This window comes from Manacus vitellinus, unplaced genomic scaffold (genome assembly GCF_001715985.3).
Source record: "Manacus vitellinus isolate BGI_N305 unplaced genomic scaffold, ASM171598v3 scaffold_0_pilon, whole genome shotgun sequence".
NCBI classification, from domain to species: domain Eukaryota; kingdom Metazoa; phylum Chordata; class Aves; order Passeriformes; family Pipridae; genus Manacus; species Manacus vitellinus.
This window is the reverse complement of record NW_021938789.1, coordinates 44049237-44121325: the sequence shown is the minus strand read 5'-3', so window position 1 is coordinate 44121325 and position 72089 is coordinate 44049237. Positions and strand designations below refer to the sequence as shown.

General features: G+C 37.7%; 1 protein-coding gene across 1 annotated transcript; it reads right to left on the bottom strand.

Annotated features, from left to right (window-relative positions):
- Positions 1-28152: 28152 nt before the first annotated feature.
- Positions 28153-60970, bottom strand: TACR3 (tachykinin receptor 3). Its single transcript, XM_008933204.1, has 5 exons — positions 60495-60970; positions 48915-49103; positions 47040-47190; positions 31403-31599; positions 28153-28468 (listed from the first exon to the last, which is right to left on the bottom strand). The coding sequence occupies exons 1-5, from the start codon at positions 60968-60970 to the stop codon at positions 28153-28155; spliced, it is 1329 nt and encodes a 442-aa protein (XP_008931452.1).
- Between the last annotated feature and the right edge of the window lie 11119 nt (positions 60971-72089).

Sequence of the window (72089 nt, the reverse complement as noted above, 5' to 3'; positions counted from 1 at the left end):
GGGAATAGGTTAATAGTATACAGAAGGAATATTCGCTTATCTCCCTAGAGAAGTTAAAAGCATAATGTATAATGTTAGGTTTCATAGTTTGTGATGACAGCTGAGGTTTGCTTCCTTGGTGTTTCCTTCTCTTGAACTCTGCTGACCATGTTTCTGTGCATGATGAGCTAATCATCCATTTCAGCTGGTTATAAAGTGTAAAATTAAGTTGCGATAAATTTCTAGACGACTTGTTTTTATGGTAAGACCTAATCATGATTGTCATCCTCATAAGATGTTTTTGAAATACAAGATGGTAATTAACACTGAGAAATAAGCAGGCAGCAGTCTCAGTGGGAGATTGAGGAGTAATTTTTATTTCTGTAGTGTTTATAAATGACAGTAGTAGTAACAGTACTGATCGTAGGGTGAAAAATTACAGGAATGGGAGGGTAACAAAAGACAACAAAGGGAATGGGAAACAGAAATAGTAATCCAGATAGAAGAGATTATTAAAAAGATTGATGGAATATGGTGGTGAAAACGGAGCCTGGTTTTGTGGAATGCCTGGGGATTCAGTAATTCAAATAACAGTACCAGAGTAATTAAATCTTTGGGCAAACTGTGAAATTCTACCGTCCAAAAAGTCCATTTGGGTAATGAGGCAACTAAAATCCTGGAAAATATGATCATACAGGGAACCTTGCTGTTATATGCAAAGTTGGCAAAGTAATGGTTGTCAACAAGTGAAGCCCTGAAACACTTTATGAGAGTGAGCACAGGGGGAATTTCTCTGAGCTATGTAATAAGCATTTGGAAGAATTATCAGATGACTGTAAGTATGAAAACCAAAATAAAAAATATTATTTTAGTCTATACCTGTTCCTCCTATAACTTCAGGTTTTTAAACAGTGTGAACCTATGTCATCTAACCTTTTCTCAAATGTGCTACTTGTAACCTATAAAGAATTACATATCAAAAAGATAGATAAACTGTCACTAACCACCTAAAGAAACCCTTGTAAACTGAAGTTGTGTGGTGTACCTTATGCTGCTGAGTAGAGGGAACTGCTCAATCTCAACAACAGTAAGATACAGTTGAAGTTATGTTGTATTGAGCTGCCATTTAAATACCTAAGATTCAGTAGTTAGTTTATATCAACACAGAAATAACATAGATTTGTCATTTTGATTTAAGGTTGAAATCTGGTTTTCTGACTTTCACATATATAAATTAGTTCCTGCTTGTTCGTTTTGTTTTTGTTAATTTATTCTATTCTTACCCACTTCTTGTTTATCTTCTTTAACTAAACAGTTTTGTGCCTTGTGTGATACACATTTTAAATGATTTTTCTTATTATTCCTTAATAGACTTTTTCCTCATATGTGCATAGTAATGTGAAATAGTCATGAACTGATTTATGAACAGATAAGTTAGATGATGATTGGTTTGTAGGAAAAAAAATTAATAATTCACAGATGTCTGATCTCTTCTCACAGAAGAGAAGTGGATGTAATAAAATCCATTTTTCAGCCCTTCTTGTCATTCTGGAACTTCAAAGATAACAGGTCAGCAATAAGTCACTTTATTATTGCTGTAATGTAATGCTGACAGTTTGAGGCAGAACATTTATAAAAGGTGATTTAGAAAAACATAAAATTAAAAAGAAGGAAATGCTACAATTCCTCACACCTGAGCATTCTCTGGTAGGAATTTTGCCTTAGTTCTGGGTAAGGACAGCCTTCATCTAAATCCTTAAATAAATGCACAAGCATGGCACCAAGTGCAAGCCCATTGATTTTAACAAGCTAGTTCTCTGTGCTGGTCTGCCTTTCTGAATCTATTTGTCCATTATTTCTTCTTTATTCATGAAGAAAAAGCTTTAGCACATATATTCTCCCAGCACTGAAACTTGAAAGAATGCACTTGAACTATATTGAAGAAAGCAAGGGAAATGTGCATTTTGTGTCATTGGGGTCAGAAGACCCTGAACTGGGACTGGGGGGAATGGGAGTGGGGGATGACACTTCCTTTCTACTTCTCAAGAAAGGTTAAATTTCATTTCCTTCTCGTGTTTATTGATATTGTGCACATAATTTTTTTCCTTTCAGGTAGCTTGAGTGACATTGTGTCCAGTAGAAATTTCACCCGATGTCTATCAAGGTGCTTTTCTTTCTCAAAGACTGAAGAGAGGGCTGAAAGCTTGGCTATACATTTAAAATAGCATAGTTCTATTGTGCATTAAGAACACCTGTCTATCCCAACTCAAGATGTAATGGAATGCTTGAATACAAGTTTTTCTGGAGAGAAGAAGGACAAAATCATTATTGCTAAGTGAAGTATTACATCTGGCACATAAGTGGATATTTTGTGATGAGTATGGTCTTTATTTAAACAACTGTATGATCCTTGTGATTAGGCATAAATCTTCAAGATGCAAGTCACTGATGTAATATCTCTGCCTGAATCTGTAAACTATTGAATAATTGCTGCTTGATAGCAGATGCTGAGTTACAGCCTCAATGACATGTCAGCTTTTAGTATCAGTATGACTGTTTAATTACTTATAGGAAAGTACAGGACTGGTCATATTGCAGATTTACTACATACCTAAGGAGCATTTTCTTGCAGCACTCCAGATGAAGCCAAGGGGAATCCTATTTCTTATTTACATCTTTCACACTGAAAAAAGAGTTCAAGCTAAAGTTTTTAAGTGAGATACTTATGAACACTGCACTATTCTTGAGATCTCATAACAGGTGTACAATTGTAAATAGTTCTTAGTTTGTCAGCTCAGGTGATGATATCCATGGTGATCATCTTCTCATTGATCCTTGCCCAACATACTTGTGAAGGAATAGACTTTTTGTTTGTAACCTGGTCTACAAGGAGCAGGTGCTGGAACACAAAAGCTGATGATTCTTCCATTGTTTGCAGCCCTGTTAGTCAAACCCTTAGAAGCCAGGAGTCTGGTCATTAGCACTGAAATTTGAATGCCTGCTTAAAACTTTGTGTTTTAGGATTAACTGGTTTATGTCAAATTTTACCCCCCCAAATTTCACTCTAAGCTACTGTTTGTTCTTCTAGCTTTTTCATCAAGTAAGGACAGATCTTGGGCTGATGGAAACTACAGTGGCTGAGATGAAATCCACAGCAGCACCAAATCTTACTTTGTCTGTTAGCTTTCCCTGATAAAGCTTAGTAGTTACGAATGGAGTTATGTGATTTAATTTTTGCTGCCTATGTGAGCAACAGGATTGTTACTAGCAGTACTGGCAGAAATGCTTCCCACTGATAATAAATTGAATCTGTGAAACTAATTAATTTAACTGACTCTGTAAATGTAAGGAAAGGTTGGGAAATAAACTGTTTTTACAACTAGAGTTTTGAATTAGGGCCTTTATGTGGACCCAAACAGAAGGCATGTGGTCATCACACTTTTTAAATGAATACAGAGCCTGCTCACATCTCAAATGCATTGAGTGGGATTTTATTAATAAATATCTTAATGGAAAAACTCTTTCAAAATTGAAGTTCAGCCACTATCGTGAAAGGCAACACAAAACCTAGAAGCTCCTGAAAGAGTTGTTAATCTAAAAAGATGTCTAAAATTGCTAAATTAAAAAAAAATTGATTTTTTCAAAGGTTATCATTATGACTGAGGGAAAATCATCTTTAAAGGAGAAGGCAGAGAGGAAAACAGGTAGCTTCAAAGTGACTCATCTCAGTTCCTTCCAAATATAACCTTTCACGCTTAAACCAAATCCAAAGCACATCAGTCTTACAATCATCAAGAAATCTGTTCTATTAACCATAGTTTCCACACCAAACTGAGCTGCTTTTCAGCTGTTTCTTGCTGCTTCTACAGGGACTCTGGAATTAAGTCCCTTTTCAGGCGCATATATGGGTAAGAGAACAGGGATGGTGAAATGGAACACAAGACTGTCTGTTATCCAGAGTCCTGGATGACCAGGGAGAGGGTAGTTAAATTCCTATCTCTGACAATAACATCAGGCTAAATGTAGAGTAGTTCATTCTGCAGTCTCAGATGTCTGGCAGATAGAGGGAGGGGAAGAAAACCAAGCTGTAGCACTGCAAAGTAACACATTAATCTAACTGCGATCCTGTTGCCATTAACAGGACTTTGAATGGATCCTAGAAAACCACTATTTAGGCAGTTATATGTCCTTTTTTTCTTTTTTTTTCTCCTTCTTTCTTTCTTTTTTCTTCCACTAGTATGTTTTTGGTACTGGCTTTAATTCTCACTTCCCCTTTTAATTTTTGTTTTCAGGTTACTTCACCAGGATAGAAGAGAACATATAGTGGTTGAATTTTCACTGGTAAGACATTAACTCTCAGCAGACTCTTACGAGTTCTTCATAAGAAATTGTTGTGAGTTCACTTTTTATTTTCAGCTTTTTTTCGTATTGGTTTTGCATCCATAAATGGTAAGAAAGATTGAGCAAGTAGGAAAGTGGGAATAGAGAAGAACTTCATAAAGCTAAGAGGCAGGCTACAGATTTTGGATAGTGTAATAGCAACAGTTTTACTGTTGTTGGATAAGGAATTTTTTCTGAACTGCTTTAGAACATAAATGTATCAATTTAGCCTTTAGACACTAAATCACCAAAGCTAAAAATTATACTTTTGAATAGTAAAACCCAACTTGACAGTAAATGAATCATAAGGATTGAAGCTACGATTTTTTAAATGGTAAAATTTAAAATGACAGATGGGAGGTTAGAATTAATTTGTTCAAAGGCAACTGGGCTGAATGATTTTTAAAGGCAATTTGCACAGAAAAAATTATGCCTATTAAAACAAAGTAATTCATATCTTACCAGAATTAATCAGAAAGAAGGCAGAATGATAGTATCTTAATTAAAGTATCTCAGTTACAAACTGATCTAATTTAATGTGAATGTTAAAAACTCCCCTGAGAAGGACAGGAACTCATATTCCAAAAGACAGTATTTTTCTTCTTTATTTAGCAATGACATATTTAAGTCAAGTTTTTCTTGCCTTTTTTAATGCTAACATAAAATTGTGTCTATGCAGAACTGCTTCCAGGGAGAACAAAGTGAGATGAGAGTGTTTCTTTTGAAAGCATCTGTTGATTTTAGACTATATTACATAATTTTGTTGGGAACAGTAAAATAAAATCCTTTAATCTCTTTGGTTAGGATCAATGGAATAGAAATAACAGTGTTCTTTGATTGAAAATTGATATAGAATCATAGAATAATTTAGGTTGGAAAAGTTCTCTGAAATCATGGAGTCCAACCATTGTTGTGTGTGGAAGAAGATTTTCATTATATTGGTTTGGTTACATGTAAGTGGAAAGTTGCTAGAGAATAGTGCACTACAAATAAGAAGTTGTATTATGTTTGTTATTGTACCATACATCTTGCAAACTTCAGACATATGTATTTTCTTTGTGGCCAGATTGCACACTCACAGAGTCCGGAAACAGGTGTGTTTACAGAGGTACTTCTTTGTTATTTCTGAGGGTGATGCAACAATGTTTTTATAGTAACAAGATGTCTTTGTTAATTGAAGATGACCTCTATTTTAATGAGCACGACTCACCAGAGGCCTTTTTAATGTTGCAGCATGCAGACAGAAACTAATCTCAATCATGATGGATGTCTCACATAAAGTGCACATTTATTTTCAACTAATTATTTTTGCTTGTTCAATTATTCCATGTGAAACGTTGTCAGATTCACTGTCAGTATCTTTTCTGGAGTCCATGGAGAGGAAGAGGTTTCTGCTTTTTTCCTTTTGTAATTACCCTTTGCTTCCATGTCTGAAACACTAGATGCAGCAACTGGTGAAAACACAAAATAATTTTGTTAGTGAAGTTTCTGTATAAGCAGATTTTTGACAATCCCCCATCCCTTGTGCTGTGCTATGATGAGCTGAAAGGCAGTCTTCATTTTTGACTTCACATCAATTTAAATATTTTGAACTCAACCTCTTTTAAAAGTCTGGTGGAGGTTCAGATTTCTTCATAATTTAAATGATAAAGCATTGGAACTAAATTCTGTCTTTTTACTGCTGTAGTTGGAAGACAGCATATCCTGGAGAAATTTTTGTCAAGTTAATGTATTTATTCCATTTTTTAGTGCCTGGCAATTATAGAACAAGAGCAAGACAGAACTTGATACTCTTTTGTCAATGAAAATGTACTTTTCTCGATAAGTGGCTTTAAAGTTATGGAAATTATTTATTCTCATGGAGATGCTTTATAACATTTTTTCCTGTGCATTATGCAGGAGACATATAAAGGAATTTCTTTACTGTTTTTCTTTCTGAGAATATTTCTCCAGACAATTTGCTGAACATCTGTCTTTGCTATAAGTATCTGCATTCATTCAGAATGGTAATATACCAATATCAACTCCTTGAGCATGTGTTAGTCTGCAGTGTAATTACTTTTATCAGGTTATAGGAGGTAAGAAAACTTTGTAGTTCTCTAGGGACTCTAATCCAGAAACTAAACTGTGAAGCAGACCAGAAAAATATAGGCAGAATGTGTTATGACATGGAGCAGGCCAAGTAAAGTAGTTACTGAAATTTTGTAAGTTAAAAAAAAAAGCCTGAGACAAGGTCAAAGGCCCAGTTCAGTGGTCAAATATACTAAAATATGCTTGTTCAGAGGAAATCAGGAGTGTCACCAGCTTACGGATTGTTTCTCAAGGAAATGTAAATAGGGTGGAATTTGAGAAGCCAAGTGGCATGTGAAGATGCTGTGTGTATTTTAACGTGATACTACAGTTTTTAATTTGTCCACCACTACAGTATTAGTGCAGTGCTGATAAGGGGCTGCAATGCCAGCCTCATTTATTGCCAGGAGGGAGCAACTGTACATGTATTTTTTGTGTAGTTCGTGGTGACAAAAACAGATTAGTACATTAACTCAAGGCAGTGCAAAGCCTCAGTGTTTGTCAACATGAATTTTATCTTGCATTGATGAGCAAGACCTCCAAGAACTTTTGCCCTATATGTCTTAACAGTGCTCAACTACTCCAGCAGTCCCTGCTCACTTCTCCTGCAGTTTCAAGGAGGTGTTTTTTCTGATATGTCACTGCACTCATGTGGTACTATTCACTAGAGTTCTCCATTCCAGTCCCATTTCCCCATCTGTTTTACCCATTTCTGCACTGTCAGCTCCGGGTCTGTAGCTCTTGATCTTGGTGTAGTCCTGCCTGTGCTCTAAACCTGGTATCTTTTCTTTGTACTGTGTTCTTGAGCTATATAAACCCTATGAGGCTCCGTGCTGGTAACAAACCAGACAGGGCTTTACATATGCAAGGTTACCTACAGGGCTGGCAAGTCAACAGGCTTTTCTAGCAGACAATTAATTGGCTTTTAAAAATAGTCCAGCTTTTGGTTTTCAAAAGCAAGCAGGCTATCAAGAATAAACACGTAGCCAGTGAGTCAGAGAATGACACAGCACTGGCTGCTACTTGTTCAATGAACTAAGTGACTTCCCGGAATTCTTTTCTACTTTGTAATCTTTTTCACTGATTAGTGTGTAAAAGCCTGCCAAACTGAACATGAGGAAAGTAATCTTTGAAGCATGAAACCATATTTAAAGAAGATAGAAAAAATACTCGGGCATTTTTGATAATTTAACCATGCAAGAAAAAAATGTGCACTCAACTGACTGACTACAGCAAATACCACATTTTGGTTTAAAAGGTTACTTTTTCTGTCTCTCATATCTGAAAGATGTGGTTTTTACTTGGACAAAAATCTGGAGAAAGGAAATCCTTGTGATTTTTTTTTTTAATGGAAGCACAGTACATAACTGTGAGAAGATTCAGACAGCAGCTATCCCAGGTTGACTGCTAGGAGCATTGACTTGGGGACTGTAATTTGAGCTTGGATAACAAGGCTGCTTAAACTGTCTTAACCCTGTGTCTGCTGCTCCATGGGTTTTGTTCTTATCTCTTTTCTATCACCTGCTCATTAATGGAACTAATCTTTCCACAGTAATTCAATCTTCTCTTTGGGAAATAAATCCCACTCAAATGTTTTTTGGATTTTTTTTTCTTCTTTTCCATTCCAATCAGTTCTCTAGTCCTGCTGTTTTAGAAACTGCCTTCAGAAATATTTCTGTCAGCAGAAAGGGTATCTAGAGGTAGAATTCCCCTTTTTTTTTGGCAATATGGTAGCTCAAATGCAAGTCAAGCATGTAGTGTGAATGACACAAGTTATTTCTTGGTTGGCAGTTACCCAGTTTTGTTTCCCACCCTGTAACTACTATTGTTGTGTAAGAGAAAGGGCTTGTCCTCTTAAAAGTCATTTCTATTTCATCATCAGCAGCATCATCTTTTGCTCCATGCTTCTTGGATGCAAATTGTCTGGGATGTTATATCTTGCACACCTCATTGTTATGTCACTTCATAAACCAGGGTATAGTAGATGGTACAGAACAGATCAGATCTCTGATACAGAAGATGGTAACTAAGCAGGAGTAGTAAGGGAGTCAGCAGAATGTGGGTTCATACTTGAGGAGAATGGACTACAATAAAGTGGTGAGGTGGAAAAGAACTTTTTTTTTTCTGGTAACTCTTCTCAGATGTTTTTTTCAGTAGCAAAATTACTTTCCACAGAAGTTTGTCAGGCACGTGTTTGGCAGTATTTGAATACTTTTCTTTTAATTTGTTTGGAAAGCATGTTATCTAGATATTCTAGAATACCTTGCACTGCATGCTACTACTCGTTGGGATCACTTTTAATCAGCATATAAGAATATTCTGTGTCACGAGTCTGGAAATGGGAACCAGGAATCATTACTGTCCACTGTATAAAGATGTTGAAACTTGATTAAACTTTTCCCTTCCTCACTTTATTGCAAGGGTTTCCTTACTTTGAATTCTGATACTGTCTCCAACGTTTGTTTGTTTGATTTGATTTCTTCCAATTTTTTTTTTTATTTACTATTTATGCAAAGATTGGACCTCTTTCTACTTTCTCCGAAGTGGGGCAAGGTCATGTTATAACTTTTTCTTTTTTATCCTTGGAAATGAAATCCTGGCTTTATATGTAATCCTGAATTCATATTCAAGAAAATGCTGTTACTTACATTGTGTTTTGCAACAGAGAGGTTAAGCTTTCTATAACACTTTTGGAGGAGGAGGCTTCAAGGGCTTTATATGATTGTTGGTCACAAAGATTTGGTCAGCATCAGGTGGCCCCTGCTGCTTCATACATAACAACTGGATCTGCTCCTGGTGACAACAGAAAATTGGATATGTCATTTATGGGCAACCACAAAGCCTTGCATGATTATATATTTCCTGGGCACCTGAAGAAGAAGCATTTGCTGAATGGTCATGCTTGTGATTGCTCTTAAACAGGAAACAAAGCAACCTTCAGCCCATTCAAAGCAGCTGAATTGATACTACCCTCTGAACTGTTAATTCCTGTACTATTAAGTTACCAGAAAGTCTAATACACTCTGCTGATTTGGACTGGGTGAAGTTAATTTTCTGCACTGTAACTGTTGATACACTGCAGAGTAATAAAACAGATTTCTCTGTTAATTTTTGTTCTAGAGATAAATCCTTCACTCTCTGAAGCAGTGCACAAAAGATAACTGAAGATATGTCAACAAAATGCAGTTCACTGCTTTGCAGAGATATGCTGATTTAGCTCTGAATGTGATATCTAGCTCCTGACTGCATTAAATTTGAGTGTTTTTCTACTTATAGTCAAGTCCTTGCCCTGCAGTCAGGGTGGAATATCCCTCTGCAGTTATATCAACTAAGCAAAAAACCCAGTGTATTCAAACTGGTTTGGGAGTATTCACTTGGTCCTGCAGATTCTACTTGAAGGAATTTGCAGAACTTTTGTTTGCAGAAAGCAAAAGAAAAGCAGGTGAGGTATGAAAGGATTGAAATATGATTGGAGGTATGAAAGGATTGAAAGGATTGAATATATGAAAGGTATGAAATATATTTATTGAGTGTAAGCAAGGGATCACATATTTAAATGCCTGCCCTTTGTAGGCATTGTGACAGAGCAGAATTGAGAGATATTCAAAGAAGATATTAAGAATAGTTTGAAGCATTATATGTGCGTAAAGCACTGTGATGCATAATGGAAATATGGAAGAAACCATAAGGTCCCTCTTGAACTGGAAAAAAGGAAAAGCATTTTCACAGCAAAGATGAACTCTGATTTCATGACCAGCTGCGGCCAGGGCTGGGACTGGGCTCCTGGCCTAGACATACAGCAGAGCTCAGAAGAAATTCCAGAGAGTGAGAGAAAAGCTGCCCAGAGCGGCAGCAAGCAGAGAGGCCCCTGCAAAGGAGCAGCAGCAGCCAGGGAGCGAGCCCCGCGGAGCCCGGAGCAGGCCCAGAGAGGTGTAGTCTGTACTAGTGGCCAGCCGGAGCCCGACCGAGAAATGCAGGGGTACCCTGTGAGCTGGGCCAGGGCAGCCAGACTGAGAAGCACAGCCAGCACAGCGACCACTGCCGCTCGAATTTGCAACAGAGAGAGAAGAGAAGCCACACTGAACAGGTTTATTCTGGGTGGGACTGGTAAAAACTATCAGGATAAGACAACTGAGCTGAACCCCAGAACCTGCGACCCAGGGTAGGGGTGGACCCTACTTGGAGGGGTCCCCCGAGAGCTTATTCCCCTGGGAGGGACCCCGTGGAGCAGGGAAAAGACTCAGAGCTTTAATTCCCTGTAACACGTGGTGAAGATCATGGTGGAGCGGGTTTGTTCCCCCCCAGCCCATGAAAGGACCTTGAGGGGTACAGAGACCCCCCACACCTGATGGAGAGAGACTTTAACTATTTCCCTGAGAGTTTCTCCTCCTGCATTGATGCAGGGGGCTGAGGGGTGGTTGAAAGTGTGTTTAATACTGTGTATTTTATTACTTTTTAGTTTCTATTCTGTTAGCAATAAATTTTAATATTATTCCTCATGTTGAGTCTGTCTTGTCTGTTGTGAACCTCTCTCACCTTTTAGCAATTTTGTTGGAGGTTTGAATCCGGCCAGAGTAAACCCACAACAGTAAGGAAAACCTATGGAAGAGTAAATAGAGTCTTGTTAGCAACCTGTTCAGAAAAAAATAATCTTTTGAAAATTGGACTGCATATTCACCCAGGCAAGGAGAAGGTCGAAAACTCTTCATATGAATCTTCATAAAAATCTAATAAAACCAAAATCTTGTATAAACTACATTGAATTTGTTGCTATAGCTAGAAAGATTGTTAATTTCCCCACTTCCCCCTCATAACATTGAGACATGAATGGCTTTTTTTCTCTTTTGTTATAAACAATTAAATTTCTACGACAGAGAGGCAGACAGTTGATACAAGTAGAAAACATTGATATCACATCAGGAATTAAAATTAAACCTAGAGATTTGTTAGAAACAAAATTAAATAATTGGTATAATAAGTTTGCAAGGCATTCTGACTTACGTTATATTCCACAAAGGTTCTTATACATTTAAGGACAGCAGTGAGCTACATTTCCCCCCAAAGAATCTGTAAACCAACAGACTTCTTGGTAACGAGACTTTGCACTGACAATGCTGCAAAACCTAATGCACCACAAACTGTGGGTGCTTAAGGATGAGGAGGGCATCTGTGCTTGGGTCACTGTCTTAGGAACACTGCTCTATGTTATTGCAATATTTTTTGTCACCCATTCTTGTACATTTTTAGAGACTGCACTATGAGTAGTGCTCTCACAGAAGGTCATGCCCAGAACAGTGCATAGAATACTTCTTGCTCTGTTTTTCTTTTGCTTTCTTTTACTTGGTATAGACAAGCAGACATAAACACAGTAATTTACTGTTGGACAAAGAAACTAGAGAGAGTAAGGATCTTTATAAATATATGAGAAAAAAAAGAAGAATTAAAAAACAAGAAGAAAACTAACGAAGAAAAAAAAGAATACATTCTTTAAAAACAGAATTTAATTTTTTAAGGAAGGGCTATTGTTGTAAACATCTGGAATGTCTGTATAAACATGAGGTGTAATAGAACAGACCAGTTAAAAAACCCAAGGAAGATCTATGCTTTCCTCGGAAGTGTTATATGACAGAACAAATATGTAATTTCTGTAATTTCTGTCTTTTTCATTTCTCTTGATTCTAATTCTTTAAATGTTGGTATGAAAATATTGTAGAACGAGTTGTAAGAAATAACTTTTTTTTCTAGAAAAGCTATCAGATGGGAGATTTAGTGGCTCTGCAACTGAATCTTCATAATAATATTAACGCTGCATCTTTTTCTTCTTTTTGATATAGTGTATATGAAAAGTCCTTATTACCTTTTGATTTTTTTTTTGGTAGCTTATACATAAAAAAGAAAAAAAATAGTGAACTAATTCAACCAGGTTGGATAGAACTGAATGTAAAAAGAGGTTGGATAGAACTGAATGTAAAAAGAGGCTATTAAGGTTTTATTTACTTTTTATGACTGTTTATTACCTGATTCAGACACATTTCTGTGGTAAAAAACCAGCAGTGGTCATCTTTAACATGTTGCAGATGAAACTAGAGTACTTGTTGTTCCTAGGGAACCTGCCAATGTATTTTTTCCTGTAGAGTATTAATTTAGCAGGGGGACTGATGAAGAGCAGAGGGTAAACAAATTGCTGAGAAGAGTGGTTTATGGCACTCCACTTCACCTACAAGCTTTGTGTTTCCCTTTGCTCTGTGAATCAGTGTTGTTGGATTTTTTTGGTCTTTCATCTTGCATGCTTAAACTTATAGGTGTCTGTGAAAGTAATGTACACTTGAGAAGAATTCTGAATGCTGATGTTCTCTCTACTGTTATTAGAAAGTACTTTACTTACTAAAACAAAACTTTTAACAAAACTGGGTACCACTGAAGTTTCTGGTTGAAGGCCTATGCAACTTTGCATTTGCCTGAGGTGGATAATTTTGATTAAAGATTCAGTAAGTTGAACCAGTTCCTAAGGGGAAAGGGATCAACGTTTATAAATTATTCTTAACTTTTGTGCCCAATTTACCGAGGCTAAGAGATTTTGGTTGCAATGGGAAGAAGGATGATGATGCTCTGGTTAGGTATCCAGCTATTGGTTGTGTCTCAGAGCACCTAGCTACATGCTAAATAGCTACCCAGGCACATGCATTTAGCTAGTAGATGAGTTGAAGCTCTCTTAAAAACATGGAAAAGTCTAAGTTTCTGATTCCTCTGGGTTATTTTCTTTTTCTCTAAGCTGGTTTCTTGTTTGATGCTTATGTTTTTTTCATGTTCTTTCAGTTGCATTGTAATTGTAAGGTGTTCTGCTACATAATCTCTGATGATGACTTCTTTGGCTTTTGATTAGTTGTGAAATGATGCCCTAGCCTAAATGGCGAACCACTAACGAGGGAATAGCTGAGGCTGGATATGTGCTTTCGCGGATGTTCGTTAGAAAGAGGAGTATGTGCCAGACATGTAGGTGTCAACTAATAACTCTTGGTACACAAGGGAAGCGAGTGATTACTGTATTCCTTGTTCTTGTAATGATGGTGTGTGTGTGCATTTTGTAAGATACCGAGAATAATCTTCAGTGATACTTTTGTTAGCTTTTTTCCTTTGTGCCGGTGATTCACCCGTTTGAGTTGAGTTGCTCAGAGAATGTGCATTACACTGTTCAGCTTATAACATTTACATTAAGATAGCTTTCTGCCTTGTCTTGTGTGATAATGCTTTCCATTACATGTACTTATACACTGGGAAGTTATCAACACCTTCCTAGCCACAAATTCAAAGCATAGAACTGTGAGGGCAGCTGTTGGGAAAATTAACTCCATCTCAGTCAGGCCCAATACAATCTCTACCCTTTATTCTGTACTGTTTGCATCATGTTTAAGTCCCACATAATTTAATACACATACACACATATATATGTATATTAGTTTGTAGCATTGATTAGTTGTTTCTTTTTGCTTCTTATTGTAGTCCTGTGGATTTTATCACATATAGTGGGGTTTTTTTCTTCCCCTGGAACTGAATGTTCCAGTTATATGACAGTTTTTCAGGCAAGCCATTTTGTAAACTTTAATACATATTTAAAGAACTCACTTAGCCCCGTTTCTATTTAGGTATTTTTGCAGAGGAACCATTGTGTGGATGAGAATAAAGAACAAGTCGTTCATTGAATGCATTTTCTGACACATGCATCTGAAACCTGTTTCACAGAGTTTAAAGCAACTAAGTTATGTTTTTCCAGTCTCTAGATAGGTTGTTGAGGTAATAGCTTGCTTTCTGTGCATTTGCCTCATATTTGCAAAAAAAGAGGTTGATCTGAAATGTGTTCTTTTCCATCTCTATTTCAGAGTGTCACAACTTATACCTCTTTAAGATCTAGGATGTGTGGTGTCAAGCATCTTTGGTAAGATGATGAACTACTGTAAAAGCATCTCCCTAGACTCTGTCAGGAATCAGAGCTTCTCAGTACTCCAGAGGAAAAGGCTCTTCTGTAGTGTGTGGAAAGACCTTCCTTGGTATGAACTAAATGACTCAAATGCGGAAGAGAAACAGTATATGATGGTTTAGACCCTTTGTTTCAGCCCTTGGCTTCTCAATTGTGGAGGGGCTAGTGAGTTCCGACTGTAATAAAGGTGAGAAATTTTGTTTAAGTTCAGCTGTAGTAAGTCCACATCACTCAGCTCGCTAAAGTGCCCTTCCATAACCTGCCACAGCTATTGTACCACAGGTACTTTGAGAAACTCTGTATTTTCTTAATAGTATCAATGACTTTCTGAAGTCAAAATACTCTAGACCAGTTGCAGAATAATCCATATTAGTAGCTTTTACAGTATGTAGAAAAGCAACACTTGTTTGTTAATACATTCAACTTTTTGAATTATTTGTCTTTTTAAGTGATTTTGCCTACTACAAGTTCTTGCTTTTATGCAGCTAGGAAGCGGGATTTGTGTTTTTTAAATACTAGGACTGTGACTGTGTTGCCACATGATCAAGATTTGCAGGCATAATGCTAGCATTAGTTAAGTACTGAAAGAAAAAGATAGTTGTAGAGCAAAAATCACTTGAGAAAGCTCATAAACCCTCTGTGAATAAGGTGAACAAGTGCATTAAAAGCTAGTAGTTCCAAGGGACTTAGGATGAAAGGCAAAATTCTTCTAGCAGAAGCCAGAGACTGCTGTGCAACCTACTGCCTCTGTTGGGTGTGCTCTGTGTCCACAGATAGGTATTTTATTCCACCCTTATGGTGCATCTTGGTTTGAAAATGTCACAAGGTTCTGAGCACAGTCTCTGTCTGTTAACGTTACTGATTGTTCTAAGATTTCCCTACAAACACCCACTGTTGCACAGCAGGAAAAGCCTTTCCTCTTACATTTGGTAAATTAAATAATTTGAATATCTTAGTGGAAATACCTAAACTCTCTTTCAGGTTTGAATGCTATAAGTGCTTTCTTTTTTCACTTCACCAAGGGTAAGTCCTACCTGACCAACTTACTGGCATTCTATGATGAAGTGATGTAGCATTGAATGGGCATGAACCCAGCTTGCACAGTTTGTGCGGTGCTGAATTAAGTTTATTACAAAGAACACCAATTTAAATACAATGTTCAAACTGTAAAACGTGGCCTTTCAGCCGATCACACCAAGGCACTCCACTGAATATGTGTGATAGAGTACTTGGGAGACCACAACTCCCGATGTGCTATTTGGCACCCTTAACATGAACCCCACAGAGTGACTCTATCAGTGATCGAGGGAAGGCCACAGATGTCATTTATATGGACTTCTGTAAAAGCCTTTGACATGGTCTCCCATGACGACTGTTAGATGGATAAGAAAGTGGTTGGACAGTCACATCCAAAGGGTTGTGGTCATTGGTTCAGAGTCCCGATGGACATCAGTGACAATTGGTGCCCTCAGGCGTCTGTGTTGGGACCAGTGTTATTTATTATCTTCATCAGTGACATGGTGGGATTGAGTACGCCCTCAGCAAAGTTGCAGGTGACACCAAACTGAGTGGTTCTATTGACAGTCCTGGAGGACAGGATGCCATCCAGAAGGACCTGGATAAGCTTGAGAAGTGAGCCCAGGGGAACCTCATGAGGTTTAATAAGACTAAGTGCAAGGTGCTCCACCTGGGTCATGGAAACCCCCAGTATCAATACAGGCTGGGGGATGAATAGATAGAGAGCAACCCTGCAAGGAAGGACTTTGGGATGCTGGTGGATTAGAGGCTGGACATGAGCTGGCAATGTGCACTTGCAGCTCAGAAAGCCAGTTGTGTCCTGGGCTGCATCAGAAGGAGGATGGCCAGCAGGTTGAGGGAGATGGTTCTACTCCTCTACTCTGCTCTGGTGAGACCCCTCCTGGAGTGCTATGTCCAGCTCTGGGGTCCTCACAACAGGAAGGACGTGGACTTGTTGGAGCAAGTCCAGAGGAGGGCCACTAAGATGATTAGAGGAATGGGGCACCTCTCCTAAGAGGAAAGGCTAAGAGAATTGGGTTTGTTCAAGCTGGAAAAGAGATGGCTTAGGGGTGACCTAATTGTGACCTTCCAGTACCTCAAGGGAGCCTACAAGAAAGATGGAGAGGGATTATTTACAAGAACACAAGAACAGGACAAGGGGAAATGGCTTCAAACTGAAAGAGGGTAGATTTAGATTAGACATTAGGAAGAAACTCTTTACTATCAAGGTGGTGAGACACTGGAACAGATTGCCCAGAAAAGTTGTGGATGCCCCATCCCTGAAAGTGTTCAAGGCCAGGTTAGATGGAGCTCTGAACAACCTGCTCTAGTGTAAGGTCTCCCTGAACTGAGCAAGAAGATTGGAACTAGATGATCTTTAAGGTCCCTTCCAACACATGCCATTCTGTGATTCTCTTCACCTTCCCTTCACTGGTCTCTTCTTTCTGGTGACCAGTGACAGAACCCGAGGGAATGACCTGAAGTCATGTCAGGGCAGGTTTTGGTTGGATATCAGGAAAAGGTTTATCATCCAGAGCGTGGTTGAGCACGGGAACAGGGTCTCCAGGGAAGTGGTCACAGCACCAAGCCTGACAGAGTTCAAAAAATGTTTGGACAATGCTCTCAGGCACGTGGTGTGATTCTTGGGGCTGTTCTGTACAGGACTGGGAGCTGGATTTTTATATACAGGACTCTAATGGGTCCCTTCCAACTCAGGATATTCTATGGTTTCAAAAAATCTTGTATTTTTAGCTCTATAATTTTAACAGATCTAAGAAAAATAATGGTTTATGTTTTCTTCTTTCTACCTCAATGAATACAAATGAAACCTTAACATGAAAATATCTAAGTGGATTTTTTCTGTTATATTAGAGTGAACCCTGTGATTTAATTAACTTTGTTGCATACAATTGAATATGGTATTTGGTCCCAAACGCTCTCTCACAGATGATTTTGTGAACTCAATGTTAACCTTGCAAGGAAGAGAAGTATTGTACTTTTCTACTGGGAGAATCAGGAGACATTTTGAAAACCTTTTCTAATCAAGTTGACTAATATTATTAGAAAACCTATTTTCATCTGCCAGTCATTCCTTACATTTAAATTTTAAGCTCATTGAAGCAACTGTTTTGTTTTCTGTTGTGTGAGATACACAACACAGTGGGTCTTGCTCCATGGTGGGAACTTTTTCAGTATTATGTTACTAATGTAAGAGAAATAAGTACAGTGCTTATCTACTAGAATTATAAAATATTAATTATTTGTTTTATCATATTAATATATGTGACATGAGGCATATCAATGCCCTATCACGGTTTTCAGTACCATGTTTACCTACCTACTGCAGGTACACAGTTTGATATATAAAAAGAACTATTGTTTTTCATATTATAATGGTACAGACATGTTTGTACTTTGATAGTAAAAGGCCACAAATTACTTGACAGAGGGGGGAAAGCTTTCTTAACTTTTGTAGGAAAGCAAGTTGAAAGGAATTATCTTTAGTCCTGATATATGCCCATTTATCCCCCATGTCCATCTATTCCAGTAAAAGCTTTTCTGGTGTGTTTATTGAGGAAAATGCTGAGCTTTAAAAATGTACATTTAATGATTTCTGTAGCTTAGAGACTGACTTCTTTCTTCAGAGTAGACAAGATTAGATTAATGCAGAGGTTTTTTCTATTATTTTCTATCCATTTTCCCACTATTTCTTCCTTTTTTTTCCCCTAAGGTATTTGAAATAAAATGAATAATCAGCTGTTTGTGAGAGTGTTATTTAAAAGCATTTATATTAATCATTGAGAGGCACAATGCAGTTTGGGAGAAACATAATACAAACACATAACTATAATCATTAGCTACTGTTTGCTGCTTTTGAATGTTTTTTTTCTTGTCGAGTACCAAAGCATATTCTGCAATTCTCATCCTTAAGATTATGAACAAACTGAATTATCCCCTTTTAATCTACAAAATTTGAGACAAGCCTTCTAACAAAAGAGAAGGAAGAGCTGGAGACTAATGTTTCTTAACTTTAATGGCCTAACTGTACCACACTCTTCTTATGGAGGTCAGAATAATTTGGTAGGACCATTTGTAGGCTTCCTTAAAAATACAGTCTACATGTAATAGTCAACTAGAGGAGCAAGAGAAAAGAAGCAGAATTTACATATATGGGCAGAAGCTGATGATGAAACTGATGGTTCTAACATTATTTAATCTACTGAAGAAAGACAGGAAACTCCAGATATTTCAAGAGACTGAATTTCTTATTCTGCATTAGTGTGATTTTGTGGAGCACGCAGCCAAGCTGTGAAAAAGGAGAGCAAAATACAGTTTTGATTGATCATCTCATGGTAAAGTCTGACCCTATGCATCAGTAACTTGTGATAACAAGTTAATTGCATATGCTAATCTAATTTGTGTTCACAGTCCTAGGATTTTAAAAGCATCCAGCTGATGTTCAGTGTCAGCTGCTCTCAGGACAGTTATACTGCTTTTTTGGGGATTGGCTGGCGTATAAAAGCTGATTCCCACATGGACAACAAAATTCTGTGCCTTTCTCTTCAGTCTAAATACCCCCCTGGAAGAGACAGCAGATGAAGTTTCTTCTTAGTTTGTGGAGAAACTCTGTAACATAAAAAAAAAATGAAGAAAAGGAAAGAGAGAGAGAGGAAAGGCATTGTACAAACTGGGAGAAGGGCTTGAGAACTGGTAGCACTACTGCATCTAGAGTAATGTGCTTGCTGCCTCTCTGCCAGGTAGACACAAGTAGCTCCAGGTGAGGTTCGTGGCTGCTTGCCTCATGATTTATTGCTCACAGCACATCAGTGTGCAGGCTCCTTGTTCTGTCTCCTGAGCTATATGTTAGAATTAGTGCCTCTGGTGTTCCCCAACACCGGTGAACATCTGTAGAGAGGCAACGCTTTCCAAAATTTCAAATTCACATCTGGGATGCAAAAGACAGCTTCTTATTCCAATCTATTTGTTCTATTTTTCTCTATGCTTAGCTTCAGGCAGAAGCTGTGGGTCTTGCAGAGTTAACAACCCTGATATGTACTCTACCTCCTTAGAAAAGTTAATTTGGTGTTTGACCCTGATTACTAATAGCTCTCGCAATGATTGGAAAGGTAGAATAATATTAACAGTGCTTTGTCAATTAAAACATGAAGACCTGTTCTAATACATCCAGAAATATTGTGGTGCCCTGTGTAAGAGGAATTTAATTTTTTTTTCTATTTTCAATTACCCCTAAAGCCAAGGGCTCCTGGGTATTTTGGTACCTGAACTCCAAACTCTTGTATCACCTCCTCAGAGGCCTCAAAAAAATTAAGGCCCTTCTGCAATTATTAGTCCCCAAGATAAATTTATTCAGTAGAATAGGAACATGCATTTTGGGTTGAAGATCATATTACATCGATTAGGCAAATACTGACTCAGATCCCTTCAAAGCTGTATATCAAAATTATATGATTAGCACACTTTCCTCTATCATGTCAACCTCTGACACATCGCCATGGATTTCTGTGGAAATACTCAACTGCCAGTAGAAGAAGGTGAGGAGATTATTAGCATCCAACTATTTAGTTGTCCCAGTGTCTCATTTCTGAACTTCTGTTGGCTGTTTGTTATATCACTTGAAAATTCTTGCAAGGACCTGAGCTCTGTGAATGGGCCCTGGACCCACTGCTGGGAGTCCAGGGAGCACTGGGAAGTGGCATAGTTCTTTTCTGTGGATGAAACTCATAGATTTTGTTCAGGGTCTTTTTCCTTCTCTGGAATTTGTGTAGCTATGCATTATTTGTTCTAGTTCAAAGAATTTCTGTGTAACACCCACCTTGGTATGTCGCTGTAGCAGGCACGGTGGAATTGCTTGGCAAAAACCAATTTGAATTAGGACATGTTGCTCCTGCCTCTTTCAAGTCTTTAGGTCTACATTGAGAAGAATTGTAGAACTCTGTGTGTCAGAGCTTGCAGAGGTGCAACCATGCTTGGAAACCTGTCAGATTGCATCACAGCTCCCTCATGGCCTCAGGGTCAGGCTTCTTTTGGGTTGAAACAAGGAGAGGTTGCTCAAAGATCTTGTTATGGCAGCAAGATAGGAATGGGTAGGGCGTGTGAAGATTTTTACCATTTCCTTTTTTGAGAGCTTGGCAAATGGTTAGAGTGCTTTTTTCTTTTGTATACACTAGGAAGATAATTGCTTTGTAATGTGGAAGTAATTGTATGTGCTATGAGTGGGGTGTGTGTGATTAGGGATACTAGAAACAGTCCAGCCTTGGCAGCAAAGTAGTTTGGTAGTCTGGTAATTTCAAGGTAAATTTTAGCCTTCACAGAGCTCTGTGTTGACGTCTGTGCTATTTTTTGCACCTAAGCTTATCTGCTGCTAGCTCTGAAGTGTCTATACATCCTATTAGTTTTAGGGTGATTACATGCCTAACAAGCTATGAAAAGTAGTTTTGGGCCTGGGGACAAGCTTCTTAGCTTGCCGTCTCTTTTCTTTGTTGGTACTGGTTCTGCTGCCTCCTACATATTGGTCTGGTTAGGTGGCAGGAAATGTACTTAGTAGCCTTGAGGGATTCAAGGCTTGGGATGAGAAGTGGAGACCTCAATGGTTCTGTGATTCTGTGATCACTTCCTTTGTGCGCTGTAGACGTTGCCAATCAGCAGAAGAGCTACTCCAGGTGGGTCACCTCACCTGGCCTATCACTTCTTGGCAATACACTTATCTAAGTGTTTCTAAAGTTGCAAACTCAAACAAAATGAATGAAGGCTGTGAATATACTAAAACATACTTCTGAATAAAAAGCTTCCTTTGTCTAGTGTAAGGCCCTACTGAGTGGAGCTTCAGGCCAAGACAAAGCTGTACCTTTGATCTTGGAGGTGTTGCTGGCTGCCTTAAGTTTTTCAGTTTGCATACAAGAGGTAGGTATCAGTATTGTAGACAGGAAAGAGCTGCTGGCTGGACTGCTCTATAAAGTCCTTTGATGCTGGAGGCTTTCCCTGTCCTTGGTAAGACTTCACCTGGCAAAACCTCTGGCAACTGGAGATGCTCTCCAGGAAATTCTCCCTTGCATTCAGGAAGGAGCTTGCCTGAAGTCATGGTGTATAGTATAATATAGTATCTACAGACTTGATTTATTGTTACTCTCATTTGCATATGAATTTGTGGACAATGTTGCAGAAAAGCTGATGAGTATTTCAAGTGTTAACAGATTTGTAGGATTTAACAGATGAATGCCTACTGATCAAATGATTGGGGTTTTGTTGTTTGGGTTTTTTTTTAAATCTAAAGCAAGTGAATCCAAGCAAACTGGGCAACAGCAATTTTCAAAGTAAGTGTGCTCCAGGAATACAATTTCTGGTGTCGCCTTTTCTGTTTACATCACAAATATTGCAGTGAAAAATTCACTACTATGAAACTTGGGAATAGTGATTCCAGAGGCTATGTTACAGAGTATTCATAACAGGCAAAATTGATATTTGTAAGTGTAACCCTTTGTTTTGGGAAATCTGATTCCAGTTGTAATCCAATATTGCATGTTTCAGTTTTATAGATAGGAGAGAGGCAATTCAATTAGCCAGTAGCAGTGTTCCATGTGATATGTGAACCCATCTAAAACAGTTTGTATTTAAATACCCACAGCAACTGCTCATGGACTGATAAAGAATTATCTTTGACTGCTCTCAACAGATCATTTTGAATTATGAACATAGAACCACTCAAATTTTCTCATGAACAGGAAGACACAAATTGAACTGAGCGCATTATTGAATACAAAGAACTTGCACAACATTTGTAAACAGTGGTGTATCCTAAGCAGTATCTCCTGCATCTGTTGTAGCAGTATGTGGAGGTATTCATTAACAAACAGCCCATAGTAACTGGGACTCTAAATTTAAACTCTTCTTGAATTAGAGGAAGCAGTACAGCAGATTTAGATTTCTTCCTGAAATGGGACACTTCAAAAGCCTTGACATAAATGCAACAGGAACAAGTTTCTCTAAGCTCTGTAGTTCCTGGAGAGGACAACCTGAAAGGTTTTGAAATTTGTGTCAGTGAAATAGGTTCTTCTTCACTGATGCAAAAGAAATTCCACTGTATTAAAGGAGAAACACCCACATCCAAAACACCTGAATTTTTTTATTTAGATAATAAACCACCACCTTCTACAAACCATTTTGCTCTCCTTTTCTATATTAGTTCCTTTAGTAAGTTATTTTTGAAAATATATATTAATATTGATCAGTGACCTTCCTCAATGAGCACATTTAGTTACCAGATGTAAACATGCAGCTAATAGCTCATGCTGTGCAGGTCTGCCAGTGCCTCCCAACCTTGGCAATAAGCCTTAAGTGGACTGGAGGGAAGGCTGTCAAGGGCTTTCTGCTGAAGAGATACAGGCTGCAATCTACTGAATGCATCGTGTCTGAGTACCCTGAGCTTGCTCGGATTTATTTTTTCCTCTTAAGATCATGCTTTTATATAGACTGTTGCGAATCCTGATTTAATATTCTGCTGACTACACCAATTTGTCATGAATGAGTGGTTTGGGCAAGGTTTGCTTTAATACTTACTATATAGATGAAACATAAAAAGGAAAATTCGCTTAAAATTCCTTTAAAATGATTTGCATGGAGACCAAGGATGCAAGTGATAAGGGTGCAAAAGGGTAAGGAAGACTCTCCCGTGAGTCACAAGGCTCAGAAAGGACCCCCTTGCTAAACTTAGCCTCAGACCCGATCAACGTTTATATTTAAAGGGTTTAAGTAGCACTTCTTCAATTGACTAATTCAACATTTATAAAATGATTAAATAGAATTGACTACAGCTGCAATAGTACCTTAATTATAGCTCCAAGACAACAGTATTTATGCTATACTTGCTATAGAGTATTTAAATCAATTCACACACACACACACAGAGAAGTATATACAAAAATATCTGTGAAACATTTCCTTTGAGTTCAGTGAAATACCCATATTGAGTACTTTGGCTTTTCTTAATGGGTGAGGGTTGAGCCCTGAGGAGTGGGAGGACTTTATCAACCTAGCCTCTGTCATCAGCTTTAGGTAATTGTCCTCTAGCTATCACAAATGTGAGAGTTTGCAAGCTCCAAGAGGTGTCCCACTCTGACAGGGATGCTGGCACATCCCACTGCAGTCCAGCTCAAAGGGCCTCACTTGGGTTGCCTATTTATAGAGTTGCAAGATGGTTTACTTTAGTAATCTGTAAAATTTTCATCCTCAGGTCAGTAATTACTTGAGTTTTCAAAACAATTACAAATTGTTTCCAATACAATTTCAAATTGCTTTCAATACTCCAGTCACAAAGGCTGGGGACAGAGTGGCTGGAGAGCAGCCAGGCAGAAATGGATCTGGGAGTTTGGATCGACAGGAAGCTGAACATGAGCCAGCAGTGTGCCCAGGTGGCCAAGAAGGCCAATGGCATCCTGGCCTGGATCAGGACCAGTGTGGCCAACAGGACCAGGGAAGTGATTCTTCCCCTGGACTCAGCACTGGTGAGGCCACACCTGGAGTGCTGTGTCCAGTTCTGGGCCCCTCAGTTCAGGAAGGATATTGAGGTGCTGGAGCAGGTCCAGAGAGGAGCAACAAGGCTGGTGAAGGGACTTGAGCACAAGTCCTATGAGGAGAGGCTGAGGGAGCTGGGATCGTTTAGCTTGGAGAAGAGGAGGCTCAGGGGAGACCTCATCACTCTCTACAACTCTGTGAAAGGAGGTTGTAGCCAAGTGGGGGTTGGTCTCTTCTCCCAGGCAACCAGCAGTAGGACAAGAGGGCACAGACTTGAGCTGTGCCAGGGGATGTTTAGGCTGTATATTAGGAGGAAATTTTTTACAGAGAGACTAATCAGACATTGGAATGGGCTGCCCAGGGAGGTGGTGGATTCACCATCCCTGGAGGTTTTTAAGATGAGACTGGATGTGGCACTTAGTACCATGGTCTAGTAACCATGGCGGTGTTGGATCAAGGGTTGGACTTGATGATCTCAGAAGTCTTTTCCAACCTGGTTGATTCTAGGATTCTATGGTTCCCCTGGGGCTACTGTTCAGGGAGGAAGGTCCCAAGGTTGTTACAGAGTGACGGATTGTGCTTGTCTTTCACCTCAGTGATGTTCCCAGCTTAACCGTGCAAATTTTCCTAGTGTGTCAAGGGACGCTTGACCACCCAACTTGTCACACAAAGACCAATGCCCAGCAGGGATTCCTGAGGTTGTAGAGTGTCCTGAGGAGGGGGTGGGGAGGAGAATGGACCACCACAAAGACTTGAGACAAGATATTGTAAAACTTCAAAAAATTAGTTTGAAGGTCTGTGTTTAAATATAGACGTGTTTAACTCTTTTGGTTCTTTTGTTGTTTTGTGGGGTTTTTTTGTGTTTTGTTTTGATTTTGGTTTTTTAGATTTGATTGGTTGGTTTGTGTTTTTTTCCTGTTTCTTGTTGTTGTTGTTTTGTCTCATTTTGTTTTTTGTGTTTTACAAGTTTAGCCAATGTCAAGAAATTGGCAGGGAAAACTTATGCTGAATATTCTGTCTCTGGCAATGTGAAAGTTAAACCTGTCCTCTACTGAGGGAACCTCCCTACAAAGTGGCAGTTTAGGGAGCCATGAAATCTTTTCATCATATAAACATTTTAGAGACAGACGCCAACTGGAGCCTGGGCCAAAGTACTAGAAACTCTTATACCTGAGAAGGACTAATGTTTCAGAAGATTTTCAAGATCAGAAGACCTTTCCTGATGATGTTGAATTGTAGCTGTTTTGGAGTATTATTATGCCCCCTCAGTAGGAAGCTATCTCTGTATCTGTCTGTTCTCTTTAACTCACCTCTCAGCAAAAGTTAAGAATGTTAAATGAAAGTTGCAGTACAGACATGAGACTGCTACAGTGCTGCACAGCAACCCCCAGAAGCATGTACTCTGTGTGCAGGCTACTACTTTGAGCAGTCTTACTGGCACAAAATGAGGATGTCCTGATGTGCTCTATACTCAGTGAGGGGTGTCAGGAGGCCTATAAGGAATTTTATAGTGATGAGGACTCTTACTGAAAACATTTGTTCAGAAATAGTAATTCAAATGGAATTTGCTGTCAGTCACAGCTTTTGCTGTGCTACTTGTTGAACTCTTGTGTAACCCTGCACATTTTTCTGGGCTGAGAAAGAGAGATGAATTTACACCATGGATCACTGTAATGTTCCGTTAAAGCAATGCTGTGATTGCAAGCATGGATTTCTTCATTTGTTGTACAGGAATATCCTATAACTTCAGAGTAGAATTACAGGAATGATGAGGGTGTTTTTGACACCCCTAACCCACCAAAATATAGTGAGATGATTATAAGTGGATTATTTGTCCAAGAAGTCATATCATAAAACACTTAGGAAAGTGAAATTGTGTCACTGAAGGTACAAGTGTGAGGAAGTCACCATTGCTTTCTTGATATTTGTCAACCAGGGATCACAAAAGTTATATGAAGATGATTTATGATGCTGTAGTGTTATATACAGCTTTTTCAAACTTATACTCTACATTTAAAACCAATAAATTCATCTCACTACAAACTTATATTGTTCAAACTTGTATTGGTGTTTGTCAACACTGAATTTGTAATAGCCATAGTTAGAAAAGACAGATTATTTAACAAGTATACATTTTCTCTATGTATGTTCCTCAAAAGTTGTGCATGAGCAGACAGAGGATTTCACAGCATGCATTTATAATACATCACCACCAGGTTAATATGCTTAGGGTCATTTTTTTTCTGTGTGTGTACCTATCCTGGATCTTCTGAACAGAGTTGTTAAACACCTTGTGAAGGTTTTTAAGTACTTAAAACAGATTAATTAAGGGGAAAAAAAATTAAAAAATATTTTATAGGCATTGCATGACACTCGCTGGATTACTACACACTTTTAAAAAAAGAAGAAAGGAAAAATGAGAGTATGACAATGGCATGATGAAAACCAACTGTTTCTTTTGGGAACACAGACTGTTGAAAAGCATGGATGGACATTTAAAAGGAAAGTCATAAGTGAGCAAAGCTCTTTGCTTCAGTGGATTTAAGATCAGGCCTTGGATAGGAAAAGTGTGAGTCTGGAATTGTGATACATTTTTATCAGAGTACAATACTCTGTGACCAGGTTCTTCAGTTATTCCATGCAGGGAGGGTTTAATGTACCAAGTTCACATATTTGAGGATATTTTACCTTTTGCAGGATTTTGATTTAGTAAGTGATACCACAGTGCACTGAAATCACAACACAAATACAAATTACACTTAGCAGAATATAGCAATTGACGATACAGATGAATCACAATACAAACATGATTCTTGTTACTGGTCTCTTATGATATGCTCACTGTCACAATGCCGATCATCCCCAGTCACTGAGGAGTGTGGACTAAAGTCAGCTCCAGCCTTTCTCTCTTCAAACTTCTCTTTGTTAGTTGCTCAGCTTTGGTACTGTGTTGGGTTCAGCCAGATCTTACTGCCCTGTGCTGGTTTGGCTAACGCAGGAAGACATTCACACTCATCTGCTTATGTTTTGATTAACTGCTTGAGAACAAACAATCACACAACCAGCTTATCCAGGCAACTGACACAGTCATTTAGCTAAAACAAAGTCTGCTCTCTGGTCCCTTTTTTATTACTTCAGCTTTCTTTGCACTTTGCAAAATCCACTGATGGTCAGTGGATTTTGGCTGAATTCGGTGGGAAAGTGTCTAGGTAATAATAATGCCTAGCATGTTTTCAGATACAGGCAGAGGAGTATTTTTACATACGTCAACCTATGGAAAATTTGTGAAAATAGCCCAAATATTTTTTTTTCCTGGTAAAGGTTTCTCATACTGAAATATGTTACTTTATCTTCTGCAGAGAAGAGTCCATTGCCACAGTGGTATTTTTCTTATATATAAATCTCCAGTTTAAAACCTTTTGACCTTTCTCAAATCAATCAGGAAGGTTCTGTTAAGGTGGCTGGAGGCAGACCTTACAGCTTAACACTGAGATACAAAGCTAGAGGACATTTATCAAAGCAGTACATCCTACTGGAAGTACACATTCTACTGGAGTATAATGTTCAAAAATATGGAAACTTTGGTAGAATTTAACTTAGTCTTTTGGTCATGCTCTCATGTTTAATAAAAGCATTTTTCTTATATATTTGAAAAATTGTACTGTTGCAGACAGAGCTGAACTTCATTTGCTTGCATTTTGTCTATTTGCCTGGGAATGGGGCTAAACTGTAAATTTAATAGACTTGGGGCTCATTAGATCTTCGTTATAAAGACATTTTTTATCAAATCTCATGTAATTTTGTTACTGTAGAATTAATACACTCATAATAGAAAACATCATACATTTCAGCTTCAATAAGTAAAGAGGCCAGTTACGCTTCAGTAAGTGAGACATAAATGCCACAGGTCAGATGCAACTGAAACAATGTTTTTTATGCCGTTGGCTTATTTTGGATAAGCCCTACAGACATTGTTGTGTATAAGGTGCAATTGTGCTTTTGGACTGAGGCATATGCATGTCTTCGAATTCCTCTTTCTCTCCAAAGCAAAAAAAGTAAGTGATACGTAAAAGTGTCGCAACATTTATAGCTGGGATTTGTCAGTGGAATCTGTTTTGCTTTCCCGTGGTATGAATATCTAGTCCCAAAGTAGGAGACGATTGTCCAGTGCTGTCCTTCTAGCAGCTGTCACCATGAAATGTTTAGGAATAAACATCTGCTGAAGTGTGCAGTGAACTGATGAGACTTGAGGCTGTGGAGACGGTCTTGGAATTCCTCTGTGAATAACCATTAAAACTCAAGTCCCTCGGAGGTGCTCTTTTCTTGTGGCTGGCGTGCATGCTGTCTCCATCATTAGTGTCCAACACCACTGTCATGCTGGACTCCATTCTGGACACAGCATATAGGCTACTTTGCCGGGTGGGATGGAACCGGGCTGCCTTGAGCTCTAGTTCCTCATAGCTGGACACTTCAATGAAGGGGCACCAGCGGAAAGCTCGCTTGAAGCCAGCTCGGAACCTAGGAGGAAAGATGCTTGATGAAAGCCTGTGCTTATGAGACCCAGCCACATGCCTCCATCTGAAAACATAACTGTGCTGGCAGGACACTGATTCTGCTAGTTACCCTGTCCCTAGTCCTTGATGTGGTGAAGTCAGTGGGAGTTTCCTAGACTAAAGTCTGAGTAAGGTAAAAAAAGATACTGGTAACAGCTTTCAGTTTCTGATTTTCTGTATGCTTTACCTGCATTTCAACGTTGGTATTTCCTTGATAATGAATTTCCTGTCTTTTGCCCATGCCTAATTAAACAAACACCAACTTTCATAGAACTGTATTCATAGAAATTGTTTTGGTTTGACCTCTGATGAAATCTGCACCTACATTTTCATCTTTTTTCATCGAGAAACTTCATAATATTCTTTTCTCTATAATACCATCCCAGTTTCCAGATTCCAACATCCCTTCTCTGTTTCCCTCTTAGCAGAGATGCTTACACGGGAGTGATGTAATGACTAATAATTGTTCATTTAAAATATTTAGAAAATAATTTTTAATAATTAAAGAGGATCCTAGAAAGTTGAAATTTGACTGTGAACAATGTACAAATGGGAATTTTGAGGATTTAGTGCATTAGTGCTTGCAATATTTGTACAGTGTTATTTTATTTCAATTCAGAGGCAGAGGTTTACTTAAAGACTATCATTACTTTTTGTGTGTAGAAGTTTAATATATTAGAAAACCAATTCCCTGTATATTTACGTGTGAGTGGAAAAAGAACACCTTTTCACCTAGACCTAAAGCTTATCAGACTTTCTCCCTTGTCTTACTTTTCTTGTTTTGTTTCAGTAATCAGCTGTGTTGTTTATCCTGTCTGTAAGGTTTTTGGAGCAGTGGTTCAAATACCGCAGTGATGACTGCAAATAAAAATTCAGATTAAATTTTCAGTGAAAATTGACTGATCTTACAGGAGTAACTTTCTTTCCTCCTTGATTTTTTCTGTTTGCCATGGGGTTCTTGCATGATGACAGACAAGCATGTAGCTTGCTCTTCAGCATTACTCTGTTTACATGCAGTTCACATTATGGAAAGATATTGAAAGAACCTCTGATGGCAATAGATTTAGTGAAGGGAATTGTAAAACTTAAACATGTTTAAACTGTGTTACTTTTCTTGGCTACTTCCATCCTCTTTCTAATTCAGAGCATGTTTTTTCCTCATCTTGAAAAAATGTCTCTTTATCTAGATATGTAAGTAATATCCTAATTAGCCCAGAAGATGAGGCTGGTGATAGGTGTTATAACTCTGTCTGATACTAGATCCAGCAGAAGTAACAATACTGCATGAATTGATCTGACTCCCAGCAACAAGCTCTATTTTCCTACTAAATGAAAAGGAAGCAGATGTTCCGGCTTCTTGATTTCAATATGGAACTTAATTATAAGAAAACCGTCAACAGTATTTCATTCTTGCATTAAATTCTGAACAGGGCGACCTTTAGTGTTTCTCAAAATTATTAGTTTTTCTTTGGTTGTATTCTTCAATCCAGATATTTAATTTTGCAGTGTATGACTGTCAGTGTAAGCCACATCAGAGATACTAATTTTTTATTAATAGCTTATTTTGTAACAGTGTCATAAAAACTTTCTGAAGAAAATAGAATTGTTTTAGAAGTTTTATGGTAGTAATTGGGAAAATATGAGGTCTCATCCTACTTTGCCTTTGATTTTGCACACACTGGAGACTGAAATTTGCTTTCTGTTGAAATTACTGGGAAATATGCCATTTGAGTAAGGGTTTTTTCTGGCATGCTAAAACTTTACCTCTTCTTTAAACAGTTATAAATATCAAAAGGGGCAGAAGGCTGTATGAAATCAGGCATTACCTTGCCTTTTTAAAAGATCATGACCGTTAATTATCATAGGTTATCTGGGAGGAAGACTGCAGTGTTTTTACACCAATAACATCTTGTCAGGATTTGTTCGCTTCATTTTAAATTACACTCCTTTTGCCAAGTATTGCATGATCCTTAGGGGTTTTTAGAAATAGTTTGCAAAATTGGTATGAAGCTTGTCAGTAATTAAACTTGACACTGGCTGCTAATTCAAAAGAGATTTAAAATTATATTTAAAATGACTTATTACTTATTAATATGAATAATGATTCATATTAACTGAATTTGTGAAATGACTTGTTGTTCTTTGTGATGTTTGTCAAGTAATACTGGAAGAAATACTGAAGAACAGGACAGCCAGGATGATATTTGTTTAGATCCTGGTCCAACAAGCTGAAATGAAAAACATGTGTTCATTCTGCAATGCAGTAGTTTCATACTAGCAAATATCTGTGAAATCTCATCAGACTCAACAGGTGCAGTGCCTTTGAAATTCAGAGCATAATGGATTGCTGTCAAACAGTACTGTAATTTAGGTGTTGAGTAATGAGAATGTAAATATTTGTTTTATTAGCCTGTTGCGCATCTCAGAGCATGGTCGAAATCTAATGGTGAGGTGTACAAAACACAGTAAATCACATTCTATATTATATCCTTCCAGCATTGCAAAACAAAATTAGAGCTACAATTAGTTAGTGAACATACGGATTGCACTTTGTATCACTACTGACTGTCTTTACCTTGTTATTCTAATGTTTTGCAAGCCAAAATATATTAAAATGCTATAGATTTTTGAATTTTGCATATGGAAATAGGAAGGGGTGGGTTCAGAAAACTGAATTTTGCTCTGAAATTTAAATAGGCCAAAGTATTTACTGGAAGCACACCTTTGGGTTTTTTTGGTATTCATTTCAAGTAGAAACCTAAAGAAAGTTTTTTTTGCATTTTGTTTTCTTTCCAACTAACTGAAAACTATTCAAGGGAATATTCTTCATCTTTTATCCCATTTAAACCATTTATATTCTCATTGAAGTTATGCACATCATTTCATAATTAGCTCTTACCTCTTGTTAAGACAGCAGTAGATAATGGGATTGTACATTGTAGAGCTCATGGCAAGCCAAAAGCTGGCTAAATAGATTTGCTGAATGTATTTCCACCGGTTTAATTGTTGATAGATACCAGTGACTATGAAGTAAATGTGGTAGGGCAGCCAGCAGATGGCAAATGTCAGCACAACCACAATCATCATTTTTACCACCTGAAAGAAAGAAGTAATAATGATATTTAGCCTTTTTTATTTGGATTAGCATTTCAACATCCATTAAAAATGTTCTTGCAACTGATTATTAGAGTTAGTCAAAGAAAAGATGAATATGTTTTTATATGATTTCCCTTTTAATCTGACTCTCTTAATTATTTTTTTCTTGGCTGGAGATCCTCTTTTTCCTAAGAAAAATAACGTGAACATCTTCTCTAATTTTCTTTGTATTGATTCTTACAAGTAATATATTTGCTACCTATATTTGACTATCTAAAATATCACTTTCTTTCTGTACATCTCATCATGGAATAAGTTTACAGGGTGATTTATTTGGACACCTTGTTTTGGCCTTTATTGACCCTGATGTCTTTTGCTGTTGTGGTCAGCAAGTGCATTTCTTGTTCCCAATTATTAGATATGATTTGAGTAACACTAGGCTGTAGGAAATGAGCAACTGCACTATCCTGTCTAATTTCAGAAGCTAACAATTCCCTTGGCTGGTGATCCTAATTTGTTGTTTTTCTGCAGTCATCATAACATCTGTTAGCTACCATAGTTTCCATTAAGCACAAATGAAGACAAGCTCTGCTTTGTGCAGGAAACACACGAAGAAAACTTGCAAGTCATGTAAAATTTTCACTCCTGTCTTTCCCTCTTCAGCTGTGTCAAGTACTAGCCCAGCTACCATTTTCAGCACAGTATGTCACACATTTACACCACAGGTTTTCTTTTTGTGGCTAAAATGAAACCAGACATGCTGGATCTGTGCTGCGAGGTCTCTTGTTCATTTTTATTGTGAATACTGAGGAATAACAGGGATCTCTATGAACAGTTTCTTTATTTTCTCTGTAAAAAATGCTGTTTCCTACTGTTTCTAGTTTTACCAGAGGGAAAAAAACCAAAGAGCTAAAATTTCCCATACTTACATATCTTTGGTTAATATTTTTATAACATTTCAACTGACATAATTACATCATTTTACATATAAATGTTATGGTGCCCTCCTTAACTCATATTACACCTTCCTATAAGAAAAATAAAGCAATTTTTCATTTAATATCTGGTCCCAGTTAACATCTGTCCTGCTGGCTGGGACTGTACTGTACAAGATTTTGCTTATAGGAATACTTATTATTGCTAATATATCTATTGATCATTGCTACCATGTACAAAAGGGACATCTGACCCCACATACAACATTATTAATATTCGGTTCTTCTAAAGCACTTTTCATCAGTTAACTGGAAATCATTGCAGAAGAAAGATTGGTATTATTATAAAAGAAGACAACACACTAAAACACTTTCACCTTTGGTAAGTGTACATCTGTGTGTCTATATGTAGGCATAAAAAGAAGTTTATGGGACTGTATAAGCAATTTTTTGGGGTCAGGGAAGGGGTTGTGACTGTATATGAACAGACATTTCTGGACTAAACCATGTATTAAAATGAAACCATAAAAATATGTTGTCAAATCACAGTCTATCATTAAATGGCATCTCTTTTTCACTGGTTTGGACATAACTTCCACTATTCTTCTGCTGTGGATTTACACTTGTGCCTTGCACACATTTTACAGGTAGAAGACTTAACGCTATAGTTTTACTACAATACTTAACTTCTGCATCCATCAATTTATAAGTGCACTTTGCTGGTTGCTGTTTTTACAGATATGCCAGGAATCATAAGTATTGCCTCAACATTGTCCAAGACTTCAATAATTCCAGAACACTTGAGAGCCTTGACTTACCTTGTTATTTAATTAGCAAATCTAGCAGTACCAGCTGTCCATGTAAAATTATTCCTAGAATTATTCATAATTGGAATATCATAGGTACTAAATGAAAGGATTTTTGTCTCCAAATTTTCAAAGTATAGACAGGGAAATCTGTATTTACACTGAACATTTCGTCTGTGCAGTGCTTGAGAACCAAAACAGTAGAGCTTCCCAGCAAATAATGTAGCTTAATCCTGTTGAACACTGTGTCACTCATGCCCCAGAGAGGTTAGAAATCACAGTAAGCGTGTAGGTTGCCAGTTTGGCATACTCAGTTGTGTTAACAACATTTTCCAAAAGAAGGTTGGTTGTCTTTTTTCTAACATCCAAATTCTTATTGGCTAGTTTTCCATGTTATATTGAAGGGCAAGGCAAGCAGTACTTCAAGAGTAACTTAAAGGTCTCCTAAAGCTAATAACCTTCACAACCTGCACAAAAAATTGCATTTTGATTTCAACTGCTGCAAAAATTAACCCCAAATGAATGAAGTTTTGTGTTAAATTACTACTAAATGTAGTATTTCAGGTTTTCCTCAAGGAACCAGAAATCCCAAAATAACTTTTTACGCTACAAGGAAAATCCATATTTTTTTTCTCACAATTTTAGGTAATTTGATTTTAGTTTTAAATATTTTAACTTTTTTTTAAGTTTTGAAATGCAAAATGCCAAATCACCCACAGAGGATCACATCTTTTCCTGCAAGGTTACAGTTTTGTTTAAAACAAAACACTCATCTTTAAAAACGGTGAGATTAGTGTAAATTTTTTTTGTTGTTATTTCTGTCTGGAAATCCATGATTAAATATTGTCATCATCATCCTGAAAGCAGAAATTTCTGAAGCAAATAGTTACACTAGATGACAAGCAAAAGATGATTTTAGCTGGCCATTAGTGTTTGATTTAATTTGTGAAGTAACAAGTCACTTGAATGACAGATGGTGAAGCACATTATTTCTTAATCATTCAGATTTGCAGCTGTTTTTCATAAATATCGAAAAATATCTAAAATTTACTGTATCATTTTTCTCTCAGGTAAGGATGTATAAGTCTGCATTCCACTGTTGTGAATGGTAATGTACTGATAAATGTATGTTTAAGGGAAGATGTAAGATGGGGTTTAATGTGAAAAATGCTTTTTCCTGGAACAAAAAATTGTGAATTTTTCCAGTAAAAAGGGACATTTAAAAAAAGTCAAAGTTAAGTTGTCATTCTTTTGAATATTCATGTAGTACAATGCACTCTGACGTATTTCCTTAGGAGAAGATAAGTGAGATGTTGCAAGTCTGTGTAGCTTAACATTGTTTGAAACACAGGGCAATTAGAGTTAAATTTGAAGTTAAATGCACAAGTTATGAGAGGAATCAAAAAGCCCCAATCTATTCTCATTTCATCATCTAAGAATGACTATGTATTGGTGGAAATGAAGGAAAAAAATAAGAGAAAGCTGAAAAGGAGGGAGTTTATTCCCAATGTCCTTTTCTCTTTCAGAGACAGGCACACACAGTGTTCAAGGCCATACCTTGCAGTTTATGGCTGCAGTTCTTGTTCGTAACCTCGGTCTTTCTAGTATTGTTTCATTTCTTGATTATATCAATAACTATGAACAGAAAGTGATGTCAAGGTCTATAAACCCAGGGCACCTTGAATTTCTTTGGTATAAATCCTGAATAACAAGTGCCAGTAAACCATTAAACTCAGTTAGGGCATAGGGAAAAGAAGTGAAACAGGCTAAGTATGAATTTGCCACAAAAACCTGCTTGTCTTTTCCCAGTACATTGTGATGTTTCACTAAAAAGCCTCCAGTGACACTTCTCAGGTTCGACTGCAGAGTATAAAAGACAGCTTCGATGTTGGGGTTGCTTTTTGACTATTTAAACCTGTGACTCTGAAAAAAAAAAAAAAAGAAGTCCTTTTTAATAGGCCTGTTCTGCTTTACTTTTTTGAGATATTACTGTTTTTCAATTACTTTCCCTCTGTTCTGTGTCCCATAGAATTCGTTAATAAGGGTTTGCTTCTTGTGCATTAGGAAACATTTGTAAAGCAAGCAAAGAAGAAAACTACTGAATTCACTTGATTAGCTTCAAGTATAGCTGTTACTGCCACCATTTCACTACACAGCTTTCCAAAATGTGAATTGCAGTGAAAATCATCAACCTGTGTCCCAGTGGCACCATTTTCTCCCAGTGTTCTGTTCAATCTCCCTTTGTGGGCAGCATAGCTGGAGGAAAGAGGGTTTTTTTCTGTTCCAGGCAGTACTTCTGTTAAAATGAATTGTACTGAGTCTCTCAGTTGTGCAATCTTTATGCAAGTCTTGAGGCTAGATTTGTAATAAGATAGAAAATCAGATTATTTATTTTATATATATTGTTTTTCATCAATGTGTTCTGCTGCCTATGTCTAAGAAAAACTATTTCTAGGAAAACAGCGTTAATTTATGTGCTTTGTAGTCTTGTCCATTCCTTTAAATCTTTCCTGTCCAAGTAAAGAAGCATTCTTTCGTTAATGAATGGTATGTAATGAAAAAAAACATATTTAAAAGAGCAAAACAGATGTAAGTACATTGGAATTGGAGTTTAGAGGTTTGCCTTTGCTGTGAAACATTAGAAGCAGTAAAAGTGAAAAGGAACTAACAGATTCTGCTACACTCTGAAAAAGCAGAAAATACATTTTTTTTCCGTCCTGTTTTTATTTTGAATGAAGAATAGCTAGAAAAAGAGTCTGATTTAGATGTAGCATTGAGAGCAGCTCTTGAAAGATCAGGAATAAAATATATTTTTCTGAGAGTCTCAGTTGCTTCTTGAGGAACATAGCAATTCACATTCCAAGGCACTGATTTATCATCAATAGCTAAGACTTGGGCTACACAATCGTTTCCTTTTCAGTCTTCTCTGCAGCTCCTTATTGCCTTTCTGAGTCATCTTTGGTAGTGCTGCTTCTACAAGGTCAGTAATTTATCTTCTGATTTCGCTTGCACAGATATCACACAGTACAACTTCATTAGTTTCAGAACTTTTACTCCTAGGTGTTATGCATATGTAAATGAGAACTAAATCATTTAAGAACTCATGCACTGTAATGTCTTCGTTAACCCACTCATGGATATTATTTGTTCATGAATACGACTTAAACACAGTTCACAGATAACCTCTGGGACTCATAACATGTTCCTCTTTCTGCTCTGTGCTCTTTTGGGAGAAGTAAAATACCAAACTAAAATTACAAAAGGTGTTTCTCCTGACATGTAAATTCACTTCCCAGTCCTGGGCACATACATGGCACTTGTGCACTGAGCACCAGAGAGAAGGGAACACCAATATGTCTTTGCTTCTCCACAGTGCTTATTTGGAGTGAATTGTCTATCTTTTGCAAGCAGATTGGGATGCAAATATGATTCTACTGGCATTTTTACAGAGTTAGGACTGATTTCTGAGATACTTTGACAAGCTCAGGGATTTTCTGTTCTCTTTTAGCCCATAGAAAGGACATATTCTTAATAGCTGAAGGAGATGCACATTAGGGAGGAGAAAGAATGGGAGAACTTGAAAGTCTTTCAGTCAGGTAAGTTCCTTGTCAATTCCAATTCTCAAAATAGTTTTATTCTTCTGACTTATGCTTTCCATCTGTTTTTCTCAGTTGTTGAAATAAAGAAACTGCTTTTCATTTCAGTTTGCATAATCCCTTGTTGCAGACAGAATTCACAATCACTTGTTATTTAAGCTCTAAAGTTCAAAAAAGATACTACGTTCTAGTATGAAGTAGCTTTGAATCAGATTGCTGTCTTACAAATGCTAAAATGTGGGCCCCCCCCAAATCAAAGTAATTCTGACATTTTTTTATGAATAGCCTTAGCCACTACAGTTTTTAAATTATGTTTTCCCGAAGTTGCATAGAACACAGGTTTGGCAGTGACTTTGAGATTCTCTCAACATGTCAAGAAATATCTGTCCCATTGCAGAAAATGGGTCATTTTTTTCTCAGAGTTTTATTTTTGTTGAGAATACATGATTTTTACAAGCATCTGATGGGGGTGAGGAGGAAAACTTTCAACCTCTGTTTTCTCTTTTCTGTTTATAGGAATAAAACTATGAATTATTCCTAGAATGTACTTGTTTAAAATGCATGGCAAAATTCTGTTGAAAAAGGCACAGTTAAGCTATTTTTTATTGCCTTTGTAATTATGCATTTGCAATGGTAGTAGCATCTTCCTTTTCAAAGGTTGAAGAAAAAGTATTTTTTACCACCTAAAAAAAACAAAAAAAAAATTAATATTGTCGCCCAGTCTATTTTCATTTTAATTGAGTTCAAAGAAAACTGTTGACGTCAGTAATGTTGAGGTTTATATTTTGCATTTGATATGCCTAGTTTATTTTTGTTATTCCACAACTGACTGTAAAAGGTTATGAATTTATACAAGTAGACTTGTAACTCACAGAACATTTTGGAAATATTTAGTCAATAAAAGGTACATGCGCTGGTCAATTTTAGCTAAAAAGTATCAGGAGTGTCATTATCCTGGCAGCATCTGCTGTTTCTGCTTTTGTGCAGACACTTTAGCATTGGTTCAAGTATTAAAGTATCCACATGACTTGGGCATAATGGTCAACACACTGGTTGTTACTGCAGTGGTTTGATACTCCTGTGGAATAAGACAGAAGCTGCCCCATGCCAGGGTGGCTGAAACTGTTTCCTAGCAAACCCACTCTAAAACCTGGAGAAATCAGGAACTATTTCTATTCACCCCAGAAAATGAGTAATGAAATAAAGGTGCTTTGAATAGGTTATTTACAGTGTTGCAGTACAGAAACTTCTAAAGTATTAAGCACTTGAGTTAAAGGAATGAATTTGTTAGGTGAGGGTATTAATAGACATAATACAGACAATCCTCTGTGTGTTGGTGGTAATTTTCATCTGCTTCTAAGAAAAGCACATTTGGAATATTGCAGGTTCTCTGTGGTTCAACTCCTGTCACCATTCGTGATGTCTCTGGGTTGTTTCCCCTGGTTTCTTCTTTGGCAGTTTGTGCAGCAGCAGGAGGTAAATGAGGTCTCTCACACTAAATCTTAAGGCAGTAGTCACATGGACTTCTGCTTTAACTCAGGAAAAAAAACTGCACTGAAGTTATGTTTTGTTTTTACCTGTAATGAATGTAAAAATCTGTAAGTGCAATACTGGAACTGCAGTTCTGTTCTGCTGAATATACAGGTCTTGGCTCTGCAGTCCTCCAAAATGACAGATCTGCATCAGCTTTCCTGGGGTTTTCACCACACAGATGCTGGGCACTATTCCAGAAAGCTCAACAGACTCAAAACACATGCTGAAATTAATTTTTTCTTGACTTCCCTACAGGGAGTCAATGAAGAAGGGGCTTCTTATGTGCTCTCTCTTATCTGTGTATGTGAGTATATTTATTTATTTATTTATTTATGCACCCATACACACGCAGGACTATTAATTTGGTCATAATTTAGGATACGTAATGGGATAACTTTGCCAACAGATGGATGAGACAACAGAAGACCTTTTGAAGTTTCCAAAGTTTATTTGTATGCTGGTGAAAAAATTTGCATACAACTTAAAGAACACACTTTGTCCTGAATGTGGGATTTTAAGGTTATCTGAATGGAGGATCAGGTCCCAAACTTGTTCTACACAGAGAAGGTGAAATCTGTCTTAAAAAAACCCAAATCCATAGTTTTAAACATGGAGATCATAATCTCCATGCTGAATATGCAAGTTTTGAAAAAGAAACGTTTGGTTTCATTTGTCTTTCTGGTAGGTGTCTTGGTTTTATTATTTTAACATTTATAGTTCAATTCAGCAATGCATTTGAAAACACACTGAGTTCACTAATATTGGAGTGAAACATTGTTACTTCCATTCTTAAAAATATGAGGCATTACTAAGCAGAAATTTTTGCCCTATGACTGTGCCTAGACTTAATATTTCGCATCAATTTTCTGCTGCAAGTGGTCAGAAATATAGAATTACCAAGGGGAAACATCACAGAAATTCTAAGTGCACAATTCTGAGCCTAATCACTGACCATGCAGAACCAATTTCTTAAATCTGCCCCTGACCTGGAGTTGCTGCCAGCTGCTCAATAAAAAAATTTTAACCAGAAAACTTGCATCAGTCTGTCAGTAAATACTTAAACTGCCAAGTTTTATGCACAGTATAAAGCCATGTTTAGAATTTACTGTGTTTTACTCCCCTGTGGTTGCTGCTTGAAGCACGGACGATAAATGTGGGGTGATGTGTTCACAGTTCATAGCTGAGTTTAGGAAAAGTTGGGACAGTGAATGGAAGACGCCACTGTTGCTGAATTTGCTGTAGCTATTTGGTAGATAGAGAGAGCAGGGCAGCTTCCAGTAATTTTGTTAGATTTCACTGTGTTAATCCTGTTCAAAAATGATCAGGAGGTCTGACTTTATTTTTACTTCAATAGGACAACTTGTTCAAAATGTGGGAAATTATTATAAAGAGAACAAATTCATGGGGGAAGAAATCCTAAAGAGGAGAACAGATGAACCCCCGGTTTTGTGAGTTTTTTCCCCTGAAATTCCAAGCTGACAAAATAGATCTTTAAAAAATATTTTGGATTTAACATGCAATGATACTAATCCCCCAGTATCTCATGTCCCAGACTTCTGAGGCAACTTCTATGCATGGGAAAAGTAAGACTATGAAATGAAAATTATGACACACAACATTAAAAATTACTTTGATTATTCTCTACCTTGTCAGTAGGTTTTTGGTCCATATACTCAGTAATGGAAAGGGTTTAACAGAACTTTTTAAAACTTAAACCAAACTTTTCTTGTTTTTTTTCTTATACTTTCTTGTCCATCTGGAAAAAAGCCTCTGCGTGTGTATGTATTTAGGAAGGGGGTCATACATTGTAATTAATGTGTTGTTTGTGCAAGAATTTAATTATTGGTAAATGAAAATGTCCAAATCAGACTTTCCTGTCAATACTTTATATTCTTCCTGAGATTTTCAATAATCGTGGGAATGTATTACTGATCAAAAGGGAAAAGATATCTTCTTCTGCTGGTATTTTCAGCAGACAGATATTCATATGATATTCTGACCCGCATTACCCTTTTGAAGCTTTAGTTAAGCTTATGAGAAAATAAGGTAAAAAACCCCCAACCTGTTCTGCAAACTTTTAGCTGTAATAGCAATTACTCGCAAGTAGTGACTTTGACTGTTGTGTTAATGCCAATCTGGTGAGTCTGGCAGGGTATGGGACAAATGCTCAAAATGTTAGTGGAACACTAACATTTGTAGTCTGGTCCAGTAACCTATTTCACGACCAGTGCTCACGCACACAGAGCCATAGAGAAGAACAGCAGACAGGATAGCCATCAGTGCCTCATAGAAAGCATGCTAAAAAGTATGCCATGTCCCCTTGTGTAACTGCATCTACAGTGTTACAAAACCAGCTTTAGGCTTGTGTAACAGTTTGTGAAGTCAGGCTCTAGCTGTACTAGGGTTGGTTTGCATTTGCCATATTAGCAAAGCTATTTCATACTTCCCATAAATTGTCAGAGTTAAGGCTATCATAGTGAGATGTGCCCTGAAGCAGAATCAGAGGAAACCTATCTTTAGTTATTTATTTTTGTAAGTAATTTTGCCTGTGGCATTTCACTGCTGAGCATGATTTGGGAACCACTTTGCACTGGAAAGGTAGTGGAGAGAAAATTTTTTTTGTTAGAAAGTATTAAATACTAATAATATTAATATTAATATTCAATTAGTATATTATTAGTGTACTAATAATATAAATATTAAATCCCTCCAAACCAGGGTATATTCTCTAAATGTCAGCCTTGAGATCAGCCTCAATTAATGTGTTTACTGAGGAGTTTAGTACAGCAAAATAAGAGCATGCCAAATAAGTTTGGTGAAGAGACACTTCTGAGCAGCTTTACTGCTACAGAAGTGAGACAGAGGAAGAACTTGGATGTTGACGAACTGCAGAAGCAGAAATGTCACTTCACAGTGCTGATCATATACTTCATATGGTACCAGTAGTGATTGTGTCTCTAAGGGGGTCGTGGCACTGACAGATATCACAGAGCAGATAGAAACTGCTGGATTGGTACTGTGCTAGTTTTAAGGATCATTTTACACTGTTCTTCCATAGGTAGGATCGTATTCGGAAAATTTCTGAGATTTGCTGAATTAAGGACTAATAAAATTTTCTGCTGTAAGTAGTGGAATGAAGTGTTATGAACAAATGAGGGGGAGATATATGTTATTGATTCATTATAGCACAACCATGTCATCAGTTTAATGAAGCAAAAAATGGCATTTTAGGATGTTCCAGATGAGGCATTCTCTGGAGAACAGGGAAGTGTTATTACCCCTGTCCAGGACAATAGTGACAGTACATTGCTGGCATTCCTTGTCTGGTTTTGGTCACTTGTTGAACACAGATGTTGGTATATAAAAGAAGACCACAGACACTTGTTTTATTTATATAACGAATGTAAATAAAGGCTGAGAGAGGAAATTGATATAATAACATCTGAAGAGGTGGCACCATTGAGGGATACTAAGTAATTAATTAGGCTGACTGAAAATAATGGCATAAATAGAGCTATCTGTAAAGAAATTTAGCCTGGAAACTGGAATTCTAGGATTGGTGAGATTTTTTAGAACACTTCCCATTAAATATAGCAATCCAGAAGGCAAAATGGTTTAAATATAGAGGTTTAAGATGATATCAGAGGAATTCTGCTAGGGCTGCCTGTAGTGACAGAACCCGAGGCTGGTTCCTGTCCTGTTTTCATTTAACATTTTAATATTGAAAGAGATAAAATGACACTCGAGGACTAAGCAGAGAAAGTACTGGACACAGTTCAACATCTTACAGTGTCTGGCAAACAAGGGATGAGTTTGCTTTCAGAAGAGCCTTTAAAAGTGTCTGAGAATTCCTTCTCCTGGGTTAATGTCTGAGAATTCCTTCTCCTGGGTTGTGTTTAATTTACTTTAAGCAAGATATGTGACAAATGTCAAATGCAACCACAGATAAATCTGATATTTAAAACTTGCCATGTCTCATTGATATGAAAATCTTCAAAAGGATTCAATTTCTAGGATAGTTTCCTGAAGTCTAAGATACTATGCAAGTATAACCTCAGAGGAGACTGACTAATAAGTATAAAATCATAAAGTCAGACTAATCACTTCAGAAACGTTTAGTTCAATTCTTTGTACTTCATGTAGAGCAAAGACATTGTATGAGCATAAAAAGCTGCCACTTTGCATGGTATTTTTGTCACACCTTCAACTGCCTGAGGAATTATCAATGGACATTTCCATGTAAGGACTGGAATCATTAAAAAGTGTCTCTGTTTCTTTTGGTTGTTGATTTACAACAAAGCAGTGGAGTGTTCAGAACTGGTGCTATCTGAGGTAAGCTGTCCTTCAATCTGATATTGCTCAGACTTTTCACTTTTTGAATGTGCTGAACAATGCTTGCTACATTTATGAGTGGCTGCACTGAAGTACACCTGTGGTTTTCAATCACAATAAAGCTTTGACCTACAAGGTGTTCACAATGCATCATCGTTTTGGATAAACAATAATTAAACTGTATCTGTGTGAAATTTCAGATAGTCAAGAGATACAGCCACTCACACAATATAATATAAGCAATAGGGCTATGTCTGTTAGGACACCACCTGTTCTTAACAGAATGTTTAATTGTCTAGCCTAATCTTCTCTGTTGTTTCTCTTCTAGTATTTATTTATTCTATTCTGCATGTTATTTTCATTGTCAATCGCTGCAAAGTCAAAGAGTAGACTCATTTACAGATGATGATTACTGATGGACCAAAAAATTATCCGGGCATCTATTTTTGGCAGGAGTTTATAATATTCATAGCAAATTGAGTTTCTTCCCCTCATTACCCCATGATAGAATGAGTAGGTTGTTTCACTTATCAGTCCCAGAAATGTAAAATCAGCCAAAGGGAAGAGGTACCTTCCCTGGGGAAGTGCAGGTGCCTCTTTGTGTATGTTTGCACTGCTCTGGAGTGGGAACCTTCTCAGTAAGTAAGCAAAGTCCTTCTATACCACCATGGCAGTCATTTCTGTCCATGATGCACGAGCACAAATGAATCTACAAGGTGGAAACACTCATGGCCTGTGAGTAAATAAATGGTGGCAAAGGCACAATGGCAATATAATTCTCTTCCACAGTCTGCTGTTGCGTGGCCAGTTTGGATGAGATGTAACCAGATGCCTTCCCCCTGCATATTTTGTGTTCTAGGATTTGGTTCTCTTTGCATACCTAACATGGAGAAGTGAATTTTTTGACATATGGGCAGGCTTGGTAGATCATTACCTGAATAAAGGCAAAAAAATTGTATGTTTGTTACTGTCTGACTTTTAAAACCCATTGACAGGTGATGATTCAGTATAGACGAGGGCATGAGCTCTGAAGATTTGGCTATCCCTTGAAGTCTGTAGCAGAAATCTGTGTAGAGCAGTTGATTGAAGCTGGTGTTTTTAATGGAATTGAGGATAATCGAGTTCTATTGACTTTCTGCTATACTAAACTTTGACTCCCTTATGCCATTTTGAAAATGGAATATAACATATCAGTTATGGGAGATTGGAATGCTGGTCCTCATGCTGGGAAAAACTAGGATAAGATGGATTGCTTAAATAACCAGAAGGATATTAAACTTTCCATGTCTTTATGCAGTCCCCTGAGGTAGCAATTATTTTCCAACCTTGAAGAAGTCTGAACAAATGTCTAGGATAAAATTGCAGTTTCAAGAGGTGTGGGAAGTCACGTGCAAAACAAACACTTGGACTCAGAGTGTCAAAACATTTTGTTTCATAAGGCTGGATGTAAACTTTTACATAAGGTTTTATGAATGGGGCAATATCAAAGTAGCCTGTTTGTCTAGACTTAGTGGTTCCTTGTTAACAATAAGGATCTTTGATTTCAGAAGTACTTATTGCTTATCATGTGATGTAAGTTCATAGTGTAATATTCTCACCACCTACTTATGATGAGTAAGCTTTATAATTTGAGTATGGTCTCGTTTTTCCAAATCTGTGTCAGTCCATAATTCAGTATTCCAAGAGTTTTGATGCTGCACTGTAATGTTTTGGGCTTTGTCTCTCTTCATTTTTTTTCTTTTCCCTTTTTTAATTTTTTCTTTTTTTTTCTTTATCTTTTTCTTTTTTCATCCTGACCTTGTCAACTAACTTTTAGTGCCAGCAAAAGTATCATTATTTCTAACAAGTGCTTTTCTTAGTTGGTACAATGTAGTACTAAAATACATATTAATATATTTTCATGTCATTTATTCATATGTGGTAAAAAAATAAAAAAGGAAACAACAGGAAAAACAGATGATTTCTGAAAAAGGCAAAACACTAGTTCTGTTATTGGAGAAGAATAAGTTATGTCTTTATTTGGATTCCAGTCTGTTAGTTCCTCTCCATGAATGACCAATTATGATTCATCTTTCCAAATACCAGTTACTTCATAAATCCTGCTGGAGAGCACAGCAGTGTAGGTAAAGTGCCATCATGGAGCTCTACCAATAAAGTCACTGATGCAGTTATTATATACCTGCACATATTTTAAATCCCTTGTTGCATGTGTTGAAGGTATGCATTCCTGTACTCTCACATTTAAAATCCTTTAATTAAGGATGCTACACCTTGTCTCTTGCATATATTTAGAATTCTAAAGAGATGCTGTTTTTAAAGTATTCCAGGGATTTAATTGGACCCTTTATATCATATATTAAGCGCTAGATTTCCCTTCAGAGACCTCTAGTTTTTATGTCATGATTATTTTACTTTGTCATTATGATAACAGGTGCTGAATTCTGGGATGTCCTGTTTCTCCAAGCTAGCTCTTAATAATTTTCTTTTCACACTTGCTTTCACAAATTGTGTCTTATTACAGAAAGTGATTCCTTGGTTTGTCTTTACAATTAGAACCTGGTCACCACCCACTGAGTATTTGCTTCCTTTTTTTCAGTGTCTGAAAGGGCAACATTGGTGATAGCACGGTTCATTGACCAGTGAAATATTTTTCTGCTTATGTTCTGTTGTGAAGGTAACTTCATAACTTTGAAAATACATTTTTGGGTAAGTGACAACATGCATGGCAAAGATTGTAATGATAGTATTGAACTTCTTGGGTAATGTCAAAGAGTGAAATGCTGATATTTTGATATTCTTTCAGCATTTGTGGAAATTAGTCCAATAATTTTGCCTTGGGCCAAGTATGCAAAGCATACTTCTTAGTTTTTCATGATTATTTTTCATGATTTTCTCTCTGTTTGCATTCCAGTAATCTTTGAGCTGTTACAAGTCAATAGTAGTGATAACACTGGTCATACTGCATTCTGGTTCCTCAAGAGAGGTTAGCATTTTTCCCTCTTAAGAAAGCTATGTTAAAACAAAAATAAATAACACTTCTGGTTCCACAGGAGGCATTGTACATCATGCCATAAAGCTGTCTAGGCATGTCTACTATTCTGACAACTAAAACTTCTGACAACTTTACACTTTTGTGGGTCTGAAGATGTATGACGGAGAAAATTATTCTAACCTTTCTTTTCATGTATTGTCTGCCATAACAACTTTTACTGTGTTGTATGTTGGGGGAAAAAAACAATTTCATATTCCTGGCAGTGTCCTAAAAGAAATGGAAACATCAGTGTTCTCCACAATTTGCAGAAGATCTCCTGTTGTCTCAGGACTCAATATGCCCCACTCTGCTATTGCTACAGCACAGGAGCATATACCACAGTTCAGACACACTCACAGCATCAGGAAGCAAACTGAAACAACTGAGCAACTGAAAATGTGCTCATCATTGTGAGTTAGAAGCCCATGTTTGGGTATGCTTTTTTCAAATTCGAAAGGTTAAATACACTTTAGTATAAAAAAAAGAGGTCAGAAATAAAAAGCAGAAGGCTGCCTTATGAAATAAGAAAAGTTAGGTTGAGAAAAAGAATATTATAAGAAAGAAACCTTAATGGCACTGCAACATGATGAAAACTGGAGATAGTCAAATACTCAGTTCGTAAGCAATCCACAGTCTAGTTATATTAGGCAATACTTACAGTGAAAGGGGTTAAAGAAAATAACTGGGAAAATTAGCTTGTATTTCCCACAAAAAGTTACTGATTAAAAATTTAAATTATTTGTTATAAACAGTCTGATCAGTGCTTGTCTCAAATATGTATGGGCCTTAATCTATTGATTAACATCAAGATTCACTTTTGTTTCAGCAGGATAAGAATCTAACCTAAGAGGACCTAATGGTTTGCTAGCCCATTGTTCAAAACTCAGTATTTTAACTCTGTGAAAGGCTAAGCATTTTGTCCTAGTTTCCACATAGCAGACACAGCATATACTGCTACCTGGAGATTAAGAAGTTAAAACCCAAATGCTACCTTTATTTAGTGACAAACAGCAAAGTTACAAAAAGAACAGCTAGTGAAGATAGAAGACAACTTGTCAAATTTAATCAGATTTTGTATTGAAGCAGATCCCTCATTATTGCTGTTTCAAGTATTTGGTATTTCTGAAGGAATATACTGTGATTCTCAGCAACACAATTGTAGATGATTTTATCAGGATTCACTTAGTGGGATTTATCAGAACAGTACCTTTCTTTTAGCTTTGAGCTGCTCGTGATATTTGTTGGATGTGTCACCTGGTATTTCTCCTCCCCAGAGGGTAATTCCCACCATGGAATAAGTGACGCCCATGACAAGCAGTGGAAAGCAGTAGACCAGCACAATCACAATGATATGATACCTGCAATGAAAAAGTATTAAGGTGATAAGTGCTTTCAAAGGAGCTATATCAATGGAATGGGCTGCTAGAAGTCAAGAGTTCTACTTTTAGCACAAAGCATCTTTTATCTTGACTGGCTAGTCTTTGGTGTTTTTGCTGTCATTTTAGAAGACTTGAAGTGCACTGCAAATTTATTTACATTTAATGCAAGTGCTTTATGGGGTGTCTAATGCTGAACCTGCACTAGCATACATTAAGAATGACTCTATCAGGACTAGTGACTGCTGAGTAAGGTATAGTTGTCCATAACTAGCTGAGTTGATTTAATTGCTGCACAGCCAAGCATCATGAGGGCAAACTAGGCATTTGGAGCTCTAATCTGGACCATAAATGAAAGAGAAAAATAAGGATTTTAATGGCATATTGATACAAAGGCCCTGATATGTGTCCTGTTACCTGCCATTCTTCATATGGCACGTCTGTTGCACATGGGCAGCGCAGATCTGTACCCTACGTGCAATATAGTCATCACTGCTGATGTAAGCACTGGGAAAACAAACATAAATTCTTTTGCCTCCTGTTAGTTCCTGGTTAAATGCCAACTTCAGATAAAATCCCAGTGAATGATCAGTGAAGAATCCCCAGCTGTCACTGAGAGTGACCTTACTGCCCTAAAGAGAAATGTCTGTATATGGCTCCTAAAGTGATGAAAATTACATATGACTGGGGCCTCTTTCACCTGCCTCAAAGAGAGCAAAAGGTCAAATTTGATTCTAGATAGTTACACAGGCTTTCAGCCTTGAACACAATGTTCGTTTTAAATGTCAATGAAAACATTAAAGGAGAGATGGCTAGGTAGCCACTTATTCCTAATTCTGCCAGAGGGACAAACAGGATATTTTGAATTTAATTGACTGGTATTCTCACTTTCAGAAGCTGGAACCAATTATAAGTTATCCAGTTTTCTCTTTTGGACTGATATCTGACATAAGTAATAATGTGGAAGGAAGTGGGAAAATACAGCCCTCTCATGAAGAGATCTAGAAAAAAAACCTGACTGGGGACCTCTCATTCTTTACTATCACCTGAAAGGAAATTGTAGTGAGATGGGTGTTGGTCTCTTTTCCCTAGTAACAAAAGAGGAAATGGCCTCAAGTTATGCCAGGGGAGGTTTAGATTGGATATTAGGAAATATTTCTTCATGAAAAGGGTTATCAAGCATAAGAATGGGCTGCCCAGAGAAGCGATTGATTCACTATCCTTAGATGTATTTAAAAAATATGTAGATGTGGCACTTAGGGACATGGTCTAGTGGTAGACTTGGTAGTCTAAGGTTAATGGTTGGACTTGATGGTCTTAGAGGTTTTTTCCAACCTAAATGATTCTAAGGAGATAATAGAAACATTTTTTTTCCATTTAGGATAAAAAGGAAGCTTACTTGGAATTATGTTCCCATTTCTGACCATCTCTATCTGTATAGAAGTAGCCATCTTAAGTGGAACAATGATGCTAAATATGCAGCATGAGGTGGAGCGCACTCATAAAAGTGGGTGAGAAAAAATGCGTTCCACTTATCACTCATAATGCTCTATTTTCCTTGCTTAGAAAACTGGCTTTACACTTCTCAGTGACCAACACTTAGTTATTCTGCATGTAGAGTGTCTGAATGATACTATACAGATTATGCCAAGCCAATTGCAAGTCTAGACACCACCATGCACAAGTTTAAAAGAACAAAAGCTTACGTAAAATGCTGTTTTGGACCACCTGGCCATGCTACATAGCAAAGAGTTCTCCCAGGCATCACCTTGGTTATGGAGTATAGGCACTGGGGAAAGGCCAACAGGAAAGCCAAAATCCATATGCTCCCAATGACCACCTTGGTAGCAGTTGCAGAGAGCCTAGGTTTCAAGGGATCAATAATGGCCATGTATCTGTAAAAAAAGCAAAAACCTCTGTGTAAGAAATCTTCAGAGATTCATATATATCTAGAATGAGCCAAAACTTAGGATTAAAGTGAAGGATAAAAGCAGAGATATTTGTCTTCCTGGAGTTCTGGTTGCACTGTGGTCTTTGGGTGGTTCGGCTCCAATGAAGGCAGTGCTGGAAGGAGAAGAAGGTTCATTGAATATTATTTTGCAGCCATGGGACACCTTTTTAATCATATGTATATCAGTAGAGCAACTATTTTGCAAAGACACATATCCTAATTGTTACAGTACACATGTAGGTTCTTGGCACACTTGCCCAAGATTTTTAGGTACAGACATTAGCCACAAGACAATAACGATAATATTCGTAGGATAATGATCCTGATAAGAATTGGTGCAAGAATCTTCTGCATCCATGTTTACCTGCTATGGCACACAGATTTCATTCAAGATATTTCTACTTTTTGGAATTTTATACTTGAGAGATGGGTAATTATGGAACAGATGTTTGTTTTAGTGAAGGTAACTGTTTATAGTTAACTATAAAATATGTGATAAATCCAGCATCCATACCTGGAATTTCAAGCTTATATATTTCTTATGTTTTTTACTGCACTTAGATATTTTTTCCCCATAGGGTAATTAGTTACCCTCTCCTTTACATGCTTTCTTTTTTTTGCCATCTAAACTGGTGCTTTTGGTATTACATACTAGTTATTAAATAGTTTTATTTGAGTGCTGGGTGTCTTGTCCTGAAAGACCAGAAGTTCTCATGAAAATATACATCAGTTGGATTGTAGCCCTCTGCCACCTAGCTCCCTTCCCCTCCAAAGAGTAAGTACAACGTGGTAATGAACTGAAGTTTGTAGTCATGAGCCCTGTCTTTGAAATTGAGCTGGCTTTTGTGTGGACTGCCAGGTACATCCAAATGCTTGATGATCTTTACCTGTAGTAGGTGATAAACATAAACAAATCATCATTTTCACATGCTTGTGGGACTCTTGAGGTATCTCCTTCTAGCCTGGAATTATTCCTTCAGTTACTAGTTTTCTTCAGATTGTATATTGCCATTATTTCATGCACTATTGTCAGATTTCTACTACATTCACATTATTCTTATTCCCAGTTATATTATTCTTAATCCCAATAGATACCAGCAGTAATTTGTGCTGCCTAAGATAAAATTCAGGGAGATAAAATGTTTTATCTCCCTGTCTGCTGTCTGCCCTTTAAAGACATGGATTGTTTGTGTGAAATGACTCATATCTCTGTAGTGATGGAAATTTTAACAATTGGCTGAGTACCGTAAGTCAGAGGACAAGGATCAGATGAAAAGCAGGCTATTTATCTTTCTAGTTTGAATTTGAGTGATAAGCGAACAACCTGGCTTCTGCACAAGATTGATTACAAAAATGTAGCAGATAGTCATTCTAACAAACCAGATGGGAAGGAAGTGGAGGAACCTTGACCATTCCCTCAATAATACCTTTGTGCAGGCTGGGTTTAGCTGAACAGAATATTGACAGCCCTCTATTACAGAGCCTTTGATAACAAATCTAAGTTATTCTACCTTGCCAGTACACTAGCAATTACAATGAAGTATCTAACTTGTTCTCTAAGTGGCTTTTCTTAGAAGCAAAATTGCTTAATTAACATAGTGAGATATTGCTTTATAACTGCAATTGTTACACTCACTCAGATTTGTCATATCAATTTGGTAGCATTTTCTTAGAGAAGCCATCATTGCCACAACTAAGGGTAGTAGAAAACGTGCAATGACTCTGAGATGCAGGTTAAAAACCACCTCTGTACTTGAACTGTCTCTGGATGTAGCTTTCTGTAGCCAAGAGAAGCCCCAATAAGAACTAAGTCCTTTCTGCACTGTTAGCTGTCATTTGAAAGGAGACACAGCTACTTCTACCTATAATTTTGTTTGCTGGAAATGCCATTACAAGTACCTAAGCGTGGTAAGTTGTCTATCTCTTTAGCCTCAACCTGAAATAGCAGTAGCTAATTTTTCAGTTGACCCTTGCCTTTGATCTCTGTCCATTCAGATAGAGTGTTTCTGTCAGCAATGAGAATTTCTGCTAACACAGGCTAGAGGTTCCATTCTTAGGTGTTGCTCAAAAAATCAATAAGGTGAGGAGTCTAGATATGGGATAATGTATATGTATGATGCAGAATATTGCCCTTATGTATTACAATTACCCATGGTGTAGCTCTGTCATTAGGGCTCACTTTTTTACTCTGTTTGGTATCCTTACATGTGTTATGGATGGCAAAGTGACAGTTACAAGGAGTAGATATGCTGTCTGCATTGTGCACTGAATGGTGCTGAACATGGTGTAGAAAAAAGATGAGCGTCTGAGGAGAACAGGAATGAAAGGGAGAACAATGAGATATGAGATCTAGAGCAAAAGCAAAAGAACTGAGACTGGGGAACAGTTTGCTGAATGCAAAAATAGAAGTGAAATGAGAAAAACGAGAAAAGAGAATTGTAGAATAACAGTATATAGAAATTATGTTGAGAGAGGAGAGAATAAGAAAGGGAACTGGGGTGATGAAATGGCAAAAGACCTATGACAAAAATCAACCCTAGTGTACCAGAGATTCCAAGGTAGGTAGAACTGGTATAAAAACAAAACGGTATGACAGTGGAGCTCTGTGGTGGCGAGCCCTTCTGCCTCTGCAGCTTTATGGGAGAGAACTCCCAAAGAGTTATTCTCTCTGTGATCAGCCAACCATAAACTGTATGTAGGGGGAACAGCAGGACTTCTCTATGCTCCCATGTCATCTGTCTTAATGACTGTTCTGCTTCTCTGCTGTTCTTTGAAATGGTCTGAACTTCATCATAGAGTCATAGAATATCCCAAGCTGGAAGGGGCCAATCAGGATCATTGAGTACAACTTTTAGCCCTGTCCAGGACATCCCCAAGAGTCGCACCGTGTACCTGAGAGCATCCTCCAAATAATTCTTGAACTCAGACAGCCTTGGTGCTGTGACCACTTCCCTGGGGAGCCTGTTCCAGTGCCCAACTGCCCTCTGGGTGAAAAATCTTTCCCTGATATCCAAACTAAACCTCCCCTGACTCCACTTCATGCCATTTCCTTGAATCCTGCCACTGATCATGAGAGAGAAAAGCGCCTGCCCCTCTGCTTCCCCTTGTGAGGATGTGGAAGACGGTGATGAGGTCTCCCCTCAGTCTCCTCTTGTCCAGGCTGAACAGACCAAGTGACTACAGCTGCCCCTCATAAGGCTTCCCCTCCAGACCTTTAATCATCCTTGTGGCCATCCTATGAATGCTCTCTAATAGCTTGATGTCTTTTTTATATTGTGGTGCCCAAAATTAGGCAGTCCTTCTGAAGACAGTGACAAGGGCAGAGACCCACCGAGGTCTGCCATGTTCTGTGATATTTATACACATACCTTGGACCTCTCCACACCTCATCTCTAAAGACAGCAAAAGATGGTAGGCATTTGAGCTGAAGAAGGATTTCTAGTGGCTAAAAGCAACTGAAGGGTTGTAATACCACTGAAAAATGATTGTAGCCGCACAAACATTTCTTCAGTGGGGTGCTGTGCCAATTTGCTTTGCAGCCTTTGGACATCTACTGTTCAGCCCTTCCACTAGGCTGGAGCAGTGGGACACCCTGCTGAATAAAGGGCTCTGAACTTGCACTTGATTTAAAGATCAGACTTCTAATGCTTTCTCACTCCGATGGGAGCTGCTGGTAATGACATAGATAGCTTGTTCCACTCCATAAAGCAGGGATACTGAATGTTAAATACACATTGCCGAAAGGAATTAACTCATTACGCTAATTTATCACGCAGAAATCATTATTACCCTAACATAAACATTCATACTTGGAAGATAATTATAAGATGCAATATGCACATTTAGAGATGTAGGGATGGGAATATGTGCAGGTAGAGACAAGCCAACACTTTGAAGAATGTGGGTTGTTCAATACCATATTCTTCTTTGTATGACTCTAAAATGTTTTTAGGTAGCACTTTAGTTTCATCATTAGAATTTTTAGCATGTGATTTTGTTTGTTGTGACCATAAAATATCCCACTGTCATTACTTTTCTTCCAGCTTTGGCTTGTGTTAGTCTTTGTCCCTAACAAATTACTATTGAAGTCAGCAGGAGTCTTTCCACTGAACTTAATGAGAAATCAGTCAGGCTGCATGATATAATGACCAGTGCATCATGGTGTGCTTGCTGCACCGCTCTTCTTATCTGCTGGAGTGAGAACTAGTTCCCTTCTGAACTGCTCTGTTTATTTAGAGTCTACAATTTACTGTTTGGTACTTGTTTCTTGGGTTCATCAAATCAAGAAAATCTGTTTTCTCTAAAATGATAAAAGAGACTTTGGAATAACATTGATAAAGTCTTTAAGCCAGTGGTTATAATCACAGCATAATCATGTAACTGTTAGAGTTTGCAAGTAACAAGAGACAAATAGCTGGTACATACTATAAAAGTTTCTGAAGTTTGTGAATGATGGTCCTAACAGTAGAAAAGATAACACCCCCCCCAATTTATCTTTTTGTAGAACAACAGATACTGACTAATACAGTTACAAAAATCTTTCTTCTTTAACACATAATTTAGAAAATTGTGGCAAAAATACACAAGATGTTATTAGAACAAAATGATGTTCAAAATTGGATCCTACAAATGCCCCTTTGGAGATAGAGTTGGAAGCCTTTAATCATCCTAAGTGATTTGTTTCACCTGTTTACAGCATGTTTATAAACTCAAATGGGGGAAAATGTAATCAATTCAGTCCCAGATTGTAACAGGAAATTGGGACTTGATGAAGGAAGAGACTGAGAGAAAAATCACAATGCTTGCATGTAAGTGGCTTGTCAACAGCAGACATCAGAGTACGCTTCCTTTGTGAATGCACAGATGCTGTTATTTCCTCCAGACAGAAGCTGATTTTGAGACTTTATATTTAGAATCAACTAGAAACTTAGGGAAATTGCTATGATTCCCTGCCCTTGTTTAAAACACTGCTGTGGAAAATCCTATGGAAGATTTTGGAAAGGTAGACATAGTAGTCAAAAAAGGATGGAATGAACTGTGAGATTTTAGTGGCATTTTTTTGTATAATGTAAACCAAATCTTGAACTTTTGTACTCTTTTATCTCTATCTGGTATCTTCTAGTGCAAGACTCCTTTTCTTGTGTGAGTGGTTTGTATTCATTCACTTAGGCTGACTTTCTCTGCAGGACGAGTGGCTGTGGGTACTTTTGTAGGACTATCACTGACTGTTGAATAAGAGTGGTTTTGGTGGCCTGAAGGATCTACAGTGAACAATGTCACTGCCACACAGTGATCACGTTAAAGCTAACAGCATAAAGAAAGGAGTGTATGACAGCATGACAGATAAACACGTGGTACATTTGAGAGAGCAGTGGGCATAATCCCAGGGAGATAACTAACTTGACCTTGATTTACCCAGAGGAACATGTGCTGCTCTTGATGAATGGCTATTGTGCTTTAAGAAGGGGGGTAACTGCAGTTTTTCTGAAATCGGGACAAGCATCCAATGCCTTGCTTACAAGTACCTCTTAAGAGAAACCTTAAAACAGGAATATTGAAATTCTTCGGGATGTCTGAGTTGTCATAAACAGTGCTTTCTGTTTATGAGGAACATCTGGTAACTGACAATGGGCTACATTTTTATGAGTATGTAATTGATTTTACACATTGTGTTCTGTACCTATGCGTATTGCTAGGAAAGGGATAAGAATTTCCTTTGGTCTGTTTCACAAAATGATGGACTAACGGACTTCCCCTGACAGAAGGGCTTCTGTTTCTCCTTTTCTTTAAATATGATCTACCTGGCCTATCAAGACCAATAGCAATTCTGTCTAAAATGAACCTCTCATTTGAACATAGGATCAGATGTTTCCTGCTTGGAACGAGAAGACTGAGGGCTAAGCAGTGTTGAAAATGTTGATTATACTTCTCAAGATGTTGGTGTATCAACCTCATTTTTTCACAGCACCATTTGAAAGCAGCTTTTTCCCAGACTATCTCAGTATGTCATCAATAATGTAACTCTGACATGAATTTGGACCAAAACCCCCAAAAAGATCCTGTATTTTTTCCTGATCATTATGAATGGAATGAAAAGGATTATTTTTCCTAGGTCTCTGACAGGGTGAATCCTGTAGCCATTGCATCAGAATGTTCTGCAGAAACTATTTCACCTTTTCTAAGAAAGAAAGAAAGAGATTTGTCAAATTCAAAAAATAGTTTTAGGCCTCCGAATTTGTATTTCAGCTATCCTTTGTATTTCAGCTCTTGATATTTGAACACTTAATGCCCTCCTATTCAACTTTTTCTTTCCAGTTTTGAAGACTAATATTTTTCAGAGGGCAGCCCAGAAACTGGAATCTAGAAACAAGATGTGCTTCATCTTTAAATACTATTTGGGAAAGACAGAGAAATGGGGAAGGGATTTACTCTTTGAATTGTGTAGTTTGACTAGCAAAGTAAGAATAGAAATAATAGTGATAATTTCTAAAGCATATCTTACCTTTTTCCCTTTGTGATATGCAGTAAAGCAGGATAATTCCTGAAGTCATGATTATGAAGTCATCCATTAGTTTGAAAAAAAAAGTCGAAATTGAACTTTAGTTTGGTAGTAGGGGTAGGGCAGGTAGTGTTTTCTGTAGTTACATGGCACCATAGGCAGGAACAATAGCTAACAATAAAATGCCATCTTATGGAAAACTAGAGCAGTGAGTTTACAGAAACTCCATCTATTTCTTTTTACAAAAATATTCTCAGATATGAGGGGAAGATCTCTATGGGGAAAACAGCCTGTGAAGCATGAGAAATCTGAAAAGAACTCCGTCTGCCTTTTTTTTCTTGTTCTGATGTTCATCTCTCTCTCCCCAATCCTCAGTGCAAATTCTCACTTCTTTTACATGGAAACCATTTACTTTGAGACATCCAAATCTGAGGGAAAGGGAATGAGAGAGGGGCCAAAGGCTGCAGTTCTTTTTGGGCTGAGCTCTGTGCTGGGGATGACAGCTGGCTGGGTGATGCAGGTCTCCTGCCTTCCATTGCTTCAACTTCCTCTATTCATTGGTGAGCCAAGCACAAACAACTTGATGCCAGGCATGTGTACACCTTCTTGGTTTGCATCTTCTGCTCATACCACTACCATATGACCTCAATACAGGGTTATGCCCTGTGCATTCCATATCCTAACCTGTTAGAAATATTTGAGATCTTTTTACATATAAACTTCACCCTATACTTAAGTGTTTCTGAGCACACAGGGCAGGTAACAGATACTTAACATTCAGATACTAGATAGTTTGGCAGGAGTATCTGTTTGACGCATGAAGGCCTTGGGTAGAGACTGATATCAAAGTGTATTCTACTGGAAAGATAAGACATTTTTCAATGTGCCAACTGCCTACTTAGAATTTCAGTAACATTAATTTGTAGGGCTTGTGATACTACTTTGTGACAATAATAACTGCTCTTACAGAATACCCTTGAAGAGATTGAAGAGTCTAAATGATATTTTGAGGATCTGAGTGTGTACGTATTATGAATTTAGGTTTTATATGATAAGTTGAATCAAGTGTTTATGCCTTGTATCTGTCTTCTGCTACAAGCTCGTATCATATTACTTACTCTGGAGTCTAATGAGTGCATAGAGAGGTTATGAACAGCCATCAGTAACTGAACAATGTCACAGAAAAAAAGAAAACTGACCCAGTATACATGTGCTTCTGCAGACATATTAGAAGTCTAGAAAATAAGGTGGGAAACCAGAATGACAAGTGTTGAATAAGAGAGAAGATTTTGCAAGAGAAATAAAACTGAATATTAAATATAATTTAAAGTAATGTAAAGTAGAATAAATGTTTTTTGGCTTCAAATGCCAAAAGCTTGCTTCCATACTAGGAAGAAAAGGAATGGTAGGATATGAATAGGATCAGCAACTACTCACCATCATTATTAGAATACTTTCTTTAATTCCAGAGAGGTTGCTTTTATAAAGAGTTAAACTCATTTAAATGAGAATAGCATTATGGAATTGCTGAGAGAATAGTAACTGAGAAAGTAATACTGTAGATGTGCTAAAGCCAGGAAAAAATTCATGATACTAAGAGATCTACTGAAGGCATGTTATTTTGTGCTATATTGCTATATCCCCAAACTTCCACTTTAACCATCTGCAGAGAATTTTTAGGCCTATGCACAGTATAATGAGGCAATCTTGGGATTCAAAATTAATTGCTGGCGTACCTGAACCACCTCCTTTGCATGCTAAGAACTCATAGAAAGGGACAGTGGGTCTTCAATGGCCAGAGTCAGAAGGCTTACATTCTGCCTAAGTTACTGTCTTTAATATGTCCAAGAACTGTACAGCAGTCAGTGATCACAGGTGGAGTTTAGGATGATGGATGGACCCTTCAGGATCATGCACTGGTCAGTGGCAGGGGCATATTGGCTCCAGAACTATCCCCTATTCAGTTTACCTGTAACTGTGGAATTATGCAGCATGAACTAAAGAAAAATGAAAGAATGACTGCCTATGAAGGAGTCCAGTGTAAAATCTGTGCTGCTTCTGATGCCTAAGCTGACTCTGTTAAAGCTACCTGTGGCATCTCTCCAGTAGACTGCAAACAGGCTGTTGGAAAAGAAGCAGAAAGCAGGGGGGAAAATACTGGGAAGGAGTGGTCAGAAGTGTGAATAAACTCACATAAATTTGAGACTGTGTTCAGACAGGGTGGTCATACAGCAGTCTTGCATACTTGCTGTAAGTCTTGCATACTTTCATCCTCAGCTCCAGATGCAGCACACCCCACTGCAGGAACTGCCTGCTCCACAGAACTCCCTGTCAGTCCAGTAGTCTCACAGTGCACACAATTTAGAATGGCCTACAGAATCAGATGTGAAAAGAAACACATACTACCTGTGACCTCTGCTCAGTGGTGTCTAGATTCACAGCAACTCATTCATACTCTGTGAACACGTAGATGTTTGAAAATGATCAGTGGAGCATACCACAACATACTTTTTAGTGAACTGCAACCCATGACCTTTCAGTGTTTTGGGATGGTTACAATTTCTAATGGAAAATCATCTGATATGATCCCATCAATTCAGTTCCCTTGGTAGCTTTATCCTACTTTGTAGCTTTGTTGTTTTTGTTTTAAATTTTTGAATTAAAAGAACGTGTAAGGATGAGTTTACTGGGTTAAAACTAATGCAGAGTGTCCAGTGAAGCACTGGCTGAACTTTTACAGAACGCAAGTGGGAACCAAAGTTTTAAAAAATATCCATCCAGCATATCTGTGTCCTGGAATACGACAGTCTGTACATCCAAGGGCATTCCTTGGGATTCTCTTTGACCCTTAGTTTTCCTCTTGACTCTGCAGAATTGTTCTGCAGAGGTAGCCAGGAAATTATTAAAGGTACTGAATGCATCAGGTGTTATTTGGTATAAAAGGAAAAGGAATCACAGTGTGAACAGGGAAGGAAGGAGAGACTGCTCTTGTGTTTGTTTTACGTGACACACTTGACACACTTCTGAGCATCAGCATCTCACGTTGCTAAACCAAGGAAAACATTTCTAATATCTTTGCATCTGACCACTGCATTTCAGTCAGTGTGCAGCAGAGCTAATTTCACTCACTCTGGAAATGCGCTATTTGGATTCCTGAGGAACTATATTCACCTTCTTTTCCCGCATAAATTTAGAAACTTTCAAAGTAGTAAGTACTATATATCTGTGGATAATTTTGTCAGAAAATATGAAAAAAACCTTACTCAGAGCATCTGAGTAACTGCTCAACTAATGACTTGATCAGCTACAACAATAGCTGCTAAATACCCAGCACCAACTAAAGCCCTTTTCTCTTTCTGAAAACCACAAGCTAGATGAGAATCTTAAGCTAAACCCAAACAGACAATGAAAGAAATCTTTGCCTGGTCAAAGGTAGTATCACTGGCATTACACTACCTGCTCCATTATTAATGAGAATTAACATGGGAAGAAGATACACCACTGTCGGGAGGAAAGTGTACTGATTTCCATGAGTCTTCACCCATCCTCAGAGCAAAGAAGTAGAAGAGTTGCCAAGAATCTCATTTTATCTTTCATTTCTAGCTTTATGGAACAGTAACGCATCTGGCTGGGAATGCCACCAAAAATTAGCAGTTACTAGGGCAAATGAAAAAGCCCTATTAATTTATAAACTTGTTCACAAACACAGACAAAAGATACAACAACATTTCCCAATCTTTGCACCTGGAAATGAGAAATAATATTTCAGAAGGTGGATTGAACCTTATGAAATCTTAACTACCATCACTTGGAAGTGCTACAGTTCTGCCAAGTCAATTCAGAAAAGATGTATAATGGGATATGAATATGTAGAAATGAGTTTTATAAGTAAATTCAGTGCATTGCTAAAAGGAATAAGAGATCTGAAGTACAAATTGATCTGTTTTTCTAAAGGAAAATTCAGTAAGTTACCTCTCCAGCGCAGCAAATGTGAAAACAATACTAAAGAAAGAAACATTTCCCAGGGGAGACTCACAGCACCTTTTGTGAAAGACAGTCCATCAATGCATCTGTGTTGAAAATCAGGCAACTACATTTCCCCTTTACTCTATAGACACTACAGTTGTCTTACTCCATTATTGTCAAGAGTATAAAGTTTTTCCCTGTCCTGTTTTCTTTGACAGTCACAAAGCCTTGTTTATCAGGAAAAAATTGAGCACTTTGAAATCATGTTCTTATCAGTCCTCTGCATGTGCACAGTGGCAATGTAAATAGTCTCATTAACTAAAACTGGGAGAAACGAAGCAGCTCAGAGCTGTCTGTGAGAAAAGCTATTAAAAACAGAGTCTGAAGTGATTTTTCAAGAGGAGGCAAATGCCTCTGCCAGCTGTAGAAATACAGAGAGGAGGGAAATTTGAAATCCTCTCCCTTAACACACAATCTCTACAACTCCTAATCAGTATGAGTTAGATGACATTGACTGAGGGACAGATACTGTTTTCACAGGTGGAGAAGCAAAACCCCGAGCAACGAGTGCTGTTACAGAATTAGTATTGAAAGACAGAGCACAGAGAGCATCTGAAGTCAAACAGAGAGCTGAAATGTTTGTTATAAAAGACAGCAGGGAAGTAAAAACAATAAAAGGCTGAAGGACAGAGACCAAAGACAGGAATTAAAACAGTGAGGGAGAGATCTTAAAGAACTACAGAGAAGCACAATAGATGACCTATTCAGGTCTCTGCCTCTCATCATAATGATTGTTATCTCCATATTTTTATTTTGGCAGATAACCTGATCTTAATCTCTCACCCCTAAACTTTTCTTCTCTTTTCTCACCTGTCCACAGCTATTGCTGTCATGGAGTAGATGCTGGCGAAGACAGCTGTGATTGGGAAGAAGTTGTGGAAGCGGCAGTAAGCCTCTCCGAAGTACCACTCACTGTGCAGCGCATAGATGAAGTTGATGAGGGTATTGAAAGCAGCCATGGAGGCATCAGAGAAGGCCAGATTCACCAGGAAGTAGTTTGTCACTGTCCTCATGCGCTTGTGAGCCAGGATAATCCAGATGACAATGAGATTTCCGAAAACAGCCACTGCCACCACACCACCATAAGCCAGAGACCACAGGGCAATGCGCCAAGAGGGTTGTACAAACTGATTGGAGAAGTTGCTTGGTGAGGATGCTATGGGGGGAGAAGCATTTCCAGCTGGTGCTCCCAGTGCCTGTCCCCAGACATCACTTGCTGCAGCAAGGCTCACGTTCCCCCTGCTGCTCATGCTCATGTTCCAGTTGGCTGTGGGGACAGAAGTCATCTTGGATGTTCCTCTCCTCTCTTCCAGCAATGATGTGACTCTCCTACCTCCCTTTTCCAACCCTCCAAAATCCCCACCAACAGATAAGAAGAGGGAAGGAAGAAAAGGGGGAGGAAGGCAGCACAGCAGGTACAGGGCAGATCTCTCAGAAAAAAGCTTTGACTATGCTGCTCAAACTGTTACAAGTGCTGTACCAGCCAAGTCAGGAGAGCTACCTCAGGGCAGAACAGCATCCTACTTCTCCTGTGTACAGCCACCTCTTGCTTTTGATTTTGCCGAAGGAGCCAAAGCACATTTTATAGGCTTGTGAGTCTCCAGCGTCACAAAGGGAGTGGAGTGATAAGCTCCACTGGCTGGTAAGCTAACACCTCTTTCCCTCTGCTCTCCCTCCTCCTTTTATTTCATTCATTGCCAGCAGCAGGCACTTTCAGGAGCTGTGGAGAGCATCACAGGGAAAATGAATTCTCATCTCATTTATGTTGAGAGATTTATTTTATATTGCCTTTCTTTAGGTTTCATTATTGTGCTTCCTTTTTTAAATAGGTTTTTTTTGCCCTGTCTTTGCAGAGCTAATCAGCTGGCTTAGTTAAAAAATCCCAGGACTGAAACTGCTTTTTTATTACAGCTCTTTCCAGATGATTTTATTCCAGATGAATTCAGACCTGCCTTTTTTCTGCTGTCTTTTCATTTGGTACAGGCTTTCCTTTAAAGTATTCTGGTACCCGCAGATTTGGAATAGTGACCTCTTTTAGATAAATAAATACATCCTGCTGCTCTCTAATTTCACTTTTCAGTTTGTAATATGTAATTGATATCAAGAAACATTTATAAAGCCATTTGTATGTTCAACAGACACTGATTTTTACTGAAAAACTATGTAGCCCTAAACATAATGTCCTTAATTGTGCACAAAATATTAGAGGTTTGTTTTCTTTGTGTCTTTAAGAAAAAGAATTTAGTTCTTTTTACTGATTTGCATTTATTCCACACTTAGTACAGTAGTTATTTTGAGTAAACAGTATTTTTACATGCAGTTATTTCTATACTGGTAGAAAAGGGTAAATGAGGAAATTTAACACCTGATGTTTTCACATCCAAAATCAGTTTCTTGTTAATATGTTAACAACAGCTGGCATTGGGAATGCATGCTTTGTGCAAGGGTTGATTGCAAGGGACTTCAGCTAACAAACCTTTGTTATTCAATAGGGAGAAAATGTGGTTTAGTGCTGATCTGTTCCAGGTTTCAACAATTTAGAGCTACTACTTGTCATCAGCAGAGATTTCAATTGTATCACAGCAGTGGGAACTATTCAATACCCCTGTCAGCAGTGACACATTCAACACTTTTTTTAAACAAAAGCTTCAAACAAAAATCAAATACTCCTGTGTACCATTTCCTCCCTGCTGTATTTACCCAGTGGAAGTAATGTCTGCACTTTAATAGTCAGGTCTAAACTGCGGTGTTAATTTGAATGAGTGTAACTCTGGCTGTTCCTATGTGCTTCTCAGCTCTTACCAGCTGACCTGATCCCAAGCAGTAGCCAACCTCAGGCTTAGAAGCTCTACTGTAAACCACTCATTGCTACAGCATGTCTAGAACCCACCATGCACTGCAGGTCCTTGTCACAGAAAAGCCACAGTTCCATTTTGAGTCCCAAATCTTCCGCCTGCCTCATCTTTCTTCTGCTCCCTGGAGGTGAGCCTGAAGAAGGGAACAGCAGAAAATCTCTGTGAGTTTGAGTGTTGAAAAAATTCTAATGGTGGTTCCAATGAGTGAGGAACACCAGACCGACTAGTTATAGCAGAGGCTTGGACACTCTAGGAGCTTCACTCTCAACTCCAGCAGTTTCACTCAAGATTTTCATATGGCTATAAACCAGAAAGCACAAACCCAGCCCTGTGCCCCATACCTTTCCACCTTTATGCTCAAACTAGGAATCCCAGACTGTATCCTTTTACTAAGCTGATGTGTTTTTCACATTGCCACATCAGCTACCAAAGTCCTCGCGTCCCACATGTTTCTGTTGCTTCCATCCAGCTCTCCTAGCCTCAGTTCTATTACTTCTTTTCCTCAATTTCAGCAGACACAGGGACCCTGTTTCTTGAATGCAGTACTGCCAAGCATGCAGCAGACTGCAAACTTACAGGAGCAGTGTACTGTACAGCACTGCAGTAATTTTCTCTGTATAGGAACATAAAGGATCTATGTTTGAACTACTTGCTCTGTATAGTTCATGGAGTCCTTGTTCTGCTTTCCTCACAGGACCGAAGCTTCTTCTAGCTCTGTCTTGGAAAGTTGCTTGCCATTGCCTACCAGATGTTCTGGAGAGACCATTACCATATATCTTTCCCTAATTCTTTACAGTGCCCTCAAGGGAATTTGTTCTCAATGCATTCCTAGTGAGAGAAATCAGTACAAGGCAACATCTCCTTATACCAGCAGAGCTATCGGTAAACTGAGTCCTTGAGACTTACTTGAAATAAAAATCAAGAAGCTTTTTGTAGTGTGTGTTTGTAAAATGTGAGCCAGACCACCAACACAGAATGCTAACGGAAGTGTCAGTTTTGCAGTGTAGAAATCAAAGTATCATTGATTCTGTCTTCTTCAGGAGTACTCTGAGGAAATATTCCACCCCTGTAGGGACATTTTTATATGCTGTGCTCTTCCCCATCCCCTTTCCCCCACACATGAGAAAAAAACTGGGGTACCATTAGCATAAAGGAAAACCTAGGTTTTTTTATTAGTCTCTTGCTCAGTAAGCTGGATGTTATCAGCTGTGTTGCAGCAGGTATCTGAATCTGGCAGAAGAAGTGGCTGAGTATCTGGAGTTGTTTTATTTCGAGAAGTGGAACACTGAACAGCACAGGACAAATGTTGGGTGGCTGGATCAGCCTTCCATGTGTAACATTTATTACTCCTTTTGGAAATGCCTGTAAAAATTTGCTAGAATAAATTCTCTGTACTCTGGCTTTCATTCTAACTGAAACCATAGAGAAGTTGTCTGGTACGATCAATTAGAGCCAAACCAGATCTTCCTACATCCAAAATGCTACAGCAAGGTTGACCTGCCCTTTAGCACCTTGCTCACATTTTATTTCAGGAAAGAGGTTAGGCAGCCAGGAGTTGGCTCGTGTCTATAGAGGGAACTCACGTGGACAGTGAAGTCAGCTGTGCTTCTCCATTAAAATTTGTAATGATTACACATGTGCTGATTGAAGTGTGGTCAGCTGGTGGCCATCAGCATTCGGTTTCTCAAGTAAGTTCCACAGCAACTTTGGTGAAAGCATTTGTATTAATAACTTCTGAGTAGCAAAATCTGCCTAAGTGGGGTGATACTTATGCAAAAGAGCAGTACAAAAGACAAGGATATGTATTTTTTCTCAGTCTGTCTTGGAAAAAAAGGTGGTTGTAGAGGATATCCATGCTGACATTATTTCTAGAACTGTTACAGGTACGTGATTTCCTATCTTAACTTTTGGCCATTCCAGCTTATGCATATTTGCAGTTTATGCATATTTGCAGTGGAAATGTTTAATTTTCCTCTCTATAAGTCTACTCAGTTTTAGAGGGACTTCTTTCTGGCCATCTGCTATTTGCTGTTCTCTTTTGCTTTTCCGCTGGTCACTACTTTATGCTTGTAGTCAACTGTGGTTAAACTTGCCATTATTACCAGCTCCCCATTCCCAGCTTCACAGAAACACTTAGAAATGTGAAAGAAATAATCTGAAGTGTTATCAGAAAAGTAGCTGTGATTGTCTGTACTTCTTCCTTTGTGTTATATAGTTTAAAGCTATTTTTTCACAGTTCCAGCAAAACTTCTCCTACTGAGCCCAAAGTGAAAGCTAAGCTCTTGACTTAGCATCTTGTCCAGAAGGTAGATTTAGAAATTATTCTGTTCTTTGCTCTTTATGAGATTCTAGAGGTCTTCTGGTGTACTTGAAGTTTTTGTCTGAAATCACTCTTCTAAATTTTTCTGCGTGCTATGGGAGAGACAGAGAATATCAGCAGAATTGCACAAGTAGGGATTTGAAGTAAAATAGCAGCCTGCATAGCATATCTATTTAGCATAAGTGCTAACTGCATCATTAAGGTGTTTCACAAGACCTGTCCTCTTTCTTTTATATATAGCAGTGAGGGCATTGCAAAGTTTACTTTTTGGTTTTGGGTTTGCTTGCTTGATTAGCCTTAGCCTAATAACCTCATTCCCTGCCTCCTTCCTCCAGTGCCCAGTGGGATGAAATGATCCTTCAGCAGCAGCTTTTTTTATTCTTCAGCTTTGATAGCTCCCTTTCATCAGTCAGTCATGAAAAGGTTTAGCTGTGGCAGGAGAATTTTTGCAATTTAAGAATGCTAAACGCTGTCCTATTTATCATGGCTCTGTGTTCACATTGCGCTGCTGTCATGACCATGTCAGCCTACCTGGATTTGGAACAGTTTGCTTTAATTGGTGTAGTTTAAAACACACCTGGAAAACTCAGTTTGAACTTGGTTTCTGATTATTTTTTATAAATGCAAAAGTCTTCTTTCTGGCACCAATTGAAAATGACTCAGTAGGATATTTAGCAACTTCACAAGCGTGTGAGTAGGGATGTTGCAGCAAAGGGCTAGACCAAAACTGGAAGTATTGTATGTTGCTCTTCATCATGGCTAGAGGGGGGCCAGAAATGTGGGGGCAATAGAGCCAAAGAACTGAGTAGACACAAGTTTTTTCTGGATTATGATGCTGAGGTGCAAATTCACTGAAACTATTTTTAGAATAAAGTAAAACTCAGCACGTCTAGAGATGAGTGGTGAGAAATTAACACTAAATAAAAATGAAGACTATTCTGAATTATAGATAATATTCACAAATTACTTTGTATGAGAAAACATTTATTCTTCTTTGATGAAGAAAGAACCTGCAAGATTTCTTCAGCCATTGTGAGTTTGATCTTCTGATACTCCTAAAAGGCTAAAAATATGTGTTTTCCTTTGTCATCAGCATAGCTTAGCCCTCTGTTTTTTTGCTGTTGCTCATAGGACTTGACTGAAGCTGCTGAATAGCAGTAACAGTGAGGTGCCTGTGCCAAAATATAATTTGCAGGGCACAGTTGTTCTGTGAAAAGTAATTCTTATTAATTTATATTCCTGATCAGATAGGGCTTTGAGAGGAAAAGATATTATACCGAATGACACACTAGCAATTTTTTGGAAAAAATTAAGTGGATTGATTCAAGTGGTTCTTCTACCTGCCAGCAGTGTATCTGGAGAGAAGGTAAAGGCAGAGTGAAATGGGCCATGATATAACAAACATTCTCTTGGGCTATCGTGATTAGTTTTCTTTCTTGCTATTGTTGTTTACCTTTTTACATTCTTTGTGGCAGTCCTTGACAAAAATTAGTGTGAAACCTTCATTGATTTTTTTTTCCTAACTGCTGCACATTATTTATTTTCTCCAGTGGGAGACAATTTATTTGCAACTGTAAATCCAGGCACCTCTGCCTTTTCATCTTTCTGCAACTGCTCAAATGCCTGTCTAATGTCATAGGTGAGATGAGCTAGCAACTGACTTCTATGTGTACATTCATACATGTTTCCCCATATTCTTCTGTTCTTTTAAATTGCTTTAGAATCTTTTTTAGGAGTTACATTTAAAAACAGAATTATAAGGTTGCATAAGTCAGAGATGAAAAGAATGTATTCTATTGGATCTTACAGGTTCTGATAAGAATGTGTTCTGTTGGATCTTGCAGGTTCTGAACCTACAGTTTTGAAACTAATAGGTAGCTGCTGTTGCCACCTGAAATTCCTGTGAGCCTGTTTGCAAGACCACTAAAGTCAATCGAAAAGACACCTATTGGCAAAACAATTTCCTCTGTCTCCTACAGCTGCTCCTGCTGCTCTTTCCAGCAATTTGTTTCCTTACAAGGATCCAAATTAAGGGGGATTTTATCGGTGACTTCTCTGACTCTTGGAGCTACTTATTCAGTTATATACATATATTACTTATAATAAAATGTACATATGTATTCATACATAATAAAATGCATATTTTAAGGTACTGAGCAAGTTGAAGAGGCATGAATGGATTCACAGTAACCCAGTGATGAATAAAATCAGGAAATAAAATTTTCTGGTAGCTTTACCTGTGTTATTTATAGAGCACCAGCGACACATCTGTGTTTCACCATTACCTGAAAAGTAAAACAAGTAGGTTTCTTGACTTGTTTTTTTAACAACAGGAGATATTATCTTACTATCACTGTGGTATAAGAGAATATTCTATATTATTTGCTTCCTTAACTAAAAAGAAATGTTATGATTTTTTTTTTCATGTAAAGCATTACAGGCAATTCACAGATTTAGAATACTATCTACAGAGTAGTTCTGAAAAAAGAATATAATCTCATCCATTTTAGAAGACTAATTGGAATGATTATATGAGACTGTGTTCTGTCAGCATAGAAATAGTTTGCTGCTCTTGTCTTTGTTGTACAAAAAAAAAGTAAAAAGCAAAAAAAAGGTAAAAACCAGAAAAACAGTTAAAAATTTACACATGATATTGCTATGTTCTTATAACATTTGACCAAAAATTATTTTAAATTCTAAGTGCTAGAGCAGGATCAGAGTCAAGTGAATTTTGTAATTGCTTATGTGGAAGGCATATGATAATTTAGAAAAGCTATATCTGCAAATGTAAATATAGGAAGGAACATTTTGGCAACATAGCAAATTTTGTGTCTTGTAATATACCTCTTTTACATGGGAAATACAGGACAAAATGAAAATCTTCTCAGCTACTCTCTCAAATTTGCAAAAACATTTGTGTTCTGTTCTGCATTTTGGAATCCAAGATTTGTATCCTGCGTTCTTCAGAATCCAGTTTTTTATCTGAGATGTAGGTGGAGAGGGGATCTGAACTTGGCTTTTTCACATCCTAATGCACTGTTGTGGCCAACATGCTGACAGCATCTCCTCATGTGTCGTGCATGTGTGTGTGCATTTGCTTGTGTGACTAGCAGTGGAAAAGAAACAGCTGTCAGAACTGATGCATAAAGATTATGGCTTTCTTATGACATTTTATCAAAACATTCTATTTCTGCACTATAGAGGTTCTTAAGCCAAAAAGTCTGCTAGTTAGTTGGTTTTCAGCAGAAATAATTATTTTCTTTGTCCAAAATACCATATGATTCACCTATGTAGACTTTTATGGAGCCCATTATTCAAATGGCCATGCCTTAAGAACTATTATTTTTCGCTGAAAGTTAATCACTGTTGCCAGGTTTGTTTTTTTCTTTTCCTGTCTCTTTTCCCTAATCTTCAGGTTCTGTTTCTCTGTTGTGAGATCTTTCTTCTTTCTTTGGAATTGGAATGAAAGCAAAAGCAACTATTGCCACATCAATGAAATTCAATCTGTGGCTTCAAGAAGTCAGTCAATCTCTTGCACCTTTTCTGCAAACCACTGGACTACTTTATTTCTGCTATGACAAAAATTTACAATTAATTTGATTTTCTATATTCATGCTGAAAGAGATTATTTATGTAAGAACAGGAGTTCAAATGAACTGACCTTTCTCTATTATTCAGGAAGTTCCAGAGGTATTGTAAAGACAACAGAAAGGAAGGCAATTAATTTTCTGAGGTGTAATGATTTAGACTAGTTTATTTTTTTTTGTGGATACGACATATATCACCAGATGAGTTTTGAACAATCAGTAGCAAAGAGAGTGGAAGAACCATGAAAGCCAATTGTAGGAACTAAATATAATTTGTAAAGAATGCATCTTGCATCTTATTAATTTGGCTCCAAGCATTAGCATTCACATTTGATGACTAATAATTTTTGAATGTTGTAGAAGGTACTTAGGTCATCATGTTCTTTTTTAATTATTTTTATTAATTCTGAAGTAACAAGCCACTTCTTATCCTTGTTGCTGGATTTGGAACAAGAAAACAACTTTTTGTAGAAATGATAAAAAGTTTAGTAGATAGACTTACTACTGCTTTCTTGATCACAAAGTCACGGTAGGTGGATGGACACTGTGTCTACACCTGTAACGTGTTATTGTGTCAACAATGATGGTGGTAAATCCTCTCTCAATTTCTCTAACCATATTATTCTGCCAACAACATCATTCTCTTTAAAGGATACCATTCATTTAGGGTTGGTACTACGCAGCAATACCTTCCTAAAAATGCCTTCTAGCTTTACTGGACATTTTTTAAAATAAAGCTGAAAAGCCTTTCCTGTCTGTGTAAACAAAAAAGAAAGTGGCTCACAGCTTGATTCTTTTCACACACACAGGTGCACACCCCTATTCAAAGACACAAACAAGTCCAGAAGTGGATGTTCTAATGTCAATAGTTGTGTCTCAGAGTTGATTTATTACTCCAAAAAGTGGCAAATGAAAGTGAGTTCTATGGAATTATGAACTTACAAACTAAGCCTTACTATAGAAAACCAGATGCAACTACTTTTGCCCAATACGATGACTCTTGTAAGAGAGTATGTGCTAAAAAGACTATAAAGGGAGCTCAGAGATCTGGGATTGTAAAAATTAAAAAGTGAGTTTTCCTTACCTTACCTGAGGCAGGCAAAATCAATCTCTCACATTCCCTTCAGGCTATTGTATGAAAATAATTTGTTCTCATGTAGCAAGCACTGGGGATTGAAGCTGTTTTATAAATCTTTTGCTCTTTTAAAACCAGTACAGATGGTGGGTGTTGATAAAATATTTGTTGTCTCACTAAATTGTTCAGATAATTTAATTTTATTGAGTAGAATTTGTAGTGGTAGGAATTATGTGTAGCAGTTGCAGGCTGAAGAAACTAATTTCTTGTGTCTGACTTCATGTGTTCAGTGTTATCTAATGGATTTATTTCCAGATTTATCTGTCGGAAAAAGGGCCCTCCATCCCTCTTGCTGTGGAACACACATTTTCTTTTATGGATGATAAAGATAGGGAAATCCTGGGCTGGTGTACAAATTCCAGCATTGCCATAATGAAGCACTGTTATCTTACAAAGATAAACTAGTGTTCCCTGCTGCTAAGCAGTGCTTTTTCTTCATGTTCCTGTTCGTTACCGAGGTAGTGTGTGGGATGCCCAGGAAGGCAAAGCAAGGGGTAATTGGTGTCTGGAGCTGGGGCAGTAGACAATGACAGCTATTAAAACCAGTTTACATCCCGTACAAAAAGAGAGAAAACTGGAGGAAAGGAATCCAAAGAAAGAACAGGGTAAAAGACAAATCACTAAATAGAAGGGAAACGGGTGATTGGAAAGAGAGCACTGAAGATAATTGGAAGCTGAACAGAATTGTTTGGGGGATGGTGTGGGAGAAGGAGGAAGGACAGAAAAACACACTGTTTTTGTCTGTGGTTATATTAATGTTTGTATAATGATACATTTTGACAGGCATTCCTAGTGATGGATGCAGTTTTATCTGTCAACACAGAGAAGCTTTCTTTAGACCCCTGTCTTTCAGCAGCAGGATTTTATTCAGCCTCTATTACCACACGGTCCAGATGCTTCTTATGTCTTCAGACCTCAAATGAAAGCATTTGACTTGCTGACTGCGGAAATTATTTCTTTTGTGAAATAAAGCAAAGTGTTTTGTGTGGGGGCGCATTTTTATGTTTTGTGTTGTTTTGGGTTTTTTTTATCTAACCTTTTAAGAATTTTCAGTTGGGAAAAAAAAAAGTTAATCCCAAGCTTTTTGTTAATTTCGTGTTGATTTAGGACCAAAGTATATATTGAAATTTCTTGTGGCTGTACACTACAGGCTGGATTTTTTTGTATACTATCCAGCTCCTACCATCTCTTAACAGACAGCCTAAAGCCTTTATGTCAGGAAATTGCGTTTTGCAATGGACAGAAAATAGTATGTTTCACTTAAGGGTTTTCTTTATCCAGTTGCAACTCCCTTACCACAACTGCTATCAATCTGCAGCAATCATCTGGGTTTTTCACTACTGTCACTTCTTATTTGAGAAGAGCAAACTGTTCTTTTTGTAAAGCAGAGTGCAACCTGGCATTCCAGGTTTATATGACTGACAAATTCGTATTGATATGCTAATCAATGTATGTTGTCGCCTTCGTGCTGAGCTCTTTCCTGGCAGAACGTTCTGCATCCCACAGACTTTGTTTTTTCACAAGATGCTTTGCTAATGCAATTAATCATCTAATCCAGGAATCATCTCCCAGCATATAAAACTGACATCATCTTTTCTGCTGTATATACTCTGCCTTTTTTGTCTATGGTGGAACTATAGACTCTTAGATCTAGAATGTGTTTTATCATTATAAATGGTTACCAGCACTAGCTCCAAATCCATTGGAAAGGTGCCACTAAATACATATGTATATGTACACCTTAAAGCTTTTCAGCTTTTCTGTCTTTCACCATTGACTTCACTGAGCAGTTAGTCTAGTGGAAATCTCTTCTTCAGTCCTATGATGTTAAGCCTTGAAAAGCGCATGTATCCAAAAGCTAATTCTAAGGTCTATATACAGTATTTCTTGGTTAGCACAGAATCTGTGAAACTAGATTTAGAGATAAAAACCTTCAATTATTAAAATAGAGGAAGGTCAGTAAACCGAATTACTCTCCTGAATTCCTGCTGCAATGAAAATGTTATTCAACAATCACTGAAAGTTTCGAATAGAGTGATGCTGCTGCTATTTTTTTCATGCAATAAAAGAGTCCCCAGTAGTTCCAGGTAAGTATGGGATGACTCTGTAAAGATGGGCTTCTAAGTGAAGACCTGGACACCAGGTCTTTTCCAGTACAGAGATGGATAAAGCTGAACCCCCTAAGTGACTATGGTCAGCTGCAGCTTTCTATGTCAAAGACAGAGAGAACTGGAGGAGTGTAATACAGTCTTTCCCCCAGTGAGCCATTCATCTTCTTGTTCTTTGGTGTCCTGAGAACTTCCTGAGGAGATCAGATTTACAGAACCATGTTTAATAGTCATGGTGAGTCCTAGCAAAAATGGTTTTATTTATATTTTTGATATGTACATCATATGACTGCAAGATCCTAGAGCAAATAATATCCTGTCCCAAAAAAGTATTTCATGTTGTCTCCTAAATTTGTGACCTGATAATTTCTTTGGACTCTCTTGAATATTTTTATTTGTA

Excerpts from the sequence above, each read along its gene's own strand:
- TACR3 (XM_008933204.1), bottom strand. The coding sequence starts at position 60,970 with ATGACTTCTGTCCCCACAGCCAACTGGAACATGAGCATGAGCAGCAGG. Across the intron at positions 49,104-60,494 it reads ACAGCAATAGCTGTGGACAG|ATACATGGCCATTATTGATC; the intron begins GTGAGAAAAGAG and ends CTTTTTTTACAG. Across the intron at positions 31,600-47,039 it reads AGCTCAAAGCTAAAAGAAAG|GTGGTAAAAATGATGATTGT; the intron begins GTACTGTTCTGA and ends TCTTTCTTTCAG.